Below are 72089 nucleotides of genomic sequence, written 5' to 3'. Positions count from 1 at the left end.
CCTCGTAAACCCTAAACCACTATATCTGTCCACCACATTTCTCACTCATCTCTTTCATCTGCCATCTTCTCCTTACTTCTTTTCCCATCTTAATGCATTATTTCCATATACTATATTCAGGTAGTCCTAACTACTTCTTCTAAATTGACATTCAAGTCTTCATCCAACACCTAACACCTCTCCTCTCATCTCACCGTTCCATCACAATGCTACCTCTTATGATATACATATCCCTTGTACTCTTATGCAAATCTCTATCTAGATATATTGAAATCTCTATTTTTTTTTAATTTCTGGAGACGATCTGCACTCATCCACTAAATGGAATTATTTCCTGAATACTGGTTAAAGATTTTGTTGATTAAACTCTAATAAATAACACCATAATATTATCCCTAAATTTGAGTTTATTGGCCATTATAGTATATAATAATCACAAATCACGGATCAGTAGTGCACAAATGATATCACCATAATATACCCAGCAAATACCACCCAAGTCGTTATACACCTTCAAGGTACAAGTCCAACCTATGCACCAAATACTTATGTGAGTCATTGACTATATGTTGGGCTCTAATGTCTTGATTGCAAGATATAAAATACTTTTCTATGCGGCAAATTTATGGATCGATTCTAAATCAATCTCTTAAACATGTACCATGTGGGGAACTTGATCCACCCTTGACTTACTCCCTTTAAGATTGTTCTAAAGCCGTTCTTGTGCCTGGCCTCTAGAACTATCTACAAAATCAAGTGGCACTTGGATCTCCACTTCTTCTCCAACTCTTCTTGAAAACCTTGTAGACCTTATCACCTTAAAGATTCTATTCTTGGATTAGTGGAGAACAACTCAGAAGGAAGAAAGGGGGGGGGGGTACCCAACTCCTGCTGCACTGGAGGCCTAAAATAGGTGTCCCTTCCCCTATTTATATTTTACTTAAATTTAATAAAAAAATTAATTAAAATGTAATCACCAATGCCCCTACAGTATTATTTGTTTGAACTTTTAGGCGCATATATCATTCTAGTTAATAACTTTAGTGGTCCAATAATAATTAATAACCAACCTTATTAATTAACTATATCGCCATATAGATTAATTAATTAATGATAAATTCAACCCAATGAATAGATTGAGTTTCCAAGTTGTGGAGTGTCAAGCTATACCTCGTTCTCTAGAAGAAACTCAGTAGTGTTTGAACTCTCTCATGGAACCTTTACCATCATTGGTTATCATATATGTAGAATCTTCATATGCATGAGTTTCCAAGTTATGGGGTGCCAAGATACACCTCGTTCTCTAGAAGAAACTCAGTATTGTTTGAAATCTTTGATGGAACCTTTACCATCATCGATTACAATATAAATAGAATCTTCATCTGCATGAGACTCCCAAATGACTTAGGGTACAATTGATCATCAAACCCTATTCTGTCATTCAATTAGTACTAATGCATAACGTGGATCATTCGAGAGCACCTTCTCCAATATCCGCACTACCCTGGCCCAAGATTTAGTTGCATCGTTTTCCTTGAGTCAATTTCCTCTTAAACCAGGGGCAGATGATCCCGTCTTGATCACTCAATCATCTATGTGGGCTTCTTATTATATTCGAGCTATGACTTATTTGAATCCCATGGTTAGGTATTCCTAATCCGTAATCAAAACATTGTTGTCCCCCCCACGAGATGTATTTGGTGTCTCAAGTCAATGGATCACTTATACAACCATGATATGAACCACCATGATTGATATTTAGGTATAATACTACTAAGGGATTCATATGCATCAATTAAGTGAACTCTTTATCCAAAGATCACCCACCATTTGTCCTTAGTGTGTCCACATTAACAACCATAAGATCAAGTATACTTATCGTATAGGTAGCATCAGATAGTGTTATTCTATCCAGATAATTCAATGTCCATCGACGATTATCCACAAATAGGATATTTAAAATGCATGTTTAAGGAGAGGTGATCGTTGTAATTAGATCTCATTATAATTCACTAGGTCATTGCACATATTCATAGATTTAATTATAAATACCACATAAAATAATAATGAAGAAATATTTCATTCAATGAACTAAAATAAAAACATAGTGGTGTGATTGACATGATGACTACATAATATTTGTCAGGTACTAATAAATATACCGAATAATTTTATCGGATTGTTGCCCTTATTTTTTAAGTAGATATTCTAAGGATAGTGTCTTGACCTTGATGTATATTTTCATTTACTTGATGGTTGCATGAGATTATTTTGGAACTATGGATGCTTACCTATAAAATATTATCCATTCCCAAAATAATAACTTGTGAGTCACTTAAGGAAGGCTTATACCAATGTGATGTGATGTGATGAGGTTCCCTAGGATCTTCTGCAAGCTCCTCCACTAATACAACCTTCTCCTAAGAAGGTAGTGATAAATGTATTTTTAGTAGTAAAATATACACATTTTATAATTATTATATGCATGAATTTATTAATTATATCCTTATTTAACTATAAAATTTCCCTCCATGAGTTATTTCTTGAAAATATTCTACATGGCTATTTTTGTCACTGAAATCCTGTCTAGCGTTTGAATGCCATTTTTTATCCCATTTACAAAATATTTTGAAATTGTTATGGCCTTAAACTTTAAGTGGATTCAATAAAGAGAAACAAATAATAAGAATAATAATAAAAGGGGTTATTATGACAACCATTGGGTGCACAACGCTCAAGCTGGTGAGCAGCCAGCAAGAACTATCACCAGGAGCCCAACCGTTGGCAAACTAAGCTCATAGAGAGGCCACGCATGAAGACCCACCAACATGCCCACAAAAAATAGAGTTCAGCATGCGCTTTAGACGAAAGTCTTTTATTTTCCATCTATGATATCAGGCAAAATTTTTATAGAATAACATTTCCTCAAAATTTTCAATTTGGGATTGCGACTGACTACATCTTTCAACCCGCAGCAGACCGGGCTGATACGGATGAGAGTGATTGCGATCAAATGGGCCACGATATTTAGAAAGAATAGAAGAGATATTGAACGGGCCTTGAGCCAGCTTGGCATGAAGCCCCATTCATAACTTGCCTTCTTAAAGATGTTGATATAATAGCAATCGTCCAATCTTCTTAAAGAAGATGGGATGGTGATATTCAATAGACACAATTTTTAAATATTTTCAATACGTTTTTGACATTTGATTGGTTAAAAGGCATTGACGTAGACGAGGGGCCACACGAATGGGTGAATCACAAGGAAGAAGGATGATGAGGCAAGGTGGCACAGCAACTGACGTGGTCAAAGAGGGTACACCGATTAAGAATGGGTCCACGGTTTCGATTTAATCACAAAAATTGAACCTTTTTAAGGGGACATCAAAAGTTTGGGGGGATAATACCACCTTTCTCTGCCCCTAGTTGCCATCCTTGTCGATCGATCAACAGAGAATGCCGATGAGGGAACCACAGGTTGATCCAACAACCCCTAGAGAGCCGTTGGATCAAACTTGAACCCATGAAGGGTCGAGAGACCCTCTCTTGACCCCTTAAAGGGAAAATTTGAAGACTAAACAAGGCGTCTTCTTCTCAAGAAAATTATGACGATGGTGGAGGTCCCTTTCAAGGTTTGAAGCATGCGGGGGACGTCGTGACAGATCCGGTAGTGTATAGACATCTGAAGGAGTGAGTCAGGGAAGGGCAAGAAGACGAGGATTCATGCCACCACCGAGGAGAAGAGTCAAGGGAATTTCACATCGAGCTTAGGTGGCAATGACTGATAACATGCTATCATGATATGCATTAATGCCATTTATAACCAATATTAACTTCTAATTCATACAAATTTGATCCCTCAGTTTCATCATTTCAACATTCATTCTATTTCGTCATATATTTGCTCTTTTTCATGATTTTAATGTTTATATGATGCAATTTACGGGTTTGACCTTTATCAAGTTCAAGCCCTCCTGAATTAATTATTTTCTTTTGAGTTTGATGATTGCATGAGCCCGATTAAGAGATTTCACGGCTATCAGTCATTGCACATCAAGCGCGACCAACATTTTAGGATAAGAGCGCCAAGTTCAGCACCAAATTTGAATGTCTAAATTTCTTATTTCTCAAATGCAGGATGAATGAATTTGAAGACGTCCAAGGATAGAAGAATCGGGAGATATGCATGGGTGAATTCTTGTATTTTAGAAAAGTTTTCATATCTTTGAGTAATTTTGTGCCTATGTGGGATGTGTTAGACCTCGTATGGTGCGTGTGTATTGTACGTTAGAGAGACTTTTAATATGTCCCTTTGTTTTTTTATGTTTACATGCCTTGAATTTTTGTTGGAGACAACATTGTGGGAGGCATCAAAAGAGGCAGCTCTCCACAAGGAGGCGCCACAATAGAAGCTCTGCAGGAAGCGACGCTGACGACGGAAGCTTTGCCGCATGATGCAACGCTTGATGGAAATATATGTTGTGGCCGACAAGACAACTTTATATTCCACATCTCGTCCCATGCTCGTAGATAAAACATATTCATTATAGTGCACATGTGATGTTAATAATGAAGTACATGTATACATATCAGACTTAGTGAATTATGATGAGATCGTAATACAGAGATCACTAGTCTTTAAGCACATGTTCTAAATATTCCTATTCAAAGTATACTCGAGAAGGACATCTAAGTATCCGGATTGAATAACATTATCCAACCTCACTCATATGATGAGTATGGTCGTTCCCATAGCCATTAGTGTGGAGACACTAAGGATAGATAGTAGGTTTTTTTTAGTGGAAAGAGTTCACTGAATTGATCCGTACGAGTCCCTGAATGGTATTACACTAAACTGTCAATCATGTTGATTAAGGTCATAGTTGTGTAAGTGGTCTTTAGACTTGAGACACCAAAGACGTCTTGTGGATGGACAATTGTACGTTGACTATGACCTACATGTCCCTAATCATGTGATTCTAAATCATCTTGGTTCGGGTGCATCAAGAAGTTCACGAAGATGATTGAGTGGTCAAGATGGGATTGTCCACCCTCGGTATAAGAGGTGACAATTCAAGGAAGATGATGCGATGAAATCCTTGGCCAAGGTAGTGAAATATCAGAGAAGAGTTCTCCGATGATTTTTGAATGCATTAGTACTAGCTCGAATAACCCATTAGGGTTTGACAGTTGACCTTACACTAAGTCATCCTAGGAGCGTCAAGTGGATGAGGGACTATACATACATGATAACCTATGATGAATAGGTTCCATGAGTGAGTCGATATATACTCATTTGTATCTTCTAGAGCATGAAGTGTAGTTTGGCACCCCACGTGTTGGAGACACAACCTATCGATTGGGTTAAATCAATATGATGTTAATTAATCTATATGATGATATAATTAACTAATTTGGAATGCCAATAAAGATTATTGGTCCAGTGGAGTCACTAACTAGATTGATACATAGGCCTAGAGGGTCACATGCAAATGATCTTTGGACGTCAGAAGATATACTTAAGTTTTGAGGGTTTTTATGAAAAGTACCCACTTAGTATAAATAGGGAAGGCCCTGAACGAAGTCCACCCATGCCAGAAAGGTTCAAGGGCCTTCCCCTTCTCCACTCTTGATGCGATCAGACGGCGTAACAACGATGACGGAGATTGAATGGGGCTCGTCAACGAGAAGGAGATCTGACATGCTGAGGATCGCGTGGATACTTCTAGAGGCTACACACATGAGAAGCTCTACACAACTCGTTTGAGGATTAAAGGAATCACGGATGCAATCCATGGCAAGGCACTTCATTTTAACAGTTTTATTGATACCGTTACGATTCCGCTGAAGTCTTCCGCTGCAGATCGTTTTGATTTCTTCATCCATATCAAGGGCTGTAGAACCCAACAATGCCAACAACAGCATCGCCCCAACGAAGTTGTGCAAGCTTCCGTAGGTAGAGCCGTGCGGATCGGCGCTCTTAGGCACCGTTGTGCCATGACGCAGCTCCACACCAGTGGGCGGCGACTACTGCAATGACGATAGCAGAAACAGCCAAAATAACAGAAGACAATGGCGGTCACGATAGTGGTGAACCAGTCAACAAAGGCGATAGTGGCTGCGATGGGGGTGACTTTGACGACGAAGGCGGCGATGGCAGCCGCCAGCGATCCTCCTCTCTCTCTCTTTGCTTGAAACCCTACTCTCTCTTAGAACCCTAATTTTTCTCTCAGTGATTTTGCTCCTGTTTGTGTGGGGGTGACGTGGCCTCATCTTGGCCAATCGCCCCCACTTAAAGGCACTCAGATGACCACGAGAGGCCGTGATCACCCTTAATAGGACTAGAAAAATAACTGTAAGGATCCTTTTCTCCCTTTGAAGAAAGAAAATGGGTTTTCTCCGAGGTTTAATGGATGAAATCCAAGAGGAGGGATCCCCGTGTGCTTGGGTGGGACATACAATGAGATCCACTTCTGAAGTGCCACAGGGAAACAACGACAATGAGATCCACTACCAGAGAACAACAGGTGAGCACCAGCCACCACATGTTTGACGAAATGTGCCGCCTTGAATAGGAGACTTTGCGACGAGGATAACCTCAATCAAATGTGTTTGAATTGACCAAATTGTGCGTTCAAGGTTAGTTCTGATGTGTTATGTCCAGGTTGTTACCTTATTAGGTTTAATTTTGATTTTTATTTCAAATTTTAGTTTATAAATAAGAAAAGCCCCTAGAATTCAAATCCCAACTTTCTATATTCATTATTTCTCATTAGATACAGAACTGATTCAAAAAAATTTCACTTTTAATTCGCCATTATTAACTCAAATTGTCATTTAACTATCTGAAATTGTCACTCATACATGCGGACTTTATTAGAAAACACCTATTTCTGCATGGATTCAACCTCGACTCACCATTATATTACATTTTAATCCTTAATTTGACCAAGTCTTTTATGATTTTTATTGATATGTGAATTTGTGTTTAAACGACCGTGACTTTGTGCTCATCAGCGACCAATGCCACCACCTTTGACTCGTCAAATCAGGAGGAACCAGGTCTTATTTCTGCTTTCTCTGGTATAACAGTAGCTCAGGAACATGATTGACTTGATTAAGTTAAGTTTAAATAGAATATAAGGTTACTTTCATTAGATCTTGGTAAATTGCTTTTGTTTTGACTTTTCTTTAAGCACCTAGTGTGCATTAAAAGATATCAATCAATTTAAGTAGGTTCCTATTCATTCAAACTTATAAAAGGTAAAAATATACATATATATCCACTTGCTCCTATTTCTGTCTCTTTCGGGCATTTTATCGAACATCTCTTGGGTGTCAACAGAACTACCCTCTTTACTCCCATTTTCAGCCATAAAAAATATATAAATGCATATATATATATATATCAAAATAGTAATTTTAATATCTATAAGTCATAGCCTGCTATTATAATTAACGTAGTAATCATATACCTTTATCCTCCATATTCTTCTTAGTCTTTTTGTTTCCTCTTAACCCCTTTCTCTTTTCTCATTACTACATTTTGACTTAAGCTTTATAAAATAAAACAAAAAAATAATTCCTCCACCTATATAATTAGTTCTCTTAGTAATTAAATAATCCCTAAACTTCCACTTATATTCTCTACTCTTGAAATTTAAACATACATATCTGATAATCTATGCCAATCCATCATTCAGCTGATAACACTCACTTTCCTTCATCTTTATAATACTTACTTTCTCTATTATTTCTACTCCCTACCTCTTACTGAACTAAATACCTCTATAAACTAATTACTGATCTCTTTTACTATAACCTCTTATTAATTATCTAACTAAAATATTAATACCATTATCATAATAACCGACTCATCTTCTTATATAGATTACTTATAATTAAGTAACCTCCTAGCCTCTATTCATAGAACTGTTTTATATGTCTTTTTAAACTTATCTGCTTATTCCATTAAGTATACAAATATTACTCATAACTCTACTCCATCTCTCACTACTTAGTATTGCTTATTATCATATATCAGCCTAGCCTCTTCACTCTAACTCAGTTATTAAATTCACATCTGAAGGCTAGTCCCTCTGGAGATGACCTTACTCTAATTATTCATCTGAGTGAGTTTTATATATTTTTATCAATTTCATTTTATTTAGGCAAATTTAAAATTACAAAAACATTAAAAATTAATACGCAATTTGCCTTAATCAGATGACTCGATCAGACTCAAAAATTCTAGTGGTATGTGTAGGACAATAGAACTTGTAGCCCCGTGACCTTTCCATAAAGCCAATGGAATAAGCATTAGTTGTCCTTAACTTTAGAGGACTGTCATTGAGATTGTAAAGCTTTCCTTAAATGTTCTATTTCTCAGTTCAGCTAACCCAATCATTGAGCTTGCTTGGCATGGTGTATTATGGAACTAAGCCATGTTCCTATAGAAATAGAGCAAAACATCCTAGCATTTTCCCTTACCAATGTATTGATCATTGTAGTTGCCTCTTGTATGATATCTAAATAGCTCGATGGATTTACCTAATCATTTTTATACCTCCAATTTGACATCCTCAAACATCTTAAAGACATCAGATTTCTCGAGAATGAGGTAGAGATACATGTATTTGGAGTAATCATCTGTGAAGGTAAAAGGTTCTACATACATGAGTGTGAATCAAATCTAGCGGGTTTTGGCTTCTATTTCCAGATTTTTGTTAGGCATTCACTATTAGCCCTCCTTATAGAATCAACACAATTGTGGAAGTTAGTGAAATCCAGGGAACCTAAGTCCCTCCTTCACTAGTCTTTCCACTCTTCATGGGAATATATGTCCTGCCTTCTATGCCATAGAATACCATAATCTTGTGCAACTCTTCTTCCTTTATTCGAGCTAACCAGAGAAGTGGGTGATTCAATCGAAAGCAATGTTAAGTTTAAATAATCTATCTATTTTTGTTTTACTTATATGAGAATTTCCCCTCATTAACGACATTCCAGATGAATCAAATGATATTCTACACATGTTTTTAATCAGTTTTTTTATAGAGATCAATTTTTTTTGAAAATATGGAGTTAAAAAAACCTTAAAAATCAGAACTTCTCCAATGTCCACTTTGAGGTGGTAATCTCCCACAATTTTGACATAAGACCACGTCCTATTGGACAAATACTTTGCATTTAGTTGGAGCCTGCTTGTGTGGAATCCTACAAGGTGGTTGATATATGCATACTGACACCAAAATTCACCAACCTGATTGAGGAACATATACTACATCTGATTCATGCATTGTTACTTAGACAACATTATCTAACTAAATATGACTTACTTAGAATGCCTTTCTCTTAGTGTAGTTTTTCTTGGTGTGAGCGAGCTTTCTACAGAAGTGGTACTTCACTTTAGGGAAAGTTCTTGGTCTTCTTATGTTACTCTGTCGCATGGTTCTCAGTTTCAAAATCAGATAAACCAGAAGTTGACGTTAAATATGAATTTAAAGACTTTTAATTTATGCAATCATATTCTATAATTTTCCTTATGAGCATAGGGCAAGTAAGGCTCAAATCTAGAGAGATCAAGTGTTGAATTAGTTATGTTTAACTTTAACTTTTATTATTTTGGATTCTTATATCAAATTTAAGCATTAAGTCTAATTTAGTAAAATTAATCTTTGGAAAAGTAATTCAAAAATAATTCTAGGAATATCAGAAAATATTGCGCCTATTAACCTACTATTTTAATTTTGAAAGAATAATTTGAGGATTAATATAATTTTATAGTAGAAAAAATACTAAAAATAAATAAATTTAAATACCTTAGCATAAATGGAGTGGAGTGGAGTGGATTTGATGAAAGTGACAACACCACTAATTGAGATGGAGATGATGGCATATACAATCCCGCAAGGGGGGCAAGTGATGGTGACTTTATTGTCACTAGCACAATGAAGATGGTGGTAGATACGTGTAGATGAAGTGATGGAGTTTGAAACATTGTGCTTAATGATGAAAACCTAGACTACCACAGAAAATAACCTAGGGAAAAGGATGAAGACATGAGCTAAGAATAGAGGAATATCACATTAACCTTGTCGTCATGTGCCCAATAGAGATGGTCGTGCGGAGCGGTGTGAAAATTTGCACAGTTTGTGCGAATTTTTTATCGCACGCAAGGCATTGTATGATGTGCGGTGCGAATTCATGCAGTACTTCGCACCGCACATCGCACAGATTCACAAAAAAATTGGTATTCTTCGATTCCACCGTTAGAATTTCTTATTGCATATTTATGCCTGCAATGCCCGACTGAGAGCTTTTTTGAGGGTATGTATGCAACAAAAATTTAAGAAAATTCCCTCCAATTTTTGAAATTGCTTGGAAATTATATTTTCCATATAACTGTACCCATTTTCTATTTAAAAAATCATTTCTTTGGCAAATAAATTCCCAAAAAAATTGATAAAATTCTAGAAAATTCATAACTTCATCTCCACATTAATTATTATTAAACTATGTATTTAAAAGTGTCAATTTCATTTAAATAGAGTTATTAAAGGCTTAAATAAATTTCATAAAATTCATGAATTAACAGGAAAATAGGGAAACATCAGGATTCACTTGGAATAATAAGTAAGATGTAAATATATAATAAAACCCTATTTTAAACTATTTAAATGGATAAAAATGTGCTAGTTACATAATTAAACAAAAAATGATAACATTTATCAATTCCTGGTTTATTAAAAAAATTCTCATGTTTATGATTCCATGACTAAAATATTTATGATTATACAGAAAATATTTGATGGGTTTAATTGCCCTCACTAATTTTTTATTATTATACAATAAATATTTCATGTTACATGGAAACTTATTTTTAAATATGAAATTGTCACAATAAAAATAGTTTATCGTCATTAGGTATCTACTGGATAATTATTTGGAATAAAATATTTACTATTATATACAGTAAATATGTCATGTTTTAATTTCCATCACAAATATTTTTTGTAATATACAGTAAATATTTCATGTTCCATGAGTTAATTTTTATGACTATGAAATTGTCACAATAAAAATAGTGTATCTACTCGATAATTATTCGGAATAAAATATTTATTATTATATACACTAAATATTTCATGTTTTAATTTCCATCACAAATATTTTTAGTAATACACATTAAATATTTCATGTTCTATGTGTAAATATTTTATAACTAAGAAACTGTAAAAACAAAAATAGTTTATTGTCATTAGGTATCTACTCGATAATTATTCTGAATAAATTATTTATTACATTGAAATTAACATTTACTAATTAGGTGACATTAATAATAGTTTATGGTCATCAGATTTGTGGACGTTAATAATACATTGTTTATAAGTATTTAATCTTTTAAATGAACATTTATTTTAGTCAGTCCTCTTAATTTAACTAATTGGCATAAATAAATATGTTAAGATTTACTTGAAGGAAGTATAAATGCCACAACTAGTTTCAATACATAAACAAATGTATAAATGGTTTAACAATTTGAAGGAAAAAGAAATGTGCTTACTGAAAACTCAGGTCTTCATCACTCTCTTCGTATGTTTGCTTGATGTCATTGTCGTCGTCATCATCCACTCACTACCAACACTTGAGTGTCATTAGTAATTTGATGCTCTCTGATGACAACGTGGAACACTTGTAGTTGATGATGGCAACCAGCAGAGAAGAATCTTTCAAAGGGTGCACTCATCGCGAAGACCAATAGGAATTCCTTCACAACCATTTCCAACCTTGGATATGATTGTTCTCCTGTTACTTTCCACCAATGCAATGGTTTTGTCCCCTTGAGAGGAGGTGAGCTCATGCACACATCTAGCTCATGCCTTGGACTAATGGTTGGTGTATGCTCATTGTCTGGTAACAACTCGTATAGTGCTTCACTGAAGAAAGCGGTAGACGTCCACTCCGGTCGAAAACATCCAGAAGAATATGAACAAATTATGTTTCCATCGTCGGTGACCTCGGGGGTATGCAATAAGCTTTTCACATGGAGGGATCAACGAGGGTAGCAACGGTGAAGGCCTGGTTGCAACTGAGGACTGATGCATATATGTTCATTTTGTTGTTCATTGCCTCACATGATTTGTACACTGATGTCCGCTATCCTGTGGATATAACATTGTTGACTTGTAACATCCTTCCCTCTTCGATACCACTCATGACACCATTCAAGTGTCTTGTCACTGCTCTGATGATAACAATGGCCTCATTTGTTGTGGGCACTTTTGATAGACATGTGATTGTAGTAGCCAACTGAAGGGGTTGTAATACACCTACAAACTCCTTAATCATTTCCCATTCTTCATAACACTTGTTTCTTTAAAACGTTCAATGAAATGATATCTATAACATCCATTTTCTCGATAGCAGCTACTAGCATGGCGTACATAGAATTCTATCTTGTTAGGCAGTCCAAGGGAACCTTCCTATGGTCAGGTAGGCCAAAATGTTTGCATAATGCTGCATAACATTCTTCTCGTTGTGTTGAACCCCATATTCATGTGACTATCTCTCAGAGCCAGAGTAGGACATCACCTATTGTAGATATACTGAATGCAGAAAGTGTGTTGCCTTGTTCTGTATCATTCATACCAACCATATCATCCTCGTCTATAATTAGTGACTCTGATGGCGCCTCTGTCACATGTAGGGAGCTCATCTCGGCCTAGACCACAAGGTTTATCACGTGCGCTACACAAAGCACGTGTCTACTTGCACTGAATTGTGGGTTTGCTAACTTCAGATGTTCGTCCAAAATACTCATTATCTTTCTGTTATTCGATGTGTTGTTTGTAGTCACAACACACACCTACATAAAATTGCATCATCAATAGGATGGAACGGACAAAAAATCAGCGATACCCTATTTAATGAAGAAATCCCTAACTTTTTCTTCAAGTCAAACTCCTCTAGCATTTCAAGGATGTGTGCACTCATGTTTTTACCAGTGTGGGACCCCTTCAATTGGTGTATGCCCTGAATATGCTCGCACAACTTCCACTCAGAGTCCACCCAATTCACAGTCACACCTAATAATGCAATATTGTTTTCCGAAGTCCGTGCTGCAAGTGTTAATGACACTCATGAAACGTCGGTCAATCTTCTTTGAATGCTCCTCTTCATATCTTGATAGCGAGAAAATGCTTTCGCCTTGATAGCCCTAACAGACGGGACTTACATTTCTTCTTGGGAAATGTAACAGATAAGTCGTATGAATTACTTCTTCTTAACAATAGCCTATGGCGAATCAGAAAGACAAATGATGCACACCAAATCTTCTTTGGGCTTCTCTGTTGTACGCCTGGTATAATAATGTTTCTTACTATCTGCGGTGTCAAAAAAGTCTGCCACTATCCTCTCTTTTGTAACTCATTTTTTGCTTCAAAGTTTGAAACATTTTACGGTGGAACTTTTCCAGGTGCTTCCATAATGGAGTGCTGCTTTGATACTTATTACGGTCTACAATGAGACCACACAAGTTGAATTTGAATTTTTTTTCCACCCAAATCTGTGTATTGCCTTAGCTCATCACATGCATTAAGACGAGTTTTCTCTGTTTGGTGTTCGGGCTATTGTGATATGATGCATCTTCTGCAGACATTTCAACAGCATTAGGTACATGCGAAGACGTACCAACTTCCATCCTACAATTCGCATGATCATGATGTGGATGGTGAGAAGAAAAATAAATTCACGACATCACGAGCTCATAAAGGGGATGGTGAACAGAAAAATACATTAACAACATCATAACGGGGATATACATAGAATCTATCCAAGAGGTTGGGACAAATAATCATAATGTGGATGAAATTATACATTCATACTATTTTTGAATTAATGAAATAGAAATTTAGCCATAAGAGTCTCGTGCAACATATGTATATATATAACAAGAAATTTAATTTCAAACTGAAACAATCAAATGCCGATTCCAAAATGTAGACATGTAGCCATAAGCATTCATAAAAATAAAAAAATTTTGATAAATAATTACAAATAATTATATCAAATAACTCACAAGAGGGTGCACCACATAATCAAGGCCGACCACAGTTGGAATGCACAACTGATAATCATCGAACTGATGATATATACCACTCACTTATAGTATCGGGGTCGACGACTGTGAACAAGAAGGAAACAGTAAATTTTAAGTTTGTGTGGTAACCATTTGATTCACTTGTTACGGCTGCAAACATTTGATTCATAAAATATTGAAACGACGACCCCAAAATGGGTCCTTAAAGCCATAAGCATTAATAAAACTGGATAAAAAAGAGTTATTCAGAAAATATTGAACAAATCATATCGAGAGGAAAATACACATTGATACATGCATTTTTAAGTTTGACTTTGAATTTTGAACCTTTTCTGATAATGACTCTGATGACATATTAAAATATGTTTAAGTGTGTAACTAGGTTGACAAGGATAGAGTTTGTATAGCGTGATGAACAATCACAATTACTTTGAAACATTGGCATTGATGTCCTAAGACAAACATAAAGATGCCCATGAACTCGAATTGCTCGCTCAACATCACAATTATGAAATTATCTATATTTCTGAATATTATGATCAATAGATGGATGGTTAGATTGCAGAGATATATGGGCCGAGAAAGAAGACATGGGACACATAGATACACAGATAGATAGAGAGAGATGCATATACATAAGTAGACAGATATATAATAAATCTGGCGAACCAAGAGAGAGAGAAGAGAGGGGACACATAGATAAATGGATAGATTGAGAGAGAGATTCATAAGTAAGAGAGAGGAGAGGAGATATCTGAAGAACCAAGAGAGATAGATAGATGGATAGAGATTGAAGAGATAGATGCATAGAGATATGAGAGAGCGGAGAATTAATCTGATGAAGATTCAATAGAAAATATAGATAGATTGAGAGATCAATTGATGGATGGTTAGATTACAGAGATAGATAGATCAAGAAAGAAGAGAGGGGACACATAGATACGTGGAGAGACAGAGAGAGAGATGCATATACATAAGTAGACAGATAGATTGATATGTTCCTGAAGGGGAACCAAGAGAGATATATAGTGATTGATGAGATGAGAGATTTGAGAGATGAGATCTCTCCCAGATGAAGAATCAATAGAATAAATACATAGATTGCAGGTACAGATAGAGCGAGATAGAAGAGAGATGACACATAGATATATGAAAAGAGAGAGAGATATACATAAGTAAGAGAGAGGATATGAGATATCTGAACTCTGAAGAACCAAGAGAGACAGATAGATGGATAGAGATTTAAGAGAGAGAAGATATCCGAAGAGCCAACTAATCCAAAATTCCGAATCTAGCAAAATCCATTCTCAAGGAAGAATCAAGATAGATGGATGGATAATACATATAGAATGAGAAACCAAGAACTACGTCGATAAGTACCTTGGGCTTGGGAGAGTCTTCTTCAAAGGAGAGCAGGAGAGAGAGAGGAAGAGGGGAGGGAAATAAAAGAAGAGCGACAGCGAGTGAGAGAGAGAGGAAGAGGGGAGAGAAATCAAAGAAGAATGAGATGATCGTAGAAAATTTGCACATTCACACCGCACAGAGGTCTGTGCTGTGTGCAGAACGAATGCACAAATTTTCTGTGCGACATGAAGTGCAAAAATCGCACCGCACCACAAAATCGCACAAAAGAGATTTGGTCGCACAAATGGACCATCTCTAGTGACCATCTCTAGCGTCTTAATCTGAAAGTCACTTCAATCCTTTGCGTTTGCAATAGACGAAAATATCTATATGAGATTTTGAATAAGCAAATTACTCTCTTAATCATAATTAGGAACAAAAGTCAAGGGTGCCTTTGTTCAAAGGATGAGGGATCTATTTATACATCCAACATGATCAATGAATAGAGGAAGGTAAGAAGTAATTTCAATGAATTTATGAAAAAAAATTTAAATAAATTCATTTTATATTTTATGACTTATAAAATTAAGTGTGACATGCAAATGGAGTCCCCAATGGAGTCTAAGTGGCTGCCCTCGGCGCATGAGAGATGTGCTGGAAAGAGATAGATGTGCGCGTGACACAGATCATTAATTCTCGATGTGGCCATATGTCATCTCGAAATAAATTATTATTTGTCTTTTCCTTGTGGGATTAATGTCCATTGATTTGGTGGTTACATGGTGGAGATCAAATCATCTATAGACAAGCTTTAACATGCAACATTGATTTCAATTAAAGAGGACTGGTGGGTGTCGTGATGCAGTCTAATTGGAAAAAAATCAAAAATAACAAAATGATTAGGTGGCAGGCACGTGGCACGATCTAGAGACCCCATCCAACAGATGCGATTGCGATGGATGACTGTGTTATTTTGCAATGTCTGTCCCCCTTAATAGAAGATGGCATAGTAGCATAAGAGACGTCACACTGATGGACCAACCTCATTGGACGACACATCTTTAGCTTATTCGATGGGCGCAACTCTCTCTCCTCTCAATAAATCAGGGTGACATGGTGGTATCCTAACCATTCTGACGTATATCAACTCATTTTGTACCACTAGGAACTGTCAATCATCTTTAAATATGGTTTCTACAATTTTAGCCTATCATCTCATTTTGCCCATAATTTGCACTCAGATTTGATCAATGGTTCCAGGCCATGGTTATTACACTAACTTTGGGATGAGAGAGACTTGATCTTTCTGTCTGTGTACTATCTCTATCACTATCTCTCACACGCTCCCTCTAAAAGTCTTTCCCTCCCTTAGTTTGGCGTCACGGGGACCAAGTTAGGGGCCTATCCCACTTCTGAGGCCACATCATATGGGCCCTAGTCCCCTCATCCTCGGGCTCCTTTGAGCCGGATGACGCATCCTACCTAGGACCCTTCAACAACTCGTTTTATTATTCTTCCTCCACAAGTGACAATTATACTTAATCCCTTTTGGTATAATTATATATTAAGAAAAAACAACACATGATTCTGCATAATTTCTAATTCACATCCCTCTTTTTTTTCCTTTTTTTTGCATGAGGGCCCCAGTGGCAAGCCACTCTGGTGGGCCCTCCCCCACAATAAATTAATTCGGATATTTAACTGATAAGAACAGATACTTCACTTGATCTAAGCCAAAAGGCCGAGAAAGGCCGTAATTATCACTTCCCCCTCTTATTCCTCATAGTATCTCTAGTTTTTTTTCCTTTCTATACTTATCAGGGGATTTTTAAAAGTATTTCTAATTTTTAAAATGTTGGCCGAACAGATATTTTTAAAACTATTTCTTATTTTTCCATGACTAAAATCTGAGGGCCAGTCCTTTACTACGTCTTATTAACCGCATGATCACGTGACTACTCACATGACCCGCCTGTTTTGTCTGATCAGTTCTGAAAATTAAAATAAAATAATACCCGAATCTTCTTCATTACATTTCTTGAAATAAAGGCTATTGACTTTCTGTGGGCCCCAAACCCTGACGCCGTGGACGACAAATATCGAATAATTTATAATTGGGAGTTTTAAAGTCAAAAATGAAAACCATGGGCAGTTATATAATAAATCGCACGCCAAGAGAGAGTGAGTTGGCACGATCGTGGTGGTCCCACATTGCAAAACAATGAAATGATGCCACGTGTACGTGATTTCTCTTCACTCGTCTTCCTCGCCTTCTGCTATAAAAAGCCCACGCCTTGCGCGGGCATTCGAAATTTCTCCACTTCTTAACCGCCACTCTCTCAATCCTCCGAAGAACTGACGAGATCGATCCTGATTTCTCGTTCGACGACGATCGCTGATCTTCAGAGAGTCCGATTGAATGTAAAATTGCTGATTCGAGCTCGAAGAGCTGCGCAGACGATTCAATTTCCATTTTTCATCATCTTCTGACGTTGCGATTCGGCTTCGATGCGGTGACATCTGATCTCGATTTGGAAGAATTTCACTTGCGGAATTCGAAGCGTGCTTGAAGGAGTCGTCTGCGTTCGATCTTTTTCCGTTTTCGATCGGCTTCTTATGCTGTGATTCGGATTTGATGCGGGTACATCTAATTCCGATGCCGAAGAATCTGAGCTCGAGGAATTCGAAGCGCGTATGGAGCGATTCATTTGCAGTGTGCTTGAAAGAATTGTCTGCGCTCGATCTCATTCGATTTTCCGTCCTCTCAGTACGGTATGATTCGAGTTTGAAGCTGAAAATCTGAACTCGCGGAATTCTGAGCTTGTTTAGATTCATTCCTCTGCAGTTTGCTTGAAGGAGTCGTCTGTGTTCGATCGTTTTCCATTTTCCGTCCTCTTATTAGGTTGTGATTCGGCGTCGACGTGGTTACGCCTAATTCACTCGCTGAAGAATTCGAATTTGAAGAATTCGGAGCGTGTATAGATTCATTTAAGTTCAAGGTGATTGAAGGAGTAGCCTGCGTTCGGTCTATTTGTCGCTATGGAGCGGCGTACAGGGGAGAATGGTGATTCTATTGCGCTGGGAGAAGAGGAAGAGTTCGTGGTGGAGGATGTTCCTGAGGCCAATGTTAATTCCACCGGCAGCCGGTTCGCGCTTCTGGCGCGTGAATTGAGGATGCGAGCAGCGAGTCGGGATCGACTTGCCAATGGATTGGTAGGTTGCTGCAGCCGCTTCATCATCGATCCAGAGAACAAGTAAGAATCGAAACACAAATTTTGGCTTTTCACTCTTATTTTTCTTATTTATCTTTTCAATGACGATGACGATACCTGATGTAGTGTTCACGCTTATTTTTCTTTTCAACCGTCGTTTTGCGGGATGGCTCCTAAATTATTACAAATAATTTCATCATTTTCTTCCTGAAATCTTGACTGCTACTAGAAACATACCAAATCATAGATCCGTAGATCAGTCATGTAATCGTATTTTACCGATAATTGACTCACAGATCTCATAAGCGGAAGGGAAAATTGAATGATGATGACGATCAGTGACGTATTGCGTTCGTATGTGTTTTTTATTTCGACCGTTGTTTTGCGGGAACGAATCCAAATTATTCGAAATAACTCCATCATTTTTATTTTTCTAGAAAGCTACTCGTCTTGTCCAAACAATCGAAAGATCAAGAGCATTTAGTTTTAAACCATTTCACAATTTTGTCTAAACTAGACTATCCTAGTTTCCTGATTATTTCTCTATCAAAGTTTTGCTTCTCTGTTGATTTAATTGCAGAAAGGGGCTGGAGATATCTGAATTTTCCATTTTCTATTTCAAGTGGTCGAGTGTTTGGCTGCTTGCCCTCTATCAGAAGAAAACCCCAAAAACCGTTCTCTGACTCGCAGAGAAAATTTCTGATAAAAAGTTCAAACTGTCACGTTGTGGGTCCCACATCTGGCGTGAAAGAACTGAACTGCCATCGTCGTTTTCCACTGAGCTGTCCAACCATCGAGATCCACGCTCTCATGTCCCACCCACCGCTTTTTCTATCAATTTCGTAATCACTTTCCTTTTAAGGTGTGTAATCTACGGAATTATTCCTATACTCCATATAGAGGTGAATAATAATATAACTAATAAATATTCCAATGGAGTTTAGGATATTTCGATTGAGCAAATTAGAATCTAAAAACAACTGTATTGAACCGTTCTTGAATCTAAAAACGCTATCATGTCCTCTTCTCATCACCGCTCCACGACGTATGTCACCCTCCCAAAAAGGAAAGAACTTTGGTTGCAAATTATCCACACTTAAGATCATAGTTAATGAAACATGTACATTCCGCTTAAAGGGGAAACCTTTCTTCAGATAGCTCTTTCTTATACTTCAGTTCTTTTGACGCGCTACTTTCGGCGATTCCTCTCTGCTCTGTTCATTTCGGAAATGCGGGAAAAGATGATGATGATGATAATTTTTTTTTCTTATTTCAATGTGTCTCTCTGTCTAGATTGTACCGTCTGTGGACACGTTTTATACTATTATGGGCGATTTACTCGTCCTTCTTCACCCCGCTGGAGTTCGGTTTCTTCCGCGGTTTGCCGGAGAATCTTTTACTGCTGGACATCGCGGGGCAGTTCGCCTTCTTAGTCGACATCTTCGTTCGCTTCTTCCTTGCCTTCCGCGACGAGCGGACCTACCGTATGATCTACAGTCCACGCCGAATAGCTCTCCGGTAATGTCCCACTCGCACAATATTTATCCAATTCCTTTTCCTAATCACGTATCGTAGCTGTAAGAAGCAGAGATATCCGGTAACATAAAAACCTTGATGGATTCTGTACAGCTGGATCCGTCAAGGTTTTTAAGTTGGCCGATATTTCGAAAATAATATTTTAACATATTTGATAGAGAAAAATACAACTTGACCTCAACCATAAATTTTCGTATTGCTACAATACAATTAGATTTGAATAGGTTTTTAAGTTAGGCGATAGGTGAAAATAATATTTTACTTATGCAGAGAGAGAAAATATTTATACATTGACTGTTTTGTTCTTAAAAAAAAACTCCTATAAGAATTCGGAATTTATGTATAGCCCGAATACAACCGGATTCGACTCAAGATTTTATGTTACCGGATAATTCTGTTTATCGCATCGTCATTATTCAAAAATAATATTTTAACCTAAGCAGAGAGGCTATATTCATATATTTTTTGTTTTTTTTCTTCAAAAACAACAATTTTGACCTGAACCAGGAATTGTCGCACAACTCAAATGCCTCTCGATCCGTCTAGGTTTTTAAATAGTCCGATAATTATGCTTCTTACAACCGTAATAGTTCAAATTTTTTTTGACATGTGCGGAGTTTACCTTTTAAAAGACAACAATTTGACCTGAACCCCAAATTATGGTATTACTCTAATGCTGATTACCTTTTAAATCGGGTGTAACCAATAAAATGAAAATTGAATATGTAAGACTTTGCATTCACTCAGTTGACAAAAAATCTAAATGAAAGTTTCAAAAGTCCCTTTGTTTGAGTAGAGGGGTTTTATTATCAAAATCCCTTTTTTTGTTATTGAGTCTATGTTTCAAATTTCATTTAGTTTAGTATCGCCCTGCATATGATAGGATAAATAACTCATTTATTTAATTTTAATAAAGCATTACAAAAAAAACCAACTTTTGGGATGACGCGTCATCTCATCCCGGCCGACGTCTTGAAAGCGAGACGGATTACGAGACGCAATGAACTCCGTCCCACGTCTACGAACACTTGAAACCAGTATGACGTAGGGTCTGAGAGCAATTATTTTTTAATATTCTGGATGCCGCCGATAAAAATAGGGTGTTTTCAAAATTAGTGCCGTGGAATTGGTAACAAATCCATGGGTTCTCGATTGGCGTTCAAGTTTTTCCCTTTTAAGGACGATTCTGTTTTCTTTTTTTGCCAGATACGTTAAGGGGGGTTTCTTCTTAGATCTTCTTTCATGCCTCCCATGGGATATCATATACAAGGTAAGCTGTGACTTCTGGGCCGATGATGATTCAGTTTTTCTCTTGAAATATATTTTTCTAACAATGAAAGTCATAGGACAATATTCTACGCATACTTAGCGGTTGACTAACCAAATTCGGCGGTTGTTTTCGATCGATTTTAATTTACCTAAGTTTCAATTAACGGGTTTTTTATCGCAGGCAGCCGGAAGAAAGGAAGAAGTTAGGTACTTTCTGTGGATCCGATTATGCCGGGTGCGCCGGGTAGAAGAATTTTTTCAATCTTTGGAAAAGGATATTCGGATAAACTACTTGTTCACGCGGATTGTTAAACTCATCGTCGTTGAGCTGTATTGCACGCATACAGCTGCTTGTATTTTCTACTACCTGGCGACGACTCTGCCTTCCTCTATGGAAGGTTACACTTGGATAGGAAGTCTACAACTCGGTGACTACAGCTACAAGAACTTCCGAGATTTAGATCTTTTCAAGCGGTACATAACATCACTATATTTTGCTATAATTACGATGGCGACAGTAGGTATGCCCGCCCGTTTATGGACAGTCATTTTTAATTTTTATTTTTTCCAATTTAGGTGACATTGTCCAGGAACATGCTCTTCCTTGTCTACCTTATCCGGGACTTCTATTTAAATTCGTGCTATATGAAATGCATAGTGTTTGCCGTCAGTGATGACGACACCGATTCATCACCTCTCGTCTGCAAGTAGGATGACGTTGACGATTTTGTCTCGTCATTACCTCACTCCGATGTCAAGAGCCGATGACGAATCTGTCATCTTCATCATCATTTGTCCGCAGCCAGGATGACGACTGTCCAAACCGTCATCCTAACTCAGGCTGGGATAATTGCGAGGAGATTTGTGTCCGAAAATACTGGAACTCTGGACAATCACTAAGTTTCTCCAGATATCCTTTCTCTATGAAAAACAGTTTCTTAGACTTCAACAAAACAGAAGGGAATTCTTGTGTAGAGTTTTTTAACGTGGTATCAAATCAAAGTCTATTTTTTATGGTTTTGTAAAATTGTCCAGGTTACGGAGATATTCACGCGGTGAACGTTAGAGAAATGGTCTTTATTATCATATTTGTTTCCTTCGATATGATTCTCGGTGCCTACTTGATCGGGAATATGACTGCTTTAATAGTCAAAGGATCGAATACAGAGCGGTACAGAGATAAAATGGCCGAGTTGATTCGGTATATGAACAGAAATAAGCTCATGAGGGATATTCGTACTCAGATAAAAGGCCACGTGCGCTTGCAATATGACATCAGCTACGCTGATACTCGCGTTCTTCAGGACATGCCAATATCTATTCGTGCCAAGGTACGTTCTTAATAGCTTTATCATCCAATCATAATTTGTATTTCCATTGAACTTTTAACGTATATTGGAATTCTTTACAAGAAATATTTTCAAATGCAATGCCTTGTGCTGCAGATATCGCGGAGTTTGTACCGGTCGTTCATAGAGAAGATTCCTCTATTCAGAGGGTGCTCCACGGAATTCTTGAACCAGATTGTACGCAATTTTTTCTCTATTTGTTGATTTAATTTTCTTATAGTTTTTTATTATTTTATGTGTTATTTTTTCTTAAAAGGTAGTCAGGTTACAAGAAGAATTTTTTCTTCCCGGAGAATTAATCTTGGAACAAGGATCTGCTGTGGATCAACTGTACTTCGTCAACCACGGTTCCCTGGTGAGATTTTGTAAAGCTCCCCAACCTCTCTACGGGTATTTTTGTCTTTTTACCTTCTTGAATGTTTCCCTTTGAATAGTGGTAGCCCTCTTTCTAGAATGGTATTCAAGAATGAAGAATTTAACTTGTAACGTTGTTCAATCCCTATCCATACTCTGCACCACATCTCCACTCGAGAAATGAATAAATAGTATGTCACTAAAAAAATTCGGGTTAACAACAAAGTTCAATATTATGACATTATTTGAAAATACAAATTAATTATTAATTCACTTTGTTTATTTTGGGCAGGAGGGTGTGGTAATTGGTGAGGATGGGTCGGAGGAGACAATATTGAAGCTGGAAGCTGAAAGTTCATTTGGGGAGGTCGCCATGCTTTGTAACATCCCACAACCTTTCACTGTTCGGGTCTCTGAGCTGAGCCGGCTCTTGCGGTTGGACAAGCAGTCCTTCACCAGTATCTTGCAGATTTACTTCTTCGATAGCAGGGCTGTCTTCAAAAACCTTCTATCGGTTATTTTCTCTCTATAGTTCTCCATTTATATTTGATTAATTATGTTTAACTCTATCGGTTAATCATGCTTTTTAATGTGTAGGGTCATGAGACTACTATCCATCAGAAACAGCTGGAATCTGACATCAGCTTCCATGTTGGGAAGCAAGAGGCTGAGCTGGCACTTAAAGTCAACAATGCTGCCTTCCACGGAGATTTGCAACATCTTAAGGGTCTGATTCGAGGTGGGGCAGATCCCAACAAGACAGACTACGATGGTCGATCCCCTCTGGTACACTCTTACTGACCTTTCTCATATTTTATGTGTTATTTTTTGTCATTTTATTATGTTTGGGACATTTTGTTCTTTCCCTTCTCTTGAATGTTTCCCATTAAATGGTGGTAGCCGTGAATAATGAGTTGAAGTTGAAGTCTTTAGCTGTCTTCAATACCTCTATCTCTCACTGTTTTTTCTCTCTCACTCTACTTTCTCATATTACCCATACTAATTTTCTTATCCAATCTTTCACTGTTTCAATTTTATTGAGTGCTTTGAACTATAGTATCAGAAGCATTACTGCTTTCATAATACGAATAATATTGGCCTATTATTTTTTCTTCTCCTAAGCACCATGCGGCTTCCAGAGGATTTGAAGATGCAATCCTGTTTCTCCTCCAAGAAGGCGCACATATCGATATAAAAGGTACTCTATGAAATTATTTCCATTTTCCTTCTCTCCCTTATCTATGCAAGTATAAGCATCTATCCATCTGTTTTTCCATCCTCCATCTAAATTTCTTGATGTGTTTCTTTATTATTGTCTCCTTTCTCTCCCTCACTCTCTCCCGTGGGATACAAATGTAACTATCTGTATGTTTAATAATTTTCAATATTCTTGACCATTTGTCTAATTTTCTTTCTTTTTTTCACGACACTTATATAAAACTATTTATCCATTTATTTGTCTAAACACATCAATCTGTTTATTTATTTACATGCATATTAACTTTTCCTTCCTTATCTGTTCATTTTTCGTGACATATAAATTAAACTGCCTGAACATATGTTTGTCTATCACCCATCTTTTTTTCTATTTAAGTGGTTATCAACTATTTCTTTACTTTTCGGCCTCTTTCTCTGGACGCATAAATATAGAAAAAGTTTAACCATCTATTTGCCTATACTCTATGATTCTTTTAGTTTGTTTATTTACATGTTTCTCTACTATCTTTCCCATTCTGGTTTCGATCTCTTAACACATAATTGTGACTATTTATTCATTTTGTTGCCCAACTTATATCTCTGTATAGGAATTTTACAAGTTTTAGGAATACTTTCTTCTTGTTTTTTCACCATTTATTGTGTAAAAAACAGATAAATTTGGTAACACTCCATTGCTGGAGGCCATCAAGAACGGGCATGACAGGGTGGCCTCACTCTTGGTGAAGCGCGGTGCGGTCTTGGCCCTTGATGATGCTGGGTCTCGCCTCTGTCAGGCCGTGGCCAATGGCAACGTTGACTTTCTGAAGAGGGTCCTCACATATGGGGTTGACCCAGATTCCAAGGACTATGATCACCGTACACCTCTCCACCTGGCAGCTGCTGAAGGGCTCTACGTCATTGCCAAGATTCTCCTTGAAGCCGGCGCCAGCCCCCTCGCCGAAGATAGGTCAGCATGTTGCAAAATTTATAAAAAAATATTTTTATGTTGAATAATATCATGATATTAACCAACGTGAAGGATACTTTTGAATTTTTATTAACCCAGATTAGGTGCTAAAGCATCATCAAAATATTATGTCATCATAACAAGCCCTTTGGGTGTAAACTGTCCTAATATTACCAAGATGCATAGTATCCCATTGTATGTAGACCTTTTTTTTTCAGCAATATTTCAAATTTATCTCGACATAAGAAAAACATCATGTTTTTTCTATCTATCAAGATGGAGGGTTACATCATGTCAGCATAATGCACTATCCACCTCAACGTGACAAATTATTTTTGATTTTTTTTTTCTGAAGATGGGGTAACACACCTTTAGATGAGGCTCGAAAATGTGGCAGCAGGCCAATAATAAAGTTGCTGGATGCAGCCAAAGCCAAGGAGTTGATTGACTTCCCTGAACAACAAAGGGATCTCCGTAAGTACATGAAAACCTTTCCCATTGCTACTCTTAAGCGGTTGGGTTGGGGGTCTGGTGGACTTTTGGTTTGGTCAACTTTTGATTGAGTTGACTTTGTGTCGGCCCCGCTTTGGGTTGGGTCGATAGTAACTCCCAAAGTCAATCTGACCACCCGAACCCGACCAGGGTCACGCTGAATCCTAAGGACCATTAGAGTTGTATTAACCAGACCAGCCCAAGAGGGCAAGTTGGGGTTTGTGTCTACCTGGGTCGGGAAATATTGGCCCAACCAGGGGTTAACCTGCTCAAGCAGGCTCATCAGGGGTCGATTTGATGGACTGGGTTGACTTTGGGTCAGGTCAACCATCCGACCCAGCCACCACGGCTTCGGCACACGCCATTCATAACGTCAACATTGACGACCATCGTTAACGACGAAGAATTTCCCATGATGGTTGATGGTGCTGATTGACGAGGTACAGATGACAGTTGACGCCTTCGTCCACATCAACCATCACAATATTGTCTAGTCGACCTCAACTTTATCGACCATCGCCGCCATCAATGTTGAGATCGTCGGACATGTGATGATGATGTTACCCATCATTTACTTTAACAAATTCTTCGTTATTTGGGTGTGGTGACCACTGTGTCGATGACGACTATGATATTTTTTCATGTGTTTTTTGAATGAAATTTTCGTTTTTTTATTTTATGGGCTGTGGCAGATAAGTTACACCCTGTAAGGTGCACGGTTTTCCCGTTCCACCCGTGGGACCCACCGGTGGTAAGGCGCGAAGGGGTGGTGATGTGGGTCCCACGCTCCATGGACGACCTGGTGAAGGCTGCTCAAGATCAGCTGAGTTGCTCGGGGTGTCGAATTCTTTCGGAGGATGGGGGAAGGATCCCTGACATTGAGATGATATCCAACGGCCAGAAACTTTACTTGCCCCCAAGCACATCAGTGGATAATGACAGGCCAGAGGATTAGCCACTTTATCTCTCTAGCTAATGAGCAAATTAGGTTGGAATCTCACCCTTGTTCTCCTATGATCAATCTGTAATTATGTACATTTATTGATTGAGTGCGTAAAGAAAGCATAGTGAAATCCCTCTTTCTTCCTCTCACTGTCATATAAAGAAAGTTGAGCCATGAGAGCAGAGTCAACAAAGGTGATGCCTGGTACGAAGCAATGAAAAGTTCTGCAAGGCATAAGTTTAGGAGCAGAGCGAAGCGGACGAGCTATTTTTGCTTAGGCACAACGAGCTATTTTTGCTTCTTGGACTTGTTGATTGAGAGATATAGAGATAGAGGTAGAGCAGGAAGAAGTGTGAAGAGACAGGTAGATATGGTGATGTAAAGGGAATTGAAAGGCCGATTGATGGAGAGGATCATTAAAGTGGTATTGATAGATACAGAGATAGACATGGTCGTTCGGTTCTTTTTGTGCGAATTTGTGTGAATTGTTCGTTCTGTTCAGTTTTCTGAACATAACAAAAATGAATTCGAACAGAACATCGCACAGACCTGTGTGCGGTTCTTTTGTTCGCTTTGTGCGAATTTTGTTCAAATGTGCGAATTGTGTTCATTTTTTAATATAAAAAAGAACAGAACAAAGAACAAGGCCCTGTGTGGTTCTTTTGTGCGAATTTTTTGTTCGTTTTAAACGAACAGAACAGAACAACAATGTGTATACAGAGATGATCATTAAGAAATAAGAGAAGAGGAGGATAGAGAGAGAGAGAGAGAGCTAAGTGGACGGCCTGCTAGGCACTAAGCGGGCTTTGAATTCGTTCCAGGGGACGTCCCTCTCGAGATAGTCAATGTTGGATGGGTCGAAGGGGCCGCGCACCACGTCTACTGACCATATGACTGCGTTTGCTGGCAAAACACTTCTTGCCAGGTCTGCCGATGTCCCTGAGCTCAGCAACGACGAAAATCCCTTTCCCACCACAACAAGAAAAATAAAGAAAATTCACAAAATTAACATGGGAAAACAAAATGTCTAGGCAACTCTTAGTTGTAAGGGCAGTATTTTCTTGCTTCACATGTTAGATAAACATGCCCTTCCACCTTAATCCGGCAATGGGTCATACATTTCAACCAGACAAGGCGCGGAGGTCGGTCCAGATTGGCTGGTTACATGGTCATTTCAAGTTAGTGCCACTAGTTACAGCAGAAATGGGCAGCGCTGTTCTAGTTAAGTTGTGCCCTTTCCACAGTCTGCTGAGCATTCATGGTATGCTATTTATAAAAAAAAATAGTAAACTAAAGAAATGACTTATGTGGGTGATTGGTCAGAAGGTTCACTTTGTGGCATTTAAAACATTTTTTTGGCATTAAATTTAATAAGATTGTGGTCTATGTGCCCAATTACAGTTCTGTGGTAGGTATAGTGCACCGACGTGGGCATCTTTTAGTCCCAGTAATGAAAAACCGTCTCGTCCAAGGTTTTGGACAGTGAACGGTGCAGATTTTTGTCTGCCGACGAAAGCTGGACTGTTTTTTTGTTTCGGGACAAAAAAAAGTCTCATCCTCAGGTGTTTAATGGGACAGGAGACGAATGTACTAAAATCCCATTTTATGATATTTTTATCAAATTCTAAAACTTCTATGAATTGGAAGGTCTATTCCGGATGTCATTTGGGAATTGGGACCCCAAGGGTGCACGTGTTTCCTAACAAGACAGTTCTAACAGGGGCATTTTATGATATCAAATTCCTAACAGGGGCGGTTTGGGAATGGGATGGTTCCTGGTCAGGATAGTTTTGGGATGGGAAATGGGAAGTATAGTGCACCGTCGTCCAGGACGAGGACAAAGGACAGGACAGGACGAAGATATCCCCGACCTACATCCCATTTTTTAGACGTTTGTCAAAATCATTCCCATCCAGAGTTTAGCCCATCCCAAATATTTTCATCCATGTCCCCTCCCGTCCAAAAACTATCCCGTCTGAGTCATTCTAGTCCCGTCCCACGTACAGGATGAAAAAAATACGTCAACCTTACTGATGCCATATCGTGCGTCAGCATTAGGCCTCTCAGAACTGTCCCGTCTGGAGCTCTCATGCTCCTACTTGACTCCCACGGGACCCATCCTGTCCGCCATCCAAAGCCCCAGATGGGCAGTTATTTCATCCGTCCCATCATTCATCCAACTCCCAGACCGGATGACCGGATGATTTATTCATAGACGGACGAAATAACCATCCCATCGGTGTCCATGCACTATATTGGGAAGGGACGAGAACCATCTATAGTTTCGGATCGTCCGGGACATGGACGATGGACAGGACAGGACGAATTGTGTCCCGTCAGACGTCCGGCTTCAGTGCAGGGACGTGTACGGGATGATTTTTCTGTCCAACGATACAAAAACCATCCTGTCCATTCGTCCTGGGATGAATTTTCGTCCCTTCCGGGGAAAAAACCGTCCCGTCCCTTGTCCCGGATGAAAAAAACCCGTTTTATATTTTTAATATATTAAAGGTATGTTAAAAACCCGTTGATATTGATTTTTCTGAGTTTTTTAGGGAAATTTGGAGGACAGAGAATGTGGAGGGTAGTGTTTGTCCAACCGATATCTGGTATCGGACAACCGATACCCGATATCTAGAAAAAAATCGGGACGGTGTCTGATATTGGATATCGGATATCGAACGATATCCGTCAGTTAGGTGTAGACGGATATCTAAGACAGATATCGGAGGGGTAAGGATGATCCGGATTTCGGATTTCAATATCCGGATATCCGAACCGGTATCCGGATATCGTTATATGGTATCAACATAAAAACATTATAATATTCATCACCTTTAATGATTTCTTTAAATCAAATGGCATAAGTTTTTGATATGTTATCAACCTCGGTTAATATATACAGTGCAAAATTTTTATTTTCTTCCATATGGGATAACAGGATTCGGAGTTTACATTACACTTCGAATCCTGTTATCCCATATGGAAGAAAGTAGAAATCGTGCGCTGTATATATTAAACAAGGTATAATATTTATTTAACGATATAATAACATATTAATAAGAATTCAGTATATTTAAGATATTAATAACTCATCCAATAAATATAGACCGATATTTATATTTTCTTCCATATGGGATAAAGGATTCACAGTTTGATGTTAAACTCGGAATCCTGCTGTTATCTCATATGGGAGAAAGAAAAAGTTCGAGCTCTATATATTAAACGTGCCACTTAATAATTAAAAAGCTCCTAACTACCCTCTTCCGCACGACGATTCGTCTAACTACTGCTTAATAATGATTAAATTATATTTTTATACAACCCTTCTAAGTTGGATATCGGAATCCGATATCCAACACCGATATCCGATGTCGTCATCCCCCCTCCTGAGATGGAGGCGTATGACGACATCGAGACAGATATCGATATCGGATATCAACACTGTAGCAACCGATATCCGATACTGATATCCGGATATCGAAAAAAATGGATTCCGGAAATTCCATTTACGGTATCCGATACAGCATCCGTCTCAATACCGTCATCCGATACCAGTATCAAGACGGGCAAACACTAGCGGAGGGACACATGTACAATTACTTTTGAGCAGCATTAGTTTGTGCGTGCGTCAAATACAAGGACTTTAATGCAAAATGTCACAACTGCGCCATACTGACGGTTTTTTGTCCTTCTCCGACTGTCCATCGTCCGAGACCTCCGGACGGGACGGTTTTTTCATCCCACGGGATGAAAACCGTCCCGTCCGGTCGTCCCCGGGGCAAATTTTTATCCCGATTTTCGTACATTCCCTTGGACGGGACGATTTTTTTATCCTGGGACGAAAAAATCGTCTGGTCTCGTCCGCGTCCCTGCACTATAGAACCATAGGCGCGAGTTTATGAGCGGGAGAGGACGAAGCCGAGCAGTCTCAATTTTACTAAAGGTACGAAGATAGGAGTTCTTACTCGGAAGACGAGGACGGTCTCGTCCTCTCCGTGGACGGAGGCCTGGAGGAGGAAGGCCTGGCCTCGGGCGGCGGTGCTGAACAATTCCACCATAGCCAGCTCGGCGTTGTGCGCCCCTTCTTCTTCTTCTTCGCCGCCGTATCTCAGCGTTCTCCTCGCCGCGCAGACCCACGCCGCCGAAGGCCGGCCGGCGGCGGCGAGCCGCCGCGGAAAGGGCGGCGGTGGCGGCGGCGCCGCGGCGGGAAGGGCGGCAGCCAATGATTGGCGAGGGAGGCGGGTAGGTGGGCCCGGGCGCGGGGCTTGCCGGAGTACCGTTGCAGCGCCGATCATGGCGGGCGGCGGAGACTGGCTCCTGAGGGCTCCTTGAGGATAAGATACTGCGGAAGACCGTCATCCGTAAATGCGTTACCGAACCCATAGGTTCGTCACCCGTCATCTGTCATCCGTCATCCGTCACCGAATCCATAAATCCATTATCCGTCATCCGAAAATCCGTCACCAAATCCATTACTTGTCCAAATTTTGAAAGTGAATATTGAGAGAAGGAAATGTTTTAGATATTAACATAATTGAACACACTCTCAAGAGGTATATTTTGAGTAATTATTTTTTTAACATGAGAAGCATATGACGCCAAAAACAGACCAAAGTCTTATCATAGCCAGGACTTATAGAAGGTGGATTTTGCTGATCGTTATTCCCACTGACAATACTAAAAGGTTTTTTGAAATTTCCTTGCAGAGGTATTGGTTGGATGTTGTATACACTTCCACTTTAGGCGAAAGAGCCCATGTTATTGTTGGTATGCTCTCCAATCTCATCAGATTTATTTCCATTATTTTACATGTTCAGGATATTTCAGACATCATTTCAACCATCAGATATATCCCTCTAAACAATGGTAGCCCTCTCTTTATGAAGGGACTTAAGAATTGAGAAATGAAGCAGCAATGGTTCCTCTGCGCATCTCCAAATTCTTCTCTGCCTTGATCCTTCCTTCAGCCCTAAATAATCTCTTGCCCCCCTGTAATCATCTCTACGCAACTAGATCTTCAGCCGGAAATTTGATCTCTCTCATCTCAGATTGACATCTTTATTTCCATCCACTTTCACCTTATTGGAAACCACCAATTCATCCGAATAAAGAGCTCCAAGGTTCTTACCAATTGGCTTCTGTATGATCTCACAATCATGAAGGGCATAAAATATATTGCTTGAACACAGAGCTGTACGTTTTGGTTAAGGCTATAAATTAAAATTTTAAAATTTCAAATTTGAGTGACTTGAAACATGTCACCAAATTCATCTTTGCAATTTATATGCAAAAAAATTCACCATCTTTTTGATAACCCAAGCTCTTCATTCAAGAACCCAAATCAGCTCTCTTGGAAAACCAAGCGATTCCACTTTTTATTGCAGTCTTACTTTCCCCCCCTTTAGAACTAGAATAGAACCCAACAGGCTTAAATAATAATAATAAAAATAGAAAACAGAACCCCCCACCTAATTAGCATGTTATATACTTAGTTCCACAGCATAGGCAACAAGCGAACCCAGAATACTTTACATTCATTCCCCAAGTTCAAGAAACGGCCATTTATGAGCAAAAAGACTCCGTCTTTTATGGCACCCACATAACCCAGGTTCTCCCTCTAGAGCCAGAATCAGCATCCACAGACACCCAGCCTGTGAGTCAAGAAGAAAAAAAGGAAAACAAAAGTGCCATCCACCTCACTTGCTCTTGTTCAACAAGACGGCACTGCACTGGGCCATGATCTTTGATGCCCTGGTGATGGAATTAGTCATGTAAAAGTTCTCCACCACCGGCGCAAATGGCTCTGAGCTGATCTGCTCCATCTCCCCGTCTGGCCTCACACCGAAGAACGGCATCGCCGTCTCCCGCTCCTCCAGCCTCAGCAGATTCGGTGCCACCGTCTCCATCCTCGCCCGAACCCCTTCAAGAGAATCATAAGGCAGGCAGACTCCAGCAACCTCTGACAGCGCCCGGATGATCTTCCAGTCGTCTCTCGCGTCTCCCACTGTAGGCACTGCCGGGGAAGTCCACTGGGCACGCCCTTCCGTGTTGGCGTACGTGCCCTCCTTCTCGCTGAAGGCCGAGGCGGGGAGGATCACGTTGGCTCGGTACACGCCCCGGTCACCGTGGTGGCCCTGGTAGACTACAAAGGCATCATTGGTGAGATCTGAGGTTGAGATCTCGTCTGCGCCCATGAGGTAGACGAACTTGGCTGCGCCGAGGCTGAGGTCTGGCGGGGGGACGAGGCCCAGGTCTAGCGCCGCCGCTTGGGCGGCACCATGGAGAAGAACGTTGAGGCCATTCCAGTCGGGCCGGATGAGTTTGGTGCGGCGGGCGATGGCCTCGGCAGCAGTAAAGATGGCGTCTTTGTCGGGGCGGAGGAGGATGCCAGCGCCTAGAATGATGACCGGGTTCTGGGCTGCAAGGAGGGTTGCTGAGAAGGGGTGGCGGCCATGGGCGAGCTCGAGGAGGGCCACTGGAGAGGTGCCCAGGTGCTGGTGCTCGTAATTGAGGTCTGCGGCTGGGCCAATGTAGCCCACCTTGGCCTGCGTGGCTCTTACCACTTTCCTGATCCTCGCGTTCACCATCGGTGCTTCCACCCGTGGCTGGAAATCAAAGAGTTTAGAATAAGGGGGAAAAAGTGCAATGCTGTGGAAGACTGGCAGGTACTTGTGGATTATATGATGATCATGTTGCCATAAGATTGAGGGCATTGCCAATGAACAAACTTGACAAGAATCATGGAAACAAAATGATAATTTAGCTTTAGGTGAAAAAAGGTAAGTGGCCTAGAAAATAGAAGAACATGGTATTAACTGGAGGATTGCCAACCGGTATCTAGCCATTAATTCCCAAAATCAACCAAAAAAAGAGAATATGATAATTGTAAAAGAGGGACCCATGTACCTGGCTTCCTACAATGAGGATGGCGTCTGCACGCTCGAGGCCAGCAATGCTTGTATTCAGCAGATAACTTGACCTAAAGTCAGCCTGAGCGGAGCCATTTCCTTCACACATTACGTTGTTTGAGCCCATTCTGTTGAAGAAATCCTTGAGTGCCATCATTGACTCAGCATCAGAAAGCTGTCCAGCAATGCCAACCATCTCCTCGGGCTTGACCTGCTGGGCAACTTCTGCGACGATGGCCAGTGCATCTCGCCAGCTCACTGACTTAAAGCGCCCATCTGGTCCCCTGACCATTGGATCATTCAACCTCTGCCTCTTCAGACCATCATAGAAGAATCGGGTTTTATCAGAGATCCATTCCTCATTGATGTCCTGCAAAAAAATAAATTAAAGGTTGAAAAAAAGAATCCTCACAGAACTCTCAAAAATAAAACAAAGAACTTGAAAGGCCAACTCTGGATGCATCTAGTACACAGCCAAGAGCCAGAGGCACACAAGCAGGGTTTGGTATCCAACACTATAAGGATGAGACATCATCGTCATCCTGTCCATGAACAAATGAGGTTGGTGACAATGACGATGATGATAGATGACGAGTATAATTTATATATAATATTTTTCTCTCTCTCATCGTCTAGTAGGATGATGATGATCATAATTCGTCCGGCAGTCTGGAGTAATCCATCATTGTCATCGTCCCTTGTTTGAGGATAAGGACAACAATGATGACTTGTCATCGTCATCATCACCCTTGCAGAAGATGAGTTGCTATGCCGATCTGTGCGGATGACAATGACAACTTCAGTGCCTTCCTCCAACTATGAACGAATGATAATGATGATGAATGACAAGTTGTATAATTTTTTTTTCTGTAAGTAGACCCTCTCAACTGTCTCCCAGCATCCAGGATGGTGTTGATGAGACATCAGCTCTTTGTCATTTGTCTGGGCTAGGATGTTGATAAAAATAACCACTTGTCATCCTCACTGTCACTCGTCCACTGCTAGGGATGACAATGATGACATGACATCATCCTCTTGGCTGCAGATGAGTGCCGACTAAGATCTGTGTGGATAACGATGACAATGACCATCTGTGCGGATGAATTTGTAATCTTCCTACAACCCAACCCACACGCATGCCGAACCCATTTTGACAGTAAATTGAAATAATAAAACAATATATAGGGGATTTAAGAGAGGTAAAGACCTCATTCAGTCGTGGAAGAATGCGCATGACCTCGGGCCCTCGGCTGTCAATTCTTATGTTCGATCCAACAGCATCCATAACATCAATAGTCTCAGTGGCCTTGAGTTCCCAATTTCTGGCCTTGAACGCAAAAGGCTTTGAGGTGAGCGCACCGACAGGGCAAATATCTATCACATTTCCTGAAAGTTCACTCGTCATCAGCTTTTCAACGTAGGTACCAATCTCCTCTCCACTGCCACGACCAAGTATCCCAAGGTCTTGAACACCAGCAACCTCCGTAGCAAATCTTACACACCTGCAGCAACAATTATAAATTTTACACACTCCAATCTAAGTTTTTATACCTCATGATTCAAAAGTTCCAGTAATTTCAAATTCAAATAAAATGTAATAATAGTCAGTGCTAAATAAAAATAAATAAATAATCGAATGATTTAGTTATATACAGTGAACTTAGGTATCAAGTAAAGAAACATATATTTTAATGTAATGGAATCAGATTAAAATTTAAAAAATTAGCATGTAAAATTTAGTTAGTTTAAGCCAGGCTGCTCAAATGAACAAAGGAAAATAAGCCTTTCCCCCGTTTCCACAATTTCATGCAGTAACTTTTTCCAACAGAACTGCACAAATAGAGAATTTTTATTATTTTTAAGTTGATCAACTCAGTTCTATCAAAAGAGCACATGAAAATATCCATAATTCTAAAGAGGATAGCAAGTTTTCACAATTTTAGTAAAAAAAACCAAAGAAAAAACCTGCCTTGTACACTGAATGCACCGCGTCATCACAGTCTTCACCAGCGGACCGAGATTCTTATCAACAACCGATCTCTTCACCTCAGTGAAACGCCCTCGATCGGATCCGAACGCCATCGACTGATCCTGAAGATCACACTCCCCGCCCTGATCGCAGATCGGGCAATCCAGCGGATGATTCATCAGCAAAAACTCCATCACTCCTTCCCTCGCCTTCTTCGCCACGGGCGTGTCCGTCTTAATCTTCATCCCTGCAAAAAAAAAACCAAGAATTAGGGCTCCAGATTCACCAAAAGGCCACCGATCGAAATCAACATCAACGTCGTGTAAACCTGGAAGGGCGGGCATAGCGCAAGATGCCACGGGTTTGGGGGATTTCTCGACCTCCACGAGGCACATTCGGCAGTTTCCAGCGATGGAGAGGCGGCTGTGGTAGCAGAAACGAGGGATATCGACCCCGGCGACCTCGCAAGCTTGAAGAACAGTCATGCCCTTTGGGATTTTCACGGGATACCCATCAACAAATACCTCGATTGCGTCGTCCGGATTGGGGATTTCTACCCTGGCTCCGGCCACGGGCTTCCTCGGAGGCAAATCGAAGGCCGGCTCCGGCGTTGCCGCGGCTGCCGCTGCTCCTTCCGGTTTCTGCAGGTCCGTCGTAGACGAGATCCATCTCCATGATTGACGATCTGGGTTCTGCTGAAACCTTGAGAACCGCGAGAAATGGCAGTTCTTGGCGCGTTGCAGTGCTCTCAAGACGAACCCCATCTCCCCCCCCCCTTCTCTCTCTCTCTCTCTCTCTCTCTCTCTCTCTCTCTCTCTCTCTCTCTACTGCGTAGCAATGGAAGGGACGGCGATCTTGAGAAGATTGAGAGAGGTGACTCAGAGGCTTATATAGTGGTGACCACATCACTTGATTAGAGAAAATGTGTATTGATCCGACGGTGGAAACTTTGCCACGTTTACGTTTTATTTTGTGAAGTCAATTATTTTACTACTGGCATCTAGTCCTCTGTTAATACTGCACCTGTTTTTTTTTTAATAATTTTTTGGTCTTTGCACATTATATAGTTCTTGTGGTTTCTGAAGGATCATGTAAACTTGGCCCGTTTAAATTTATCTATTATAGTACTGGTTTCTAGTTATTTTTTAATGCCCCACCTATTTTTTTTATAATTTTTTATTTTTGCCCATTTCATTGTTCTTGTGGTTTTTGAAGGATCATGTTAACTTGGCCAAGCTCAATTTATCTATTGTATTACTGGCTTCTAATCATCTCTCAATACCCCACCTGTTTTTATAGAATTTTTTTATCTTTGCCTATTTCATTGTTATTGGGCTTTCTGAAGGATCATGTAAACTTGGCCCATTTAAATTTATCTGTTATATTACTGGCCTCTAATCATCTCTTAATACACCAACTATTTTTATAGAATTTTTTATCTTTGCCTATTTCATTGTTTTTGTGGTTTCTGAAGGATCATGTGAACTTGGCCTGTTTAAATTTCTCTATAATATTTCTGGCTTCTAATCATCTCTTAATGCCCCACCTATTTTTTTTTTTATTAAGTTTTAGTCTTTGCCCATTTCATTGTTTTTTGTGGTTTCTGGAGGATCATGTTAACTTGGCCCATTTAAATTTAACTATTATATTACTATTTTTTATGTTTTTATTTTTTTTAATGGCAAAAAACACGGTGCCGGGTACGGCCAACCTGACGGTTGTGCCCGTAGACCAATCCAGCCATGCCCTGGATGCCACCCAGGGGATTTTATATATAAGTGGAGTGTTTATAAGTGTTTATAGGCGTGGAACGCATATAAATATCCCAATTACACTCGGATCCCATTCGTCCACGCCCATGTTCAGAAAATGAAAAGATACATATGTGATACCTGGCAAGTGCTCGGAGATGTGTTCGTGTCGACGTCCCACCGGAGCCCCTCGCGATGACGATGATGGAGTAATTGTGGAGATGTTCTCGCCTCCGTCAAATGGTATCGATGTAGTACATGGCGAGGTCTTCAGCCAAGGCGGGCGCATGCCATCCCTCTAGCTCTAGGGTTCCACGCAATCCTCCAGTCCCGCGGGCCCGCCGTCGCGAGGATACGGCGCCTGCTGAGGGTCGGGATGCCGAGACGATCGACACGATAACAGCCCCTAGCTGTCGGAGGGAGTGCCTGCCAAGAAAGAAAGAGGGAAGAAGGGATTCGTGCATGTACCGCGTGGTTGGTGAGGGCATCTGCTGTCTAGTTGCCCTCTCGTAGCTGATGTCGAAAGCTGGTTGTGAGAGGACGGCACCGCATGATGTCCTGCCATACACGATGAAGCCACCATTGGGAGCATGCACCTACACGAAGCATGTCGACTAACACCTGTGAGTCCGATTCTACAACAATATTGTGAAGGTTTCGTTCCTCACAGAGGAGTAGACCATCACATGTCGCCATAGCTTCGGCTACTGTATTAGTCTGTGTGTCGTAGAAAGAAGAAAAAGCAAAAAGAATGCTCCCTGTATGGTCCTAGAGGATACCCCCCCCCTCTAGCTGGCGCGAGGTTCCCTTTGGCCGCACCATCCACATTCAATTTAAGGATGCCTATTGGCAGTGGCACCCAATAAACAACACTGTACTAAATGCGTGTAGGGGCCGGGGTCACCGGAATACCCCAGGGGCGGAGGAGGTCACATGCGAGTGCTGATTTGCCGGCTTGAGGGGGAATGAGGTGGTGAATGCGCCTGATCCACATCTTGACTCGCCGCATGATATCCACGGGGCGCATGGGCGATCCTGCAAAACGAGAAGAGTTTCGCCCTTTCCATAACTCTCATAGTAGATAAGCTGTGGTGATGTATAGAGTGGGGCTCCGCTTAGAGTATGTTGGTAAGAGAAACACCCTGTGTAGCATGAGATAGTGGACGCCAATGGTCTGTGATTTGGCGCCAGCATTCAAGTGATTTCTCATTATGAAAGAAATGATGATCCATGGTCTCAGTATGGGGGGCTGTGGGACAGCAGTGGCAGCAGGAGCCGAGAGAGTAGCCTATATGGGTCACTCGATCATCGGTCGGTAGGCCGCGATGCAAGAGTCTCCAGAGGAAAAAGGAGACTCGAGGAAGGATCGCCGGATGCTAGATGCGGCGACCCCAGTGCTGGATGGGGGATTTCTCGCGGAAATGCTCTCAAGAAGATTTGCACGAGTATGCTCCTTCGGGTGTAAGCGTCCAAATGGCAAAGTCAGGATTAGACCCGATTGAGGTACTCTAGACCTCAGGTAACGTATTTGAAGGGAGGCCATGCTGCTCCAGTAGGTGTTGTGTGTTACCCATAAGCAACTGAGCCACTGTTAGTCACACTTCATGTGGGACAAACTGTGGATGGTGCGCGAGTGGTTCATCCACATGCCATGTGTCGAACCAGGCGCTAATCTCTCCTCGTCCAATGTGCCAGCGAGTGATCTGGGCAAGCTGAAGCCAGTGGTGCTGCCACGTCCGCCATCGCCAAGGACCCCGAATATCAACCTCTCGATGGGCCCACTCGCCATACTTGGCGTAAATAAAACTACCCAATGGTGAGTATGTGGTGCGCAAACGCCATACGAGCTTCTTTTGGATCATATTATTGGCTTCTAGTTATATCTTAATACCCCGCCTATTTTTTAAATAAGTTTTGGTCTTTTTCCCATTTCATTGTTTTTGTGGGTTATGAAGGATCATGTTAACTTGGTGATAAAGCCGAAATAGGGAGTTAATTTGCCGCTGTTATTATTTTCACTTCAATCAAATAAAATTTATGAATAAGTAATCTTACTTATAAATGTATAGTTGAGAGTAACGTGGTCCCCACATGACTGGCTCTTACAGTTAGCTTTAAATAGTTAGTTAGGTGTATTCTGTTTTGATTTTAAAGTCGGTTTAGAAATATCAAAAATATTGATTTAAGAATTTGTTTTAAAAATTGCAGGTCAATCGTTCGATGAAATGCTTACAAGGGATGTGTTTTTCTTAAAGACTGAATTCATGTGATTTTGATGAGTTGGATTGAGGATGAATCCTCAATCTTGGTTGATATTCTATAATATATCAAGTAAAACTATCTTAAATTCGATTACGTACCAGAATTCCTTATTGTTTGGGGGTCGTCGATGGCTTCGAATCCTCATCTGGCAGAGTCTTCTTTCAGGTACAAAATCGATCATTTCTTTGTTTCTCAACTTCTTGTTTTCTCTTTCAGGTCAAGAAGAAGTCACTCGTCTTGACCAAGAGATCCAAGAAGCAATATTTCTCGTCTGTTCAAGGTCACCAACGGCTTGTGACCCTGCTCCGACGAGACTTCTTCCTGGTAAATCCTTCTTGATTTCTCTTCTCTTCTACCACTCTCTCACCGTTCTCTCTTCAGGTCACGGGCCTTTCAAACCCGTTGGCCGGGAGAATCAAGAGAAGATGAAGAGAACAAGGATCTCCCCCATTTTTATTTCAAAAATTAGTTTTGAATGCGGTGGCGAAGATGAGATTTGGGGCAAGCTATAGTACCTCTTATAGGTCTGGATTTGTCCAAGGAGACGGATATGGGACAAATCCTCATCCTCTCTAGAGGCAATTTGGCAGAGAACCGCCTTCTCGTCCATGGAGTGAAGTCTCCAGTGACGAAGAAGGTAGGAGGAAGAAGAACATCAAATTTCTTCTCCACTGTCCGATCCGCCTATTAGAGGGCTCAACGGCTATGATTTAATCGTTGCCGTGGACCCTCTTTACTATGGGTGGACCCGACACAGTCAGCTTTGGCACATCAGCTCTGTTCACCACTTGTTCTCGAGTAATTTGTCAAAGTTGGCACTCATCACCGAGCTGCCGCCTATAAAGAAAAGAAAACATTAAAAGAACAAGAATCGATCTTGGCCGTTCACTTTTCTTAAAGAAGATGAATGATCAAGATTATATCATTGGACTTAAGAAAAGCCCATCTCGACTTGTACTTGGGACCGGGCCATGCGAAACCCACATGATTATTTAATATCTTATTTTGTGTATATCGGCCCGTGGGCCCAATGAAGGCTTATCTAGCCTGCCTTGGCCCTACCTGATCCTCTCTGAACAAATCAAGCTTGTTAATCACATGTGAGAAGATGTAGAATCTTCAATGGTATATAAATTTCGGAACACTACGACTTTGAAAATAAAAGAAAGAGAGGAAGACTTGCTTTGTGCGCATGCGTTAGGGCTGCGGCTTGCGTCGTACCTGATGGACTGCCATGGGGGTTGGGCCTGCGACTGCGCTTTCAGCTTTGTACCTTTGAACCATGGCTTAGTTCCGGCTGCGGCTGGGCCTTAGGGGGCAGCACTTATATATTTTTATTTATTTTTAAATGTTTTTTTTCTTTTTTGCTTTCTACTTTATCAACAAATTACTTATTACATCATATTCATGTTAAATTCATTAAAAATAGAAAAATTACATAATACATGGACAAATGCATGAAATGAAATTTATTTATCCTATATCATGAAAAATGTATATTAGTCCCATTATATAGACATAATTTATTCTTCAAAAATGTGAAATTCCAAGCATAAATTTTGATACATCACTTGGCCCGTTTAAATTTCTCTATAATATTACTGGCTTCTAATCATCTCTTAATATCCCACCTTCTTTTTAAATTTTCTTAATTTTCCTATTTCATTGTTCTTGTAATATCGTAAGAATCATGTAAACTTGGAATATTTTGATTCATCTCTTGAAGCCAATTAATACATCAATTTCTTCTACTAATTTCTCTATGGCCATATGTTTTTTTGTAAATTTTGGAATTTTCACCTTTCAGTGTTTCTTTTAATTTCTGAAGGATTATGTAAACTTGGCACACTTCAATTTATCTCGTGATGCCCATTACTAGATTGATTGCTTCTGATAATTTATAAAAAATGACCACCTGATTTTTGAAATATTTGATAATGTCCCATTTTATTGTTCTTGTGGTTTATGAAGGAACTGTAGGTTGTTAGGCAGTGACAAAGGGTAAGTTAAAATTTTAAAATATCAACTAAAAGACTTCATACACTGAACATGTTATTTCATATCACTCATGGTTTTAATTTGGTGTAGAGAAAGTTTCTCACTCTTCTGCCTTAAAGATTATTTGACTTGTTCTACATCTCAGGAGTAATACAAAACACAAAGCGAATAATATATTTTAGTATGTTATTCGCTTTGAGACCAACTCTGCGGATTGTGCTTATTGGACAAAGGTTTGGATCCCCTAATCTACTTATAATCTCTCCATTGTCACACAATCTTAGATTTTAAGAGATCCCTTCAAAACCTTTAGTAGACTCAAAATATAAGTATAACGAGACTGCAGACATATTTTGTTCTTGGAGGAGGTTTAGCAAAAAATATAATTTAGCAAAAGACTTACTGTGATTGGAAACTTATGCTTGGTATTATCATCTTAACTACCCTCACTATTAACAAATACTAATTTTATTCCTCCCAATGGCTGGATTTGCCATACATTGATTAAAGGTGACGTATAATTATGTTCATATAAGATGGTATAATAGGTGCTGCGAAGATGTCATGCACATCTGTTAAAAGGTACCTTATGAAGGAGGTTTGAATTTTGTATTTGTGTGAAGGAAATTCTTTTTATTTATCTACATTAACATATCCAAATATTTATTTAATGTAAAATTTTAAAAAAATGTACCAAAATTCAAAACAATAAAAGGACAAATACACACTATTTATACCCCCCTCGGCCAAAAATAGTAATTATTTCATCATATTGCATCACAAAATCCAAAAAAAAGAACACAATGAATATAAAGTTGGAATTTTATGATGCAACCAGCTCAATGCCACTAAAGAAGTTTGGTTCATGGGGGAATCAATGATAGGTAACTCAGAACAGGTCGGTGCATTTAACCAGTTTCCTCAAAATTTGGAAATGTTTCAAGATATTTAATTTTACGATAATATAATATTTGATGATTGATTTCTAACATCATCTGGTTTTTAAATTATGAATCTTTTAACGTCACCCAATGGATGGGTGAGTTTGCATGCTGTTATACTGTCCATTAGGCTCCTTCTCTCTTTCTATTGGGTTCATATAAAACCATGTCATCTCTAATTTTTTTCTTCAATCAAGAATATTTTATCCACAAGGCATCAGATCCAAGATGCTTCATGACATAACTACATCACTTCCCACACTGCAAACTAATAATTTCAAATTAACTTAGAAAAGCCAAGGATATTATATATATACATGCATCAAAATGTCCACATTTTCATGTTAAGATTGTATAAATTGATTAAAATAGAATTTAGTTCACTTTATGATTTTTCCAGAATTTTATAAATTAAGATTCATGAAAAAATTATTTTCTAAAGTTAGAGAATATTTGCTTAAGTTATTAAAGGCCTTTTCTGCTTTTTCTGAATTTTAATTCATTTTTCAGGATTTTCTTGATGACTAGCTCAAAGAGAAATTGATTTTCAGAAACTAAATCTTTTTTAGGTTTATTTAAAATTTTATGATTTTCAATTAGTTTTTACGAATTTAATTGGATTGGGTCATGTCTCACTTTCTGATTGGCCAACTTTTGTCCAATGATTGGAAAATGAATGTTGATAGCAATGTGATTCTCTATCTAGTAGTTAATGCGACTGCAATGCTTGGATCCATGATCCCTTAGAAAATAAATAAATGATGTTTTTGCATTAAATGTTTTCAGATGCTTACTACATTCCCATATATGTGGCAGAGCATTGTGGATGAAAGTAACCAAATGATTACTTGGTCTTGTGCAATTCTGAATAGACCATCATGATTAAATGACTAAACTAATTGCATTTAATTTACTTTACATTGTTTTGTTCACACGACACGTGGCGACAAATCATTGAAATACAGAGAAAATTGGGATGATGGTGCAGACCAATTGTAACATGGATCCTGATCCATCTGGCGTATGTATGGAGGAGATTTAATGAGATCCAATGGCTCACATTGCTCCAAAGTAAAATAATGATACCTTGAGATGTGACTGACCAATTGGACCCAAAATTTGTGGCTAGACTTATCATTTGACCCTCTCTCATCCTTATAGTTTTTTTTTCTAAAAACTAGGATGAGAGAAAAATACATCGGAAGCTCGCTTCAATCTAGTCGGCTAGGAAAGACACAACTACATCTGGAGTCAAAGTTTTATTTGCATCTTGGGGTGAACATTTATGTTTTTTATGATTGTTTTAATTTCCTTCTTGAATGTTTCCATAAGTGCCAATGCATGGGTATCACGCACATGCTTTTGGAGGACTTTAAGGGTCAAGAGCATTACAGTGCATTCAATATCAAATTTGAATTACATAAAAATAATTCAATCAATTTACTGGTCTCTATCCATGTCTTAGATCCATAGATACATTTCAAATTCAAGTTAAAAATTACTTTACCTAATATCTCTCTAGATCAATTTTCCTATTTTCATATATTCAGATTTTGATTTTTCCACAATTCGATTATCTATCCCACACTAAAATTTCATAAAAAAATTTGTTTGTGTCCCCTTTGAATTTTGAGCTCATCCCTTTCAAAATTTATTCTAACTCTGTTGGATCCCATTCCATTCTGCATATTATCCCTTGATTTAGCATAATGAGTTAGGTTATGGATACCACCACATCTTTTTTGATATTTCTAGAGAGTACTGATGCGCTACCTTACTTAGGATTTAACTGCATTTCCTTGATTCAGTCTCCTATTATATCAAGGAAATTTGATCCCTTCTTAACCAAATATTCATCTTCATTGACTCCTTACTACATCAAAACTGAGAGTGATTGGAATATCATGATTAGAGGGTCATAAGTTAGAGTCAAAACATAATCGTCCATCCAAAAAGGTCTCACTGGTATCTTAGGTACAAGGACCAAAAAGGTGATATGGATCAAACTAATTGATAATTATGTATGATAACATTAAAATATTCACTCAAATCAATCATCGTTCTGTTTCGCTAATGGCTACATGATCAATCATTTTCATTGTATGTGTGAGACTTGATAAAAGTATTCGAGGTTAGATATTTTTTATGTCATTCTTGGGTTTCCTTTGGTATAAAATATTTAGAAAAAAGGTTTAAATATTATTGATCATTGTATTATAATCTCATCATAAGTCACTCTCTCATTGCTATTAGTTAAGGGCTTTATAAAAAACATCACATGAGAGTAATAATGAATAAAATTTAATTTCATTGAATTTAAATAAGATGCATAAATGTGACTAGTTTTCTGAAAACATAATATCCTTTGTCATTTGAGAGTCTCACCTGGATAAAGGATTATGCATACTGGTAAATGAAAATTAGAATTTTAATTACTGTCATTGTTGGCTTTCGAGTTAAATCAATAATTTTATAAATCATTTACTTAATAGAACTAGGTTTTGATGGTGATCAGTAATGATTATCTCCACAGGGATCTTGATTATGAATATATGTCATTTAAGTGGTGATTAAACGAGTGAGAAAATATAGTTGTAAAATAAGAGGAAAATGGCAACGTGAGAAGGTGATAGTTAATTTTAATAAGATTAAGATAATTAATGTATGATAGTATCTAGGAGTATAGATGTGAGATACGTAATTAAAAAAAGAGGGTTGAAAGATAAAAAATAAAGGGAAAATATAAATATTTTTATAAGTGGGATAATGGTTGGACGGTGAAGCACAATGTTATTTATAGATATGAAATGATGTTATGATAGCATGAGACGCGATGACGTTGGGTATGATGTATTTAATCTTATAACTATGGCGATGATAGAACAATGTAAGGGGAGAAGACTTTCCCCAGGGCCTCATGTTCCGGCAGGGCCATTGGAAATTACAGATAAGCTCCTCTATTTCTCTGTTTTCCCTACTAAATTATCAAACACACCAATATGAGCACTAGATAGATCTCTGAACTAACTCGCTATCCAATGCCTACAGATATAGGAACCAAGTTCAAAGATGAGTTTTAGTGATTGAACCTTAATTTATAAATCAATATACATGTATTGATAGAGGGAGAAGGTTAAATATGCAGTAAAAAATCATCTCCTTTGTCCTTCTTGATTATTAGATACCAAGGCTTGAATTTGGAGCAATCTTGGCAATTAATCTGTTTAAATAATCTCTCTCTCTCTCTCTCTCTCTCTCTCTCTCTCTCCCCTCGTCAGCACCACTGTCAATTGAGTTGTTGTGGTTTAGGGGTTTTGGATCCTTCAATTTTTTATATTTATTCGTAATAATTGGCCATAATTTTATGCCATCCTCAATATATGCCCCCCCGTTGTGCCATGTGTCCATGTAGGGATTAAGAAAAAAAATGAGGAATAAATAAATAAAGAAATGTATGTCACGACTATGCATGGTGATGCGTCATCATGTCTCATGACTACACATTTCTTGATCCCACCAAATGAGATGCACCCATGTATCACTATTGCCAAAAATATAAGCATGTAATGATTAAGAGAATATCCTGGAAACATCATTTTTGGATGCCACATCACATGAGTTTCCATATTTAGCCAATGAGATCATGACACGTAGGCACCATTTTTTGACTTTCGTAGTAATCACATATTTTAATGTATGAATCATGAATCATGAATTTCATAGGAATTGGATTTGTTATAATTTTGATCCATCCTATTTTTCTATCGTTCCATATCACGCATATGCAACTTATGATGGTAAAAATTTTATGAAAGAGTTGAAATAAAAATTTCTACATTATAAATAATGAGCTGTAGCTAGGTATTTAATGGGCTGGCAAATTAATCTATCTATTGTATTTGATTGACCCTTTATCATTTTATCTACATGTTGATAGAGTCAATTATTAACTTTGAGAAAGAAATATTATTGAGGCATTAATGTAATTAAATAGATTTATACATGGACCTAAAGGGTCATTAATATACTCAAAATTAGGGTAAAAATTATGTCGTTGAAAATTTGAGTTTAATGAATAAAATTTATAAACCTATACTCGTAAATTTAGTTAGCAAGTGACGAGTAAGGGTCGTCTCCATAGGGAACATATATTAGGGAAAGTACGATCTCAATTGGGTGAAGCATGACGATGAGAAGAGTTATGTATACGGTAGTGAATGAGTGATAAGAGTGAACGATAATGTGAGAGATGGCTAACTAAGGTTTTACTTATTAGGGATTAAGATGGACGAGAATGCAGAAAAGAGATGGGATCATGATGGCGGCATGATAGGTGGTGGATAAGGTGAGTGATGTAGTGGTATTGAGATGGGATGATGAGTTGAGTAAGGAGAAAGGAATATTAGCTCATGATTAAATGGGGAAGATAGAGGTACTTGAAGAGATTGTCATCGCGTAAGAGGGGATGTGAAATGGGTGAGATTGGATGATATAGGATGATGATGGAGTGGATGATGGATGGGGCTGGATGACGATGATGGAAAATGAATGCACTAACTAAGTGTGTTGGAGATGATTCAATGTAAGGCGAAAGGCTAACCTTATATCCCTATATTCCTTCTAGATCACAATGTCTTCCCACTACAGACCAACCTCCTCACTTCTCTGTTCAACCTCCCCAAGCACTAGAGACACCAAGGAACACTTGATGGACTTTCAAAACTTTATTTTATTTTATTTCGATCAACCTAACTAAGAGGAAGTGAGCTTAAATATAATTTTCTAAAGATTGGGGGCTCAATTTATAGATCCAATATGGATGGAATAGAGAACAAAAAGAAGAAGCAGCCCTTAAAATTTCAGCTCTATCTGAGTTCTGGATTGTCGGATATCAATCCTGGAAGTTGGATAATTTTTAGACGTCGATTTAATTCAAATATTTCTCTCTCCTCCTTCTTGTCATTCGGTAAGGGTTTTCTCTCTTCTGGGCATTAAATGGGAAGATTGACTGAGATTCCTCCTCGTTATCTACAATTGACGGCTCTTGTCGTGCCATGTGTCTCCCTAGGAAAAAGAAGAAAAGGAATAGTGATAGTTTATGATTTAAATATAAAGTTTAATAGCTTTTGTTGCAGCAGACGTGGTGGCGCGTCACCCAGCTGTCATTGTTGACCATTCCAAAGAGAGAGAAAGAGAAAGAAGGAATAATATTTTAATCATTTCTTCCTCGGTCACATTAATTACAAAAAGAGCTTCTTTTTCTGATTGGTCCACGTCACTAGCGCCAAGAAAAGTAAAAAAAACCCAAAAAATATATTATAAAATTCATATTAAAATAGAGGCCCAAAAAATACAAATAAATAAACATTTTGACTTAGAAGAATCCTATATTTCAGATTTTAATGTCAAAAAATTCCAGAAAAATCATATTATGACTCATAAAATTGTATTCTTTCAGAATATACTATCAGAAAATTCTCCAAAAATATATAAAAATACAGAAAATGCAGAATATCATTCTAAAAATGAAGCTAATCATTTTAAGCTTGATAACATGCATATATAATTACCTTAATGCAGATAAACATGTAAATATGGTCATATTAAGCTACAAAAAATGCATGTAATCAGTCGTACACAACTTTGGATTCTGGTAGTTACTTTCTAATTTTAGGACATTTATGAGAAGGGCTATGTGTGCATAAATTGGGGAGGGGGAAGGAAATAATTTTTAGGTGATAATTAAATGCAGAACTGGGGAAACTTCTCCTTTGTTTTCTGTATTTCAAAAGCCTTCCTTATAGTGAAACAAGATGATTAGATATTCAATAATTTAAAGTGGTGCAGTTCAAAGTAATGTTGAGGATCTTCTATGATTTTCTTTAAAATAAATTGAATTTTTTATTCTAATAGGCTGAAACACTATTACATGGATTAGAGGTTTAATGGTTTTGATTATAAGTCTACTATATTAAAATATATATTCTTTTTAGTACATATAGATTGATTTTATTTCCTGTAAACAATTCACAGACTTATCATAAAATTTGAATTCTACTTTTTGGATGAATGATATAAGGAATATAATAAAAAAATTAAATTATTATTATTTTACTCCATGATAAACCTTTAACATCATGTACTTTCTCTGGGTCATTTTTTCTACTCTGTGTAGTTGTTTCGACTGTGATCTTAACACAAAAGTCACTCAAAGTGTATGCTGTTGGAAATTGTCTCTTTCGATGAAAAAAATACTATCAATCCTATAATAACTAGTTATCACTACCCTCCAGAACTGTCATTAGATATAAAATTTGAGATAAACAACATGTAGAGAAGAGTAAGAGTAATAAATTTATCTCATTAATAAATAATAATTAAAATTTTTATTGAACTTAAAAATTCATTGAGATTATTAAAGTCAGTAGACCCTCTGGATGGCATGGTACCTATTGGGCATAAGTGGATCTTAAAATAAAGATTGGTGTAATGGATGAGTTAATTACTCTAAGGCAATGTTTTGGAAGATGGTTCTTCTAATAAACTAGTTCACTTTAAAAAAGTGTTGACTCTTGCTGTCATGAGAAAACCAACCTTCTTGCCATTGCATCGCACTACAGTTATGGAATCTCAAAACTGATAGTCAGGACTGTTTAGCTTGATGGAAATGTCAAGGAAGAATTTAGGTACAATAAAACCTAATGGTTATACATCTAAGGTGTGCAAGTTGCGATGGTCCAATTATGGACAGAAGCAAGTATACATAAGTTGGAGTATGATTTTTTGATAATATGGTCAAGTATATGGTAATTATCATGTCTTCACTTATAATGAAGATAAAATGATACATGTATGCATAAAAGATTAGTGGGAGAAAAATTAGTTTCATAATCCTTGATGTTAAAGACATTCTGCTCATGGGGATCGATACAGAGGTCCCATTCTCAACAAAGTTGAGTCTTAAATATCTTCTCCATAGAAGGATTTGGAAGAATATGTCTACACATTGGAAATATGTGTATTTAGAGATAGATCGAGAAGGTTGCTAGGCTTGTCCCAATCCATGTACATAGACAAAAAGATTTGCCATGAAGAACTCTAATGAGCATTCAAATAAGTCTCTTCAAGATAGAGAAATGATAGAGAAAATCCCATGTGTTTTTATTATTGAATCCACAATGATGCAATATTATACACTACACCTGATGTGACATTTTCTCCAAATATATCAGGCTGAACCAAGTGAGGAACATTGGATGGCAGAAAAATGCCAAGGACTAAGGATTTATTTATGGAGGATAGGAGCTAAAGCTTAAATGTTACATTGATTTGAGGTTTTAATTAGATCTAGATGATAGTAAAATCAAGACCTAGATTCTGGTATAGTATTTTGGAATAGTTCTAAGCAGAGTACCAATATAGGCTTCACAATGGAAGCTGAGTATATTGCTGCAGCTGATGCTGCCAAAAACCAATATTGTTGAAGAAATTCATGACTCACATTTACATTGTTCCGTTGATTTCAGATCATATTTCCTTATTGTGTGGAAAAAGATGGTGTGATGAAATAAGCAAATGACCACACTCTCATCAGAAGTCAAAACACAAAGTGTTGGTCCATTCGCTTGATTAGGGAGATTAATTAAATAGATATTATGATGAAAAGGGTTACCTCAATTGACAGAATGTCGAATCCACTTACACAACCCTAGCTCATGATATTTTTGGGTGTCAACCATGGGTTTGTTGCACAAAGGTGGTTTTCTTTAGTCGAAGTGGAAGGTCAAAGAATATTATGTGGCCTGAAAGCCAATAACACTACCATGTCTCATTTACAAAGATCATTAGTATATAAACATATGTTCTAAATGCTATAAATGATGAGTGATGAGTGATAACACACAAATTCAGTGGTAAAATGCTATAAATGTTTGCTATTTGGGGGTATTAAAGTGATCTAAATGCATATTCTCAGATGGAATTATCATTTATCTGCATTAGAACCACTTATTGAGCACTAAATCAAAATGAAGTTGATTTGGTGAGTATATGATTTTTCTGATTTTCTTTGGGTATTCTTCCAGAAATTTTTGTTATCAGAATATATTTATACATTTGTCAAAATATTTTTATTATCAGAATCTTTGGGTGTTCTGTGCTCGTTTTGGCTTATTTGGGTCTAAATATTTTAGATGGCAGGTTTCAGCAGGAGATTGGACAATTTTGGAGGGAAAATTTGGAGAAAGGAGAGCCTAAATGAGCACAGAACACAAGGAGGCGGAGGAGAGAGAAAATGATGAAATGTGGAGATTTGGCCCACTTCAAACCCTCATATCTCGCAACTCCATCGTTGGATCAAGCTCAAAGTTTGATGGTGGGTTTTTCACTTCAACGGTGGAAATTACCTGCAAATTTTTAGAACTTTTGTAATGAAGGGGACGGCCAAGGGCAAAAGGGAAATTGACTTTACCTTTTCACCCAATGTACTTAAACCCTTTTTTCTCTCTCTACGACCATTCTGGAGTCTTACATCCACAACTGAGAAAATAGGGGAGGAAATTCTTGGATCAAGCAAGGTTCTGAATTTATTTCATTGCATTTTCTGGTCTTGATTTCTAGATTGCATTCTTCTAAATTGCCTGGGCTTGTGCGAAATGTTGTGGCCCTTTCTAGGAGTTGAATCTCATTTTGCTTGAGATGAATATTGAGCCCTGAAAACAAAAATTAACTAAAAATTAGATAGATTTTGTTTCCTTTTAGTTTAAAAATTAGACAAATCCTAAAAACTCTTGAGAAAAATTGAATCAGCTCCTATATAGATTATCATTCCTACTTATATTATATTATTCCCTACTCTATTTCTGATTTCTTGATCTTGATTTCAAGATCAAGAAGCCTAAATAGATATCTCACAAATATAATCCTCATTTATTTTCCCCTATCCTGAGTTTCTTGATCTTCTTGACAATATCAAGAAATCAGATAGGAATCACTCATCTGATTATCTCCTCTATATTCCTCTCCCAAATTCAGCTCAAAATCCACTAATCATATTGAACATCTCATTTACCTACTAAGCCTCTCTTGGACAATCCCCGATATTCACACTATACATCTATGTATTGGGCTAAATTTATAGCTTGAATTGCATAATCTGAATTGTACAATGACAATAATTAAGGCATCTTAATTACCCAAAATTCAGCTTATCAATGAGTATGTCCAATCTTGTAGCCATTAATTGTAGATACACTAAGGATAAATATTAGGTGCTCTTTAGGGGAAAGAATTGACTGAATTGATCCACAATGATACTACATCTAATCCTCTATCACATTGATTCACATCATGATAATTTAAGTAGTCCTTATACCTAGGATACCAAAGATGTAGTAGATGGAAGAAAGTATTTTACCCATGACCTACAAGTTCCTAATCATCAGATTGCAAACCTTGTTGGCATGGCAAAGGGGATTCCTAAATGCAACAAAAAGTCCACAAAAGGTAATTTCATGGTAAAAGGGTTGTCAACCTTCACTCTAAGCAGAGACATCTCAAGTAAGATGATGCCATGAAGGCCTTGGAAAATGTAGTAGAATATTACAGAAGTAGTTATTTGATAATTTCTCAAATCCATCAATAATAAATAGAATTTTTAGTAAGTATTTGATAGTTGAACATACCCTATGTCATCCTTAGAGTTTCAAGCAAATGACAGATTATACAAACATAATAAGTGATGTCAATAATCTAGCATTATATTATCATACTCCTTTTCTCTTTTGGGGCACAAGGTGGCTTAACTAATCTATTCAGTTAAATTGATACTTAATTAATGAATCTAAATGTTGATATAGTTAAATAATGAGTGTGAGAGAATAATATGTATTTATTACTCATACCATTCTCTAGCCAATACAAAAGTTGAGTCCCTCGTCATGAATCAAGGGTTTGCTTTCTACTTATGTTTCTTCATTGCATACGATCCTTCTATTGCCCATTTAAGGTTTACTTGCTCATTCCATCTTCATTATTCTTGCACCATCATCTCCACTAGGGGAACATTATGGCAAGACCTACCCTATCTGCCTATGGTTTTCCACCAGTGGCTAACCTAGCTACCTACAAACTGCCTTTTCCAACTAACACATATGATAGTAGCCGACTACTACCGCCCCCTAAAATGTAGGCCCCTACTGCCACTATCATGACCAGCTTTATCCACCATCATTATGGCCTACCTTAACGTACATCATCATAGCCTCCCAAGTAATTGCCAGCACAGCTAGCTCGAGCATCTACCATTACAACCCCAACTGTATTGGATGTTGTCATAGCCAACTTGAGTGGTGACAATTATAGCTAACTAGTGTGGCTGTCACTACTATCACCACCATCACCATTGACACCTCTACCGCTATCATCATCACATTTGCTAGCCTTTAGAGATTATTGTCATCTCTAGTCCTGTATACAGTGTACATTAGTCATAGTGGCTTTTGTTTATTTTTTGCCTCTGTTTTCCTACTTTTAGTGGTTTGATTCTAGCCTACCATTGCTGATGCTATTATTACACTTTGATTAGTCATTAATTTCCTCCACTCATGGTGTCATGAGATGCATTTATTGCTCATCTTCACAGTCCATCTGAGGCATTAGATGGCTCCCAATGGAAATATGTGTGGTCGACAAGCCAATAACACATTTTGGATCTCTTCTATTGTTCTTATAGTGCACCTATGATCCTAATAATGAAGACCTTGGATAGATCCAACTTGATACATAATGATGAGATCATAATAGGGGGGAGTCTCTAATCTTTAGCTTGATTAACATTCCATGATTCATGTTTGAAGGATACTTAATAATGTCATAGAATTTTATGGATATAATGGAAGTATGTAGTCCTTCTCATTTAATGAGTATGGTTGCTTCATAGCCATTAATATGGAGACACAACACATAGATAAATTGATCCACATGAGAAATAGTTCAATAAATTGATCCACATGAGTCGCTAAATGGTATTATACTGAAATTTCAGTCATGTTGATTCATAATTGGACTATGAACTATGAGTTCCTAATCATGAATTCTAAATAGTCTTATTTAGGGAAAAAGAAGAGGTTCACAAAGAAGATTTAGTGGTAAAGACGAGATCATCTACCCTTAGTATAAGAGTAGGTAGCTTAAGGAAGATGATGCATTGAATATTATCAATGTGGGCATTCTGGACTGCCTCCAACAATTCTTTAAAAAGCTAATCCTTCTTAGATTTTTCATGAAATCCAATTTGGCAGGATGAGCCTAAAATGAGTCTCTTGTTGATTCTATGCATTTCAGTCAAGAAATGTTGAATCATGACAAGAGATCCCTTTTTAAGCCTTCAAGATGGCCTTCCTCCCTCATCAGTGGCATGGATCAGGTTTGAGGGTCCTCGTAATGCCATTGGATTGCAAGTGGGGATCCCCCTCGGCCGATAACCCTCGTTCAGGTGGAGGACAACAACCAAGAGAGTAGATGGACACATTTGTCTTGGTAGTTAGATATTGTTTTAGGAGGGTTTAATGGCTGAAATTTATTCACAGTCATGGACCCCTTTAAACTTTGTGTGCACCCCACATCCACATCAGTAATCCTGTCAATGACAACGACCAATCAGGCGCTTCGAACGAAATAAATGGAAGCATTTTAACTACTTTAAATCTCATCATGCTAGTGCTTCTTTAAGAATATCGAATGGCTGAGATTATGACCACATATTTAAAATATGCCATGTATGATGGGGGCTTCAAGGTGTGTCAGCTCAAATCCCGATCATATTTTCTTTCCTCTTTTCTTATGATCGCAACCTGTTGGAACGTGATCCTTCTCTTCTCTTGTCATCCTGGTCCAATGGACAGCTGAAAGAAAACAAACAAGATTTAATCCCACATGGATGAAATTAAAAACAGTTTGGGCTTTATAAATAGCATGCATATATCCTTAATGAATTAAATAATTTCATTTTCCCCCTGCGCCAGTGCATATGCTAGACTACCTCTTTGTTGTTGGGTCTATGAGTGGGCCTTCTATTGTGCCACTGCTTTAGGGCTACTACTGTGTGTTATTTGGCTCCCTTGCATTGTTGTTTCTTGTGCCACGGCACTCACCAATCACTGACTTGCTTGAGTGAGATGTGCTTGTTTTGGTGCTATGTTTTGCATTGCTGGTTGACTGAAAACCATTTATCTCTTCTCTTCTTTTTTATTTAATTTTAAACTCTACCTCACAAAAATATAAAACAATACAATAGACATAAGAATTAAGCCCACAAATATTTGTCACCTCATTAAAACTCATAATTACAACACATTTTGCATGAAAACAATCAGGCCATTAAATTATATAAAATGCATAACAAAATTTGTAGTTATAAAATAGCCTTAATATATGTAGGATCGCATCCCGTGGGGTGACTAACTATACCTCTTGCTCTAGAAAGTACAGACTAAGATACTTGCTCTCATTGAAGCTTTTTGTCATTGGCTACTGTGTATGTATAACCATTATCATGTTGATGATCTTAGGACAACTTAGGATCTGGTGAGGTATCAGACCCTAATACTCCACCCGAACGAGGGTTATTGGCCGAGGGGGATCCCCACTTGCAATCCAATGGTACTATGAGGACCCCCAAACCTGGTTCATGCCGCTGATGATGGACGAAGGCCATCTTGAAGGCTTAAAAAGAGACCTCTCGTCCATAATTCAATTTTTCTTGACTGAAATGCATAGAATCGACAAGAGACTCATTTGAGGCTCATCCTGCCAAATTGGATTTTGTGAAAAATCTAAGAAGGATTAGCTTTTTAAAGAGTTTCTGGAGGCAGTTCAGAATGCCCAAGATATGCACCAAAAATGAAAGAAGTCAAGCACATATGCACAACAGAGCTAAGGGCTGGCGATCGATGCTCTTGCCCTGCTCATCTGAATCATGACAATCCAAGTTAATTTTCATAATAAATATGATACCTATCTAGTTTATGAAAATATCTGAATGCATAGACTTAGATTAAACTCAAATCGAAGTTGGATTTCACTGAAATTTAAATATACTCCTTTGAGGCATTTTTTGACAAACACCTGTTTTGAATCGACCATTTCCCCCCAATTTTATCCTATTTTCCTCTTGATTTTATCGCATAGAAATATTAAAAATTAAATATTAAATAGATAAATCATATAAAATGCGTTATCTAACTATATTATATACCCTAATCACATATTCACACGCACACTTATATTTAATTAAATCATAATTAACCCTCATTCTCATCCATTGTCTTCAAGCTCTCACTCTCTCATCTCTATTAATCTGAAAATCTTATTACATATACAATCTTTCTTTAGTTCATTAGTATTCATATCCCCTTTTCCTCTTAAATCTTACTAAAATAGAATACGTCTATGAGCTAACTCCCCGCATCTCAATCCTTCTTCCATTACCATATCCACATATCATTTTCAATATATAACTAAAGTATCACTTAAAATAAATAATCATACTAATTATATCTCATACTGAGCATAGTATCCTTAATAATATCTCTACACCATATTTTTCTTATATCTTAGTAAAAATACAAAAATAATTATTTCACTATATATATTACTCTCTCCTGTCATTATAATATTAGAAATCAATTCCATTATACACTTCTTCACTATCTCTAATTTTCTATAAATATATTAAGCCACCTAATAATATAAATAATATCTTTCTAGTTCTCCTAAACTCTATTTAGTATTATTTATCATTACATTTTATATTAAATTGTATCTTTCTTTAATTAATTCCATCCTCTTACTAATAATCCTCTGCCTTTTCATTATATTCTCCTTACATTACCTTATCCCTTCTCTTACTCTACCATATAACTCACTTCTCTGATTATCCCTTACTATCACCTTATTTTCCCTAACCCTAACTCAAACATTGGATCAATCTCTAATGACCAGTCCATGTGGAGATGACCTACACCCATATAGAAATTTGAGTGAGTTTATCTAATTAAAAATTTTAATTAATTTAGGAAAACTGAATTAACCAAAAAATCAAAGATAACACCATAATGTGCCTTCATCAATGTACAAGGGAACTGATGATAGAAATATTCTGCCGTTAATACGCTCATTCATATTTTATATTTTTTTGTATTATATAAAATTTATAAAATACAAAAAAAACTTACTATTAACTAAATGATACACATCTCCCTTACTTTTTGATCTCCTATCGAGTATTTGGTCAAACATCTCTCCGGTGTTCGATTAAATTGACCCATTATTTCATTTAAGTGATTATGAAAATTATATAAAAATAATAAAATAATATAAAAACCTATAGAGTAAATATATTAATCCTATAACAAATATCATAGCTATCTAAATAGTATTCTATCTTATAATTATAACTAAAATCTATCTTATAATTATATAAATACTTCCTTATTTCTCTTACTACCTTGGGACAGACCTCCCAGGCCGAACATCCTTTTTGATCTCCTATCGAGTTACTTGATAGAAGACCGAATAGAGGGGAGGAATATGTTTTTAAAATTTTATAAGATTGATAAAATAGAACTTAGGCAAATCGTTGAATGTTGTTCTAACATGAGATTTTTGATGAAATGTCTCAAACAAGTCACGTTGAGAATTTTGATTGAAAACTCAAATCTAACTAGATTTAAGTAAGCCTAATACATCTAGAGTATGAATCAACCGCATAGCTTCATCAATGTACCTGAATCACCCTGATTTGAAGATGACAGTCGTGGCGCCAATCATCGTTGCCCAACATATTTTTTGGGTTCCCTCTTTCTTCTCCTTCGTCTGGGTGCAAATCCAGGTGTGTTGTGATGTCTCCTAGTGCCTCCAGAGCTTCTTGAACAGGTAGGAGGTTGTCACAATTATCCTGTCGCTCTCATCATTGTCAAATGAGTCTCCCGCTGCTCTGGGATTTCAGTTAAAAGATGCAGAATTTGGGGACCTTCGGGCCCCCTTTAATGACTTGGGACAGACCTCCCAGGCCGTCCAATGGAGGGGGGACGGCCCTGGGGATCCTCCTGGGCTGTTGGATCACCATTGGTCCCCACTCGCCAGCAGTAAACCGTCTCTGGTGGCGGTGTTGACAGCCAAGGGCGGGGTTGGTCCAAACTGGCCCTAGGCGTTTGATCTGATCTTCAGATGGGTCAACGGTTCTGATTAAATCGCAGCCGTGGATCCAACTTAAGTTGGTGTACCCCCTGTCGCCATGTTTTGCAATCGCGATGTAATTATGGCCTGGTTAATGATTGGCTGACGCCAATAATTAACTCAGCTAATGGTTGGATGGCGCCAATCATCATAGAATGCTATGATTCATCACCGTTTGATGAATCGAACGGTGACATGCGGCAACGCGAATAAAAAAAGCTAAAAATATTTTTAAAATTCATATTAAATAAAATAAAAGCACAAAAAATATGTATAAATATATATTTCAACTTCCAAAAATAATATATTTGCACATTTAATGTCAACAAGTTCCAAAAAATATATTCTGTCAAAAAATTTTATTGTTTTAGAATCTGATGTCAGAAAATTCCCAACAAATACATTAAAATGTAGAAAATTCATAAATTCATTCTAAAAATAGATTTAGTCATTTTAAGCTTGATAACATGTAAATATAAGTGATCTAATGCAAATAGATATGTAAATATGATCATATAAGGTACTTAAAATGCATGTTATCAATTTCTTGGATCCTCGAGTAAGACCATTCTAGTTGCTCAAGTGTGAAGCCTCTAGAAATCTCCATGATGTTTAAAATTATCTCCTTCACCTTGATGAGGTCCCTTCACCCTCCTTTCTGATTTCATGATAACATCGAGTAAGGGGAGGTAAGGGAAGAAGGGAGAACAAGGGGAAGATCCCTGAACAATTTGCCTTGGTTCAATTTTGATTAGAGCCTCCTATTATACTAGGTGAGAGTTTTTCATGATTATAGTTCCCTGATAGCCCATGTACGAGTCTAAGTAATGATTATAGTTCCCTGATAGCCCATGTACGAGTCTAAGTAATGATTATAGTTCCCTGATAGCCTTTAATGGTTTTCTAAATAAATTTACTATGTCGTCATAATTATTAATTAATAAATATTAAATTTACCCAACCACTAGGTCAAGTCTCCAACTTGTGCGGTGCCAAGATATACCTTGAGTCCTAGAAGATACAAAGGATTGTATATTGATTATCCCTCATGCCCTCATGAAACATGTTCAACATCTGTTATGGTTTACATATATTCCCTCCTCTCCTCATGGATCCAAGAATGACTAAGGATATGGTCAATAATCAAAGCCTAATCCATCATCCGAATTGGTAGTGATGAGTTTGGAAATCATCGAAGAACTCTTGTCTGATATTTCATTATCATGGCCAAAGACTTCATCACATCGTCTTACTAGTATTGTCTCCTTGTTAGTGAGGTTGGATGATACCATTTTGACCACTCCATCATCTTCGTGAACTTCTTGATGCACCCAAACTAAGACTTGTTAAAATTTTATGATTAGGAGTTTGTAGATCATAGTCAAAATACAATTGTTCATCAATAAGACATATTTGGTGTCTCACATCTAAGAACCAGTTATACAATCATGACATGAATCAACCTGATTAACAGTCGGGTATCATACCATGTAAGGATTTTTACAAATCAATTATGTAAACTCTTTACACTAAAGGGCCCACTATCTATCCTTAGTTAAGGCTATATGACCAGCCATACTCATCATATGAGTGAGGCTAGATAGAGATGTTCTACTCGGATAGTTCAATGTCATTCTGGAGTATCATTTGAATTATAATGTTTTGAACAGACACTTAAAGACTAGTGATCTCCATATTATGACTTTATCATAATGCAGGAAGTCCAATAATGTATTCATGTACTTCGTTAGAAGCATCACATATAAACTATGGTGAATTCATTGTATTAATGAATAAAGATCGTGATATGTATTGTGTAATTGGCTTGTTGATCTTATAGATTTCCATCATAATTAAGTATTAATTATTCTTTAAATGGTGATTACTGAGATCAGCTGAGATGAAAACTTAAGATAAGAGGTCGAGCAATGAGAAAATGTAATCAACCATATTCAATCTATTCCAGCTCATCTCAGAGATAAACTTAAGTGATAAACTTAAGATGATTGTTATAATCAGAACTAAAATGATAAACTTAAGTGGTATACATGGTAGATCATTATAAACAGAACTATAGAACATCAAGCAAGAGCGAGAATGGAGTGAATTGTGTAAGAGGGACCAATGTGATGAAGAGAGTGAATTGTGTAAGAGGGAGACAGAGACAAAAATGATAGGGGACGTTAAAATTGTAAGATGTGATATGAGTTTATAGGATGATAACGTGCAAACAAGAGCTAATAAAATGCTCATTTCATCGTATTTGTAGACTTTTAACATTTAAAAACATTAATTTTTAGTGCATGTTATCATACTTTTATGTCAAAACAAGACTTATCTTAATTTTCAAGAGAAATAATACTTTTGATAAATAATTACGACAATTAACACATTTTAAACATTTTAAATTGAATTTTAAATGTCTTTAAGTGAACTATTTCTATAAATAAAAATATATTAATAACAAAGCATATTTAAGATATTAATAAAGCATTTTTTATGCATTAATAATTGTTTATACTTTAATTCAATTTTTTTAAATAAAAAATATTTTTTAATGAAATTGATCCTTATTGGGCCAGTTTACGCTCAAATTGGGTGTTAAATACATAGAAAAACACACGACGAGGCGTGATGGCTAATCAGAAGCAAGGCGGGAGACCTGGTGCGTGACACACACATGCTCAATGGTGTACATGGCATGTACTTGGCGTAAGCAATTAGAAGACAACAAAGAACGCTGAAGTGTGATATGTACGTGCACAATGGTTTAAATGGCATGTACATGGCACGGACCAATCATAAATGATTTAACTCGCTGCGTGTGATGCAGCTAGTTAAATTGTGTGTGGCATGCGCGGACCAATCACGGCGCAAATCTTTAGACTCATCGCGAAGTTCACACATGCAAAGCATACATACATAACTCCATGCAGACAACGATCGGTGTTCCAGCATGCTACGTGGACCTATCACGACGCTCCGCTTCACCTGCGTACAAAACAAAAAATTACATTAGTAACAGAATCAAAAGAACTTGTTCTTCTGATTTTGTGGCGATAAATTGGGGAAAAGGGAAAATTAGAGGACATCTTGATCATGAAGTGAGAGGAGAAGTCGCCCAGATCCCTCTCTGACTCAAGAACACCCTATAGCAAACTGGAGCCCGTATTGGATGGTAATTTTGTCGATACGATCCGAAGTTCATCCCCAAGTTCACGTGAAGCTTATTGGAATAGCTCGTTGTTTGTTGCATGGAATCCTCCCAATACAATTTCAATTTCACCTCTGGTATTCCTAGGCGTAGTTAGAATTCAATTCACAGTCATTTTGCTTTTCAATTCAAACAATTTTATAGATTCATCTGACTTCCAATTTTCTTCTGAATTTTTTATTTTGATTCTTTTAACTTTTGAATTTCTTTGGATTAATCGATTGTCTTAGGCTCATCAATGGATGATTAAGCATCCCTCTGTGAGTTAAAACCCTTATCTACCTGAATTAAGACCATGAAAACCTTAATTAGAAAACTTAATCAAGATATGCTGCATCAGGTACTTACCAAATTTTTATTGAATAGTTCGGATTTAAATATATATATATATAAACAAATAAAAAGCTCTGATTAGTAAATAACCAAGTTAAACTTGTGATAAATGAACCAGAGTAAATCAGTGGAATGTCATCGTTGTATACCTAGCCATTCCAATTTATTCAGAAATAAAAAAAAAAACTTATTCAATCCAACTAAGTTTTTTCACTCAAATAAAATTTAGAATCGATTTTATAATGCTATTGTAGATTTCATTTTAAAAAAAAGAAACACAAGTTAGTGATCAGAAGTAATTCAATTTGCAAAAGCCTGAAGGAAATTCAGTCGAAATATTGTTAATTCAAGTTGGGGGGTTACTTGGCAAAGCTTACCAAGAATTGCTAAGTAATCATAACTGAGATTTGAGTGATGGATTAAAATTTAGCAATTAGGTTATTTCAAGTCTCTGTTGATAAATCACTTAGAGTAATTTGGTTGCACTTGAAATTGCAAGGGTTGATATTTTACTTGCAATTCATAAGACTTTACTATCTCCCAAGTAGATAAAAATCTTACCATCTAAATTTTGTTTTCTCCACCCTAATTCGATCAAAAAGTGAATTTTACCATCGCCTTCCTAGGGTTCAACCCCTTACTTGAGCACTAAGGGATAAATAAATTTTATTGGTTAAGCTTGAAAACCCTTAGATAACGACATTACACACACATTTTTCGAGCATACCAAAGGACATCACAAAATGATGGAACATAATGAAAATGCTTGTAACCTAGCAATAGTGCTAAGAATAATCGATCTAAGGTGAGCATTCTTCTCATGGTCCCTTATGTTCCTCTAGGATTACACTGGTTTTCAAGTTCATGCACATTCCCCCTATTTTCTGGTCCCTTTTCTTGCACACCGAGGACACCAAGAACAAGCTTGATGAATCTTATAACCTCAATAGCTTTCAACCAACCCAAAAGTGTATGAGGAAAGTTTCAAGATGAATTTGACCTATAGTATTAAATATAATGGATTGATGGAAAAGACGGTGGAAATGAATCATACCTCAAATTTTAAGCCTTTTGGATCATCCAATATCTAGCTTCAAAATTTAAACAATCATTGTTGTCCATTGTTTCTCTCACCTTGGCATTGGTGTTAACTCTTCCTCATTTTTCATAGGTGGGTGAAATATTAAATAATCATCAATTAATAATTACTGTGGTTGCATCATCTTCCACTATCAACCAGTTGGACCATTCGCCCCTACTTAGAGAAAAAGAGAAAAAGTAACATTTATTTGTTATTTTTAAAATATTACGAGGCAGCAGCACATCATCGCATGTTACGTCAAAACATCTTTGATTATTTTTTTTATTTTTTCTATTAAATGCCTCACCAGTATGTGTCATTTAGTTTGGAAAAAACCTGTGAACATTCAAAGATAGTGTTATGTGCCAAGGCATTTTCATGTACCATGTTGATAACTCAAATAGTAGGTGCTAAATGACACACTTGAGTAAACTGTTTAATGACTACAAATACTTAAATTTATCATTTAAATATCATTTAGCACTTAATAAAAGAAGTTGGCCTAAATAAGTAATTGAGTGTTTATAAGTATTCTTTTAGACGAACCCCACTTGACTCATAGTGTCCAGTGGAATGAATCTCATTTTTCTTTTAGAGTTTTTGACATTTTGAGGTTTACGTCTCATTTGAGGGTTATTGGGATAAGTAAAAGAGGTTCAAGAAGGCCCATCCACGTTCAGAGCTCCAAGAGTGGCCCAGAGTTACAGCTAGCATGACTTTAATGAGCCTTAAATGAACCTTAAATCTCATTAAGGACAAATCTTCAAAAAAAGGCAAGCCAAGTGAGTGACGATAATGAAGAGCAGTTAGAGGAGTCAAACCTGATTGGAGGACACATCTTCACCATAATTGACGCTATAGAAAAGATCTGGACCATTCAAGGCCTTGGGAGATCCAAGGGTCATCATTTCTCTCTTCCCTATATAAACCCCTCACAATCCAATGTAATGCTCACTCTTGTTTCAACCTAAATCCAATATCTATTGGCATGTGTGTAATTGTTCTTGATTCCTCTTACCTTTAGTGAAATTTGGGTAGAGCAGGGGCATTCCAGGGGAAGAGCTGCTGGAGAAGTGGAAGAGTCTTGATCACCTTGGGCCATGGGAGCTGCGACAAAGAGGTTCGATCACTATTTCTTGCCCTCATCCCTATCTTTTCACCCTGCAAATTAGTCTTGAAGCAGCTAGCCAACATCCAGACGATTACAACACCTCCCACATCTAAACGGTTTATTTTATTTTATTTTATTTTAAATATAAAATAATTCTGAAAAAAATCCTTAAAAGAATTCCCAAAAATCATACTTTATCTAATTTTTCCTTTTAGGATTAATTTTGATAGAGATTAAATTTCTCAATATTTTTTAGTAAATCTAGTTACTTTTCTTTATAGGTAATAAATTATATGTACAAATCTACCAAAAAATATTTTAAACTAAATATTCTCTAACTATTCCTTTGTTCTCTAAGGATCGACCCTTACTCTCCCTAGGCTAGAAGGTTTATAAATATTATTGTTTTAATTCAGATTACCTGGACAACTATAATTGGTGATTACTTTATCACTAATACACTCCAAAATCTGAGTTATCACATGTGAGCATCATTTTTACTTTAAAAATTTGCAGTGGCACACGTGTGCGGCACAATTAACCGTTGCAACTTTTGATTTTTCACTCTGATTTTTTATCATATTTACTCAATATTTGAATCAAAATTATTGCTATATAAACCTTGCCTTCTACTATTTTTCCACATCACCCCTGCAAATAAAACAAATGAGAAATGTCAATAATGATTGTGGCATTCTGGTATTATAATTCAATAAAGGTTCTTTTTGCATAATTTCAGCTTTTTCAATGATTAATGAGGCTAATCATTGTCAAAGTTTTTGTGTAGTCACCCTTCAATCGAATCAAATGGCAACACGTTGTTGTATACCGTAGCGCAAGTGTGATATTTATGAAACTAATCCTAAGTGATAAAAATATATTAAAATATCGTGATGTCAAAATTAATTTTTTGCAGAACATGATGTCAGAATAATTACTTAAAAATACCATTAAACTCATTAAAATCAGAATTTCTTTACAAAAAATTGATTTAATCATTCTAAACTTCATATACGCATATATAACTAGTTTACATTAATAAAATATTTTTATTTTATAGACATAACCCATTAATTTTTGTTACCAATAGCCACCAAAAAAATTTAGTACTTCAGAAACTGTTGATACATAAACTGTCTCTCAAGGCAGTCAAGTTGAACAAAATCAGACTAAAGAAAGACAAGTTTTTCCTTTCATTGTGAAGGTGACTTTTTAAATAACCAACGAGTAGCAGATGACTTCTCATTAGCTGTATACCAGTTAACTTCTCTAAATCAAAGACAAATTGAACCATCTCCAAAAATAAGGAGTAAAGATTAAGCTTCAAAAGCATTTACATAAAAAGCTTTATCATGTGTTTTGATGAATGTTCAAATTAATCCATCCCATGACAAGGGTTGCAATCAAGTACAATAGGCCGTGAGTCAACTAGTTGAATGGTCACAGCAAAGACCAACTATCATTCCTAAGTATATTCAAAGGATATTAAGTTTGACCGTACAGTGAAAAGTACCAATCATTGAACTAGTTCTTAAAATTTCTTTTGCATGAAGATAAATATATGCTCCACCAATATTAAAATATTTCAAATATTTGTGTGAATTTGAGTTCATTTGAAAGGTTTAATGACTTTGTCAAATTCCCAGTTTCTACCTTTGGGTAGTTAAGGCTGAAGTTATTGATGATTTAATGAAGATTTAATGAAGATTAAGTAAAGGAAGCTGTTTCTACTATAGTAAAATGGTGTACTGAAAATTACTGAAATTTTACAAAGCTTTGAAGAGTTGAGGTCGTTCGCGTAATGGTCAGATTTTACTCTTAACACTTGTTAGGTGTTGTGAACTTATGACAAAATACTAAATATCAAAATTTGAAATTAAGTGGATCAGTCATTCATATTGTGTAACCATTATCAACACATATAACTGTTCAACTCTTGATAAATCACCAGTATGTAATTTTGGATTTCTAGGTCCATATATACAGTTTGAGACTAGAAACTAGTTGTTAAGATTGTGCTCAATTTAAAATTATTTGTTCAATTTAAAACTAGTTTTTGAGATTTGTAAAAATCTATAGAATATAGAATCTCACCCTTTTGTTGAGTTTTGAAAGAGTTCCTGGGGTTTTAAGTTGGTCGCAAAGGAATCGGCGATTGACTAAGAACGTGGAAAGATCAACCTTTGAGATCATTTAAATTTAATTTTCAACATGTTTTCTGAGACAATAGTTGTTAGACGTGTTAAAAATATAAATAATTATAATTATGAATTTGGTTTAGGAATGATGAATATATTGTATTTTTAAGCACCATTGGTCAAATGTTAATCAACGAATTTCATCGAAAGAGAAAGGTGGAGGAAAAGAGAACAACATGAAATAGAAATAAAAAATAGGGAGGTATTTCTGCAGGGATGTCATAATTTCTATATCTGTATTAATGGATTCTGATCCAGCAGAATATTAATATTAAAATACATGAAATTACACTTTGTTGAATACTACTTATGGAGAGTGATTATAAACTAAGAGTTGTTTAGGATAAATCCATATTATTCACAAATATATTGTTCTTCTTAGATATCTGTGGTTACTCAGGTTAAGGCTTTGGGGCCATGAGAAGAAGGCTTTAGGGGCCAGAGTAGAGAAGATTTTTGGGGCCAAATTAGAGAAGAATCATGGGGCCAAGTTGAAGTAAGTCAAGAGTTGTCGCTCCATGGAAAAACTTGGGGTCTAAGACAATAAAGTTTCACCAACTTTTTTCTTTTTCAGTATCTTTTTTCAGCCCTATTTCCAAGTGATTTACTTGGGATCATTCACAAAAATAACAGTTACGGCACATAATCACCTCGGGTTGGATACCTTCAAATAACCTTAAGGATTACCCTAAGCTGTCTAAGAAATAACTGTCTCCCATCTCCTCTGCCTCATTTCCTTGTTAGGAAAATCTCAGGTTACTTAACTAATTTTAAGATAAAATTGGTAGAGAATATAATTCATCCCCACTCGTAGATTATTCCTTAGCCACTCAAACTAAAAAAGAGAAACTGATTTGACAAGTAATATGATCAGTTGTACTTAGATACATTCAAAGACAAAAATTGGATGCACCCCATGAAGAAAGTTACCTCTCTATGGTATTAAGCTAATTCCTTGAGTTAGTGGCTATATTCTATCGTTGTCAAAATACCTTACTTTTCTATGTAGTTTACACAAATGCAACAAAGATTAGATTTATATACTCAATGTTATGTAGCTTAGTGGATGATAAACACCAATAATGATATTTCTGATACATAGTACATAAGTGTAGTGGAAGCTCTTTAGTATGTTAGATGGATTTAATTAGAGAGCTTTTTTTCAGCAAGCCATGTGCAAAATGTTGGGTTCTAGAGGCCTAGACATGGATGAAGACAAAGATTCCACGTAGCGGAAGACACATAACGGAATCATAATGGCATCATTAAAACATTGAAATGAAGTACTTTTGCACAGATGACATCCGTGATTTTATGGATCCCAGAGTGAGACGAGTCGAGCTGCTGAAGTGTGCAGCCTCTAGACATATCCACGCGATCCTAGGCAAGTCGAATATCCTCCTTGTTGACGAGTCCCATTCAATCTCCATCATCGTCGTTACACTGTCTCGATGGCATCGTGGATGGAGAGGGGGTGTGGGGAGAAGGGAGAAGAAGAGGAAATGCTCCTGAACAATTCTGGCCTAGGTGAATTTCGTTCAGGGCCTTGCCCTATTTATACTAAGTGGGTATAATTTATAAAAATCCCCAAAACATAAGTATATTTTCCAACGTCAAAAAGACCATTTGCGTGTGACCCTCTAGGCCCATGTATCAGTCTAGTTAATGACTCCTGCAACCCAATAACCTTTATTGGCCTGCCAAATTAATTAACTATATCAACACCGATAAGTTGAGTCTCCAACATGTGGGGTGCCAAGCTACACCTCGTGCTCTAGATAATACAAAGGATTGTGTATCGACTCACTCATGGAACATGTTCATCGTCGGTTACCGTGTACGTATAGTCCCTCATCCACTTCATGCTCCTTGGACGACTTAGGGTATGGTCAATCGTCAAACCCTAATTGGTCATCTGAGTTAGTACTAATGCATGCCCAATTTTTTCTCTCTCCTCGGGCAGAGCTTCTCTCTCCTCCATAATCGGCGATTTGCCCATAACTTTTGCGTCCAACCTCGGATTGAGCTGAAACTGGTTCCATTGGATTGGGAAGGCCCAAATGTATTGGAATCGACTCAAAAAATGCCTCAAACAGATCAGTATAGCTCATTCTAGAGGAAATTGAAGATCGAAGGTGAGTTTTCATTTTGAAATTTATTTTTCATAATTTGGGCGCTACACAAAGCCAAATATTGTCAAATGTGGGCTTGAATTGTTTGTCTCGGGGAGCAGAACAGTAAGGTACAATTTATTTTCCATTAGCTCCATTTTTTACTATGTAATATTTGAGTTTTAAGTCGCCCTCGTCGAAAAACTAAAGAAAACATTTTTGCGGCCCGCAATCCCATGTGGGCCACTGACTCAGCGGCGCGCTCTAGCTGGCCGCCTGACGTGTCAACCACGTCAAACGGCCAGCAAGACCAGCCAGGCCACCCATCTGACATGCTTGACATGTCAGAAATGGGCGAGATGAGAGCATCCACGCTAGAATCCATCCAGACCATCGAATCTGACAGTCTGGATGGATCTAACGCACCCGACAAAATGAAAAACAAAAAAAAACAAACTTTAGAAAAAACCCAAAAAAAACAGATCTAACATCGCTGCCCGCAATCATTACGGCCGGCGATGTTTGTCCATCAATCTGGATAGTTGGCGACGCCAGGTGGCGCGTCGACAACGGCCCAGATGATGGACCCACGGTGATCCACCCCAACGGTAAAAAAAAAGAGCCGTTGCCTTTCAATGCCGACGGCTCTTTAAATGAAATTTATACTCTTGAAACCCGTCCCATAGCCACGTTAGATCCAACGGCCGCCATTGAATCTCTTCTCCAACTTGATCCACTTCTGGCCGTTTGATCTAACGAAGCCGCCCACGTGGACTGCAGCCCTGGCCCAACTGGCATCGCATTAATGGCGATGTCGGTAACCTCACCGCCACCGGCGCCTACTATTATTGACTATTCCAAGACTCTGCCGCCGTCCAATCGTCCACCGACTCATCTCTTCGACGATCCAGATCGTGCCACGTCATCCCGATCCCCAGTCTCAACAACTCCTGTTGACGTGGTTATCCTCACCTGCCCATCCACTGATCCACGTGGACCACAAGATGCGCCCCCAATGGTTCACGTGGATAAGGAGGACCCAGTAATGCTGAATGGGCGGGCTAAGGCTGCCAGATCAGACCGAGTCGACTCGGCGGCCCCTCGCCGAGTCGACCTGGTCGGACTGGCCGTCTCAATCCGAACGGGCCTGGTCAACCCGTTCCATCCAGACCGAGTCGATCTAGTCGACTCAACCCGATCCGACCGGGTCGACCAAGGCGACTCGGTCCCAGCCGACCGGGTCGACCCAACCGACTCGGTCCAAGCTGACCGGGTCGATCCGGTCCACCAAGACCGAGTCAACCCAGTCAACAGCGACCGAGTTGACTCAGTTTGTCAGGTCAACCCGGTCATCAATGACCGCGTTGATTTGACCAATCCGACTACCCTTGGTCGAGCGGACCTAGTTGACTTTGTCCATGTAGCCAAAGTCAAATAGGTCAAACTGGTCAACCCCGATCAAGTTGACTCGGGCCGCTCGATTCTCCTTGACCGGATTGATCTAGTTGACTGCGGTCATTTGGACCGAGTCAACCTGTCCACCCTTGGGTGAGTCGACCCAGTTGACCCGGCCACCCTTGCGAGAGTCGACCCGGTCGAAACGGCGCTTCCTCGCCGCGTTGACCCGGTCGACCCGGTCATTCCTGATCGAGTCAACTTAGTTGACTCGGCCAAGCATGATCGAGACAAACTGGTAGAATCGGTCAAACAAGACCGACTCGAACCAGATGTCCCGTTCCATCATGATGGAGTCGAACCAGTCGGTTTGATCATTCGTGATCGCGCCGAGCCGGTCGCCTCGGTCAACCATGACCAAGTCAACCCGGTTGTCTCGGTCAGTTGCGACCAAGCCAAACTGGATGACTCAATCAACCACGACCAAGCTGAACTGGTTGGATCGGTCGTCGAGGAACGAGTCAACCCAGTTGCCTTGGTTGACTTAGTCAATGCCGACTTGACATATAGAGTGGAGGACCATAATAGATCACAAACGAAAGGACAGGCACGTGAGGAACAACGTGCTGAACAAGTACACACATGGGCAGCGAGAGTGGCGGGAACTACACACATGGGGGCTACACACACGACCCCTACACCTCCTCTCCCCAGGCTCGCACTACCCCCTCATTATGACGATTCAACCCCCAAACGGGGGTACACTGATTCGGAGGGCATGAGTGTAGTAACCTTCTCTAAGGAGGAGGTCTCGAGGATGGCAGCACCATTTGCCTACACACTGATTGGATGATTCACTACGAAACGACCACTCATTGACGATATTATGAGGGTATACTTAGCGCCGTGACACTTCCACGGCCATGTGGTTATTGGCGCGCGCAACCATCGGAGTGTCTTCATTCGCTTCCAATTGGAAGACGATTTTAGGAAGGCTTGGAGTCGAACCACATGGACGATCAATGGCTCCACTATGCACACATATCGCTAGATGGCTGAACAGACGAGTACCACCGGGAGCACTGGCCCCACTCCGTGCCGGTATGGATAGGCTTCCCAGGGTTACGACCCCATCTCTTCAAGCCGGCTGCTCTTGAATCCCTAGCTGGTGAAGTTGGAACATTTATACGTCTTGATAGGGACGTACACTTGTTTAACCACCCAGGATATGCACAGGTATGTGTCGAGATAGATCTCCTTGAGCCCATTCACCGCATGGTACTCATTTGGACCAGAGACGAGTTGATCCGTCAACCGATCGTGTATGAGAACCTTCCACAGTTCTGTACACATTGTACCCTCCTTGGTCATACTATCCATACGTGCCGCCAAAAGGCGTCACAGACCACACCAACTCCTATAGAGGAGTACCTTCCACCTTTGCCGTATAATGATTATATACTAGCAGCAAGGCCCACTACCTACGACCGTCGCCCTACCCAGAGGCCACCCCAGATTGGCCGCCATACCCCTGTAGCGTAGGGAGCGCCTAGTATTCCGCCCTCACAGGGGCCCGTGCTGTCCAAGCCAGTCCCGGCCAAGCTTGGCCAGCCTACATCACAGTAGGTGAAGAAGGACGCTAACAAGTGATCTCCAACCCTAGCCCCGGAGACATCCCCTACTAGAGCTCGGGCAGGCAAAGGTAAGGAGGTAAGGGCTCCCCTTACCTCAAACACCTTTGCCTTATTAGATGTGCTAGAGAGACACGAAGGAGATGGCACAGAGGTCGCACATACCCACTCCACTATTCCATCCCTCCGTCCTTCCCCGCCCCCACACCATCGCCCCCTCCCAACCACTCCCACCCTAGTACCTTCCCCATCATCCCCGCCTAGCCGTTCTTCACCTGATCACCATCCATCGCCCCCTCCCAACCACTCCCACCCTAGTACCTTCCCCATCATCCCCGCCTAGCCGTTCTTCCCCCGCTCACCATCCATCGCCCCCTCCCAACCACTCCCACCCTAGTACCTTCCCCATCATCCCCGCCTAGCCGTTCTTCACCTGATCACCATCCATCTCCGCCTCGCTTCCCTCGATCCCCTTGATCCCCTCCATCCCCTCGATCCCCTCAACCTTCCTCCCCCCCACCCCGCGCGTCTCCCCTGACACTACCCACCCCTTCTCCTAGCTCAGCACACACCTCTCCACCCTGCCCGCCACCCATCCCCATCACTGACATACCGCCCCACCCTAGCCACACTCCCCCCCATCGGATATACTTACCGTCTTAGCCGACCTCCATCCATCACATATACCCTTCGAGCGGGAGGACTGCTTGACTAACCGTCGAGCCCCACTTCCTAGTTCTGAGGATACCTGTGGAGATACTAGCGGCCACGCCTCCATAGTAGAGGACGACGATGCCTCCCTCTCGGAGGAGTTAGACGTGGACACTCCCCCTCTCCCAGGTCATCACTTGGATAACCCCGATCCACGTCGCATCTATAACACCCGATCGAGGGTGCGTCACGCGAGTCGATAGTTTTATGATTCCAAGTCTTGTTTGGAGTTGTAGAGGGATCGGCAACCCTCTAACCTAGTCACATCTCCTCTCCCTAGTCAATAAGTACAACTTAGGAATAGTTGGACTTATTAAACCGATGATTACATCGGATTGCTCCAATTCCATTGCTGGGAAACTCGGAATGGAAAATGTTTATTGTCATCCCTCGAATAAGCTATGGCTCCTATGTGATGGGGGACCATCAAGCCTTAAGGAAATATCTTCCTTACTTTTTTGTTTTGTTTGT

The 72089-nt window shown here is 38.4% G+C and overlaps 3 protein-coding genes and 1 pseudogene across 4 annotated transcripts; 1 reads left to right on the top strand and 3 right to left on the bottom strand.

Annotated features, from left to right (window-relative positions):
- Positions 1-17027: 17027 nt before the first annotated feature.
- Positions 17028-17198, bottom strand: LOC144711565 (U2 spliceosomal RNA; annotated as a pseudogene).
- A 573-nt stretch (positions 17199-17771) lies between these two features.
- LOC144711031 (potassium channel KOR1-like) lies at positions 17772-26894 on the top strand. Of its 2 annotated transcripts, none has more exons than XM_078584942.1 (14): positions 17772-18217; positions 18348-18699; positions 19951-20175; positions 21400-21463; positions 21644-21983; positions 22498-22793; positions 22908-22988; positions 23068-23166; positions 23458-23679; positions 23763-23951; positions 24288-24363; positions 25035-25329; positions 25685-25803; positions 26514-26894. In XM_078584942.1, exons 2-14 carry the CDS (start codon positions 18485-18487, stop codon positions 26774-26776), a joined length of 2484 nt encoding a protein of 827 aa, XP_078441068.1. In that variant the 5' UTR covers positions 17772-18217; positions 18348-18484; the 3' UTR covers positions 26777-26894. The 2 variants fall into 2 exon arrangements, with proteins under 2 accessions (XP_078441068.1, XP_078441067.1); XM_078584941.1 differs by having other exon boundaries at positions 18291-18699.
- Positions 26895-27418: 524 nt separating this feature from the next.
- On the bottom strand, positions 27419-31168 carry LOC144711395 (uncharacterized). The gene is made up of 3 exons (XM_078585382.1): positions 31162-31168; positions 30733-31109; positions 27419-27728 (listed from the first exon to the last, which is right to left on the bottom strand). The coding sequence occupies exons 1-3, from the start codon at positions 31166-31168 to the stop codon at positions 27537-27539; spliced, it is 576 nt and encodes a 191-aa protein (XP_078441508.1). The 3' UTR covers positions 27419-27536.
- A 1103-nt stretch (positions 31169-32271) lies between these two features.
- EMB1467 (NADH-ubiquinone dehydrogenase) lies at positions 32272-36486 on the bottom strand. The gene is made up of 5 exons (XM_078584674.1): positions 35973-36486; positions 35645-35891; positions 34883-35177; positions 33674-34045; positions 32272-33372 (listed from the first exon to the last, which is right to left on the bottom strand). The coding sequence occupies exons 1-5, from the start codon at positions 36406-36408 to the stop codon at positions 32464-32466; spliced, it is 2259 nt and encodes a 752-aa protein (XP_078440800.1). The 5' UTR covers positions 36409-36486; the 3' UTR covers positions 32272-32463.
- Positions 36487-72089: the final 35603 nt, after the last annotated feature.

The sequence above is a fragment of the Wolffia australiana genome, chromosome 13 (genome assembly GCF_029677425.1).
Source record: "Wolffia australiana isolate 7733 chromosome 13, ASM2967742v1".
In the NCBI taxonomy this organism is placed as follows: domain Eukaryota; kingdom Viridiplantae; phylum Streptophyta; class Magnoliopsida; order Alismatales; family Araceae; genus Wolffia; species Wolffia australiana.
Note: the sequence above shows the minus strand (reverse complement) of the source record. Positions and strands in the feature narration are given on the sequence as shown.

Bases quoted from the DNA above. Each gene is read 5' to 3' on its own strand.
- LOC144711395 (XM_078585382.1), bottom strand. The intron at 27,729-30,732 runs GTAAGAACTCCT...GTGGTGGGAAAG, and splicing joins AGACCGTCCTCGTCTTCCGA to GGATTTTCGTCGTTGCTGAG.
- EMB1467 (XM_078584674.1), bottom strand. From the start codon at position 36,408: ATGGGGTTCGTCTTGAGAGCACTGCAACGCGCCAAGAACTGCCATTTC. The intron at 35,178-35,644 runs GCAGGTTTTTTC...TTGTTGCTGCAG, and splicing joins CGGTGCATTCAGTGTACAAG to GTGTGTAAGATTTGCTACGG. The intron at 33,373-33,673 runs GTACATGGGTCC...TTTGATTTCCAG, and splicing joins TCCTCATTGTAGGAAGCCAG to CCACGGGTGGAAGCACCGAT.
- LOC144711031 (XM_078584942.1), top strand. From the start codon at position 18,485: ATGGAGCGGCGTACAGGGGAGAATGGTGATTCTATTGCGCTGGGAGAA. The intron at 22,794-22,907 runs GTACGTTCTTAA...CTTGTGCTGCAG, and splicing joins CAATATCTATTCGTGCCAAG to ATATCGCGGAGTTTGTACCG. The intron at 25,804-26,513 runs GTAAGTACATGA...GGGCTGTGGCAG, and splicing joins TGAACAACAAAGGGATCTCC to ATAAGTTACACCCTGTAAGG.